General features: G+C 43.0%; 1 protein-coding gene and 1 long non-coding RNA gene across 2 annotated transcripts; one reads left to right on the forward strand and one right to left on the reverse strand.

Annotated features, from left to right (window-relative positions):
• Positions 1-13471: 13471 nt before the first annotated feature.
• TRAF4 (TNF receptor associated factor 4) lies at positions 13472-57028 on the reverse strand. Its single transcript, XM_056559084.1, has 7 exons — positions 56628-57028; positions 24792-24843; positions 22583-22687; positions 20319-20480; positions 18545-18706; positions 15915-16070; positions 13472-15624 (listed from the first exon to the last, which is right to left on the reverse strand). The coding sequence occupies exons 1-7, from the start codon at positions 56768-56770 to the stop codon at positions 14992-14994; spliced, it is 1413 nt and encodes a 470-aa protein (XP_056415059.1). The 5' UTR covers positions 56771-57028; the 3' UTR covers positions 13472-14991.
• LOC130356916 (uncharacterized) lies at positions 28565-37148 on the forward strand. Its single transcript, XR_008889035.1, has 3 exons — positions 28565-28693; positions 32539-32687; positions 36830-37148. It is a non-coding gene; the product is annotated as an uncharacterized LOC130356916 (long non-coding RNA).
• Positions 57029-72089: the final 15061 nt, after the last annotated feature.

Below are 72089 nucleotides of genomic sequence, written 5' to 3' on the forward strand. Positions count from 1 at the left end.
CACCGATATAATCCTTCTAAAAATGTATCCTTTATCCATATAGGAGCCCCACAAAATACATTTTTAAAAGTATAGACAGGTAAAATTACCTTTAGTACCATAATTCTGTCTGCTCTTGAGATTGACAGTCTATCCCAGACTATAGATTTATTTTCCACCAGCAGAGGTGTAGTATTAAATATATGAAAATTGAAAGATTACTTGGGATTTTACTTCCAAGATATCTAAAATGTTCTCCTTCTTTTAATATTCTCAACATGGGAAAATCAAACTTTTCTCTACAGCCCAAGGGAAGTAGAATTGTCTTTGCCGAATCAAAAGCTAATGCTAAAAAGGTACCGTAACACCGGAAACCTCTATGACTCTATTCATTGATTTTCTGGGGTCTTCCAAAAATAATAACATATCGTCTGGGTACAACAACACTTTGGGGGACATTTAACAAAACCAGTATAGAGGAAGAGTGGTAAAGTTGCCCATAGCAACCAATCAGATCGCTTCTTTCATTTTTAAAAAGTCTGTGAAAAATGAAAGATGTGATCTGATTGGTTTCTATGGGCAACAGCACCACTCTTTCTCTAAACAGGTTTTGATAAATTCCCCCCCCCCCCCATGTCCCTGTTCCCTCCAACCCCAAAGCCTTAACAATATAGCCAATGGGTCAGTTGCCAGGGAGAAATTCAGATGATGTTAAACCATTGATTCCTATAGCAGCTCTTGGCTTTGAGTACAATACCTGGATGATTTTTATAAAGTCTTCTCAAAATCTCCCATAAAAAAAAAAACTACTTCACCCTGTCAAATGCCTTAGCAGCATCCAAAGACATGTAGGAGTGGGGGAAGGGGGGCCCCGCTTACCCAAACTGCAAATTACATTATAATCTACAAAGACTCTTTTTTTTTTTTTACACATCCCATCGGGTGTGCACAAACCCCACTAATTGGGGAATATTTTTTTTTTTTGGAATCTAGTGGAAAGAACCCTGGTGAATAACTTTATGTCAGTATTCAATAGGGATATTGGCCTATATACTCCCTCTCCAAGGGGTACTTATCTTGTTTTAAGATGAATATTTTTCTAGCTTGTGTCATGGATTCAGGAAGACTACCTTTCTCTATGGATGACAGTAAGGTCCTACACAACAAGGGGAGTAGCAACTATATTTCCGATAAATCTAAAAGGCCACTGATGGATCCCAATGCTTTCTCCAACTCCTCCTGCAACAGTTTTCGGAGAATCAAGTACAGTGCTATTTAAAAAAGTGAAATTTATAGAAACTCAAAGCTTTCTAAGGGTACGTTCACACGTATGCAGATTTGATGTGCAGGATTTGATGCACAGGATTTTCTGCTGCAGATTTCAATGACTGAGCACAGCTTCTAATCAGCAATTACAAATCCTGCGCATCAAATCTCCGCAGGATCCTGTACATGTGAACGTACCCTAAAAGTATTTCCATCTTCTCAACGGACTGTCTTACTTCTGATGTACAGGGGGTTTTCAAAAACGTTTTGCAGTTGCTGAATACAGGATTACTCCTAAGAATAATAGTTTGGAGTGTTGGGTTTTCTTCTGAAATCTTGCTACAGTTTCTATGTGCACCAGATCCTTGCAAGCTGATTGTCAACCACATTGTTTACTTGTTTATTTATATTTGTTCTCATGTATTTATTATCTGTTCCTGGCTTCATATAAAGTTAATACAAAAATACGAAAAGTACAAAAATAGGTGCACTAGTGTGGTAGATGTAAATAATAACATTGACTAACCCTCAAAACTGATGTAAAATTGAGACATTAGTCATTTTTTATGCTGGGGGATTGCCCTTAGACACTGACCCCAAGTGCAGGATTTGCCTCCCCAGTATAAATGCACATCGACATTTTGGGTTGAGCACATCCTGCCATCTTTGACCAAGTGTTCATATAAAGTTAGTATAATTAAAAACCTGAACATGTGAACACACCCCGAGTTCACATGAGGTGCATGCCCTAATTCCTCCCGATGATGGCGGGGGATCTGCCGAAACATGTAGACTGGGCATGTTTTATGTGTTTCAAAAAAAACTGTGTTGTTTGTGTGCACGTTGAGGACTGCAGCCTCATTTATATCATTACCAATGTGGGGTATTGCATCCAGTAATCATATATATGAAGCCCATAGGGCAGTATTTGTGCGAGGGGCGTAAGTATTTCACACCCCCTGCACCTCTAGGTGGGACTTATAGGGATTAAGTGAGGGGCGTGAGTATATATCTCCCCCTTCTCCATCCAGGTGGGGCGTACGTAACGTTTGCGGGCGCTGTTGGCGGAAGTTCAGCATTAGAATCTCCCACCACTGTCTGGAACCCTGACAGCCGCTTCCCCTCTCTGAGTCATGCTGTTTTTGTAAGCGAAAGTCGGGCGGCGCGGTCTCAGCATATGCTTGGCCGCCCCGTGGTGGTAAGTTCTTGGCTTACCTCTGGTGCCGAGCCACTGCGGGTAGGCTGGTATACAGGACCTATAAGCGTCTCACCCTCAGGTTGGCTAATTTGAGGTGCTAACGCAGGATGTGGGGATACTTCTCCCCACCTGGCTGGCCCATTGTTCCTCATCCTAGAGGCAGTCCCTTCACCCATACTTGCGTTTGGGCCTGCATTAGTGGGTCGGCACTGTGTTCGGCTCCCCTGGCGGATGTATGTATTGCTTTGCTAGAAGTACGTTTGTGCTACCAATTATGTATAGCAGATGTATAGCAGATGTATGCTAAGGGCAGCATGGTGGCTCAGTGGTTAGCACTGCTGCCTTGCAGTGCTGGGGACTTGGGTTCAAATCCCACTAAGGACAACAATAAATAAAGCATTATTATCATAATAATGTCAGCAGAGGGAACTGTGCTCGTGATGTCATCAGAGCCTTCCAAAAAGAAAAGAATTTCCTCTGTAGTATTCAGCAGCTAGAGATGAGCGAATTTACAGTAAATTCAATTAGTCACGAACTTCTCGACTAGGCAGTTGATGACTTATCCTGCATAAATGAGTTAAGCTTTCAGGTGCTCCCATGGGCTGGAAAAGGTGGATACATTCCTAGGAGACTCTTTCCTAGGACTGTATCCACCTTTTCCAGCCCACCGGAGCACCTGAAAGCTGAACTAATTTATGCAGGATAAGTCATCAACTGCCGAGTCGAGAAGTTTGTGACGAATCAAATTTACTGTAAATTCGCTCATCTCTATCAGCAGCTAATAAGTACAGGAAGGATTAAGATTTTTTAATAGAAGTAATTTACAAATATGTTTAACTTTCTGCCACCAGATGATTTAAAAGTACCCCTTTAAGCTTCATATTGTATGTTTCTAGTGTTTAAAAAAATAATGTGCACATGTTCTGTGTTATGAAAAAATAAAAAATAAATAAATAAAAAGAGTTCATACTATGCATATGGTGTCATGCTGTTTATTTGCTGGTAGCAGTTACATTGTCCATACACTCATTGCATTCATGCTGTACATACGCTCATAACTTTATACTGTTTACCTGCTGATAGCATTTATATTGTTTCATATGTTCATCGCATTCATATCATACCTTGTAGTTTTACTGGCAGGTGTTTTTAGCGGTTATGATGTTCACTCACTCGTAGCTGTTACTATACAAAAGCCAGTAGCAGTTATTTTATGTTCACGTGCTTGTAGCATTGCTACTGTTCATACATAGCATTTCACTATACATAGGTAGGTTTATCCTGTTTATACGCCTATAGTATTTATACTGTTCACACTCTCATTGCATTCACACAGTACATACACTCAGTAGTGTTATGCTGTTTATTTATCTGTAGCATTTATGTTGTTCATATGCTCAGTGCATTCATGCTGTACATACGCTCATAGCTTTATACTGTTTATAGTATTATACTGTTCATACGCTCATTGCATTCATGCAGTACATACGCTCATAGTGGTGTGCTGTTTATTTGCTTGTAGTGGTTATATTGTTCATACGCTCAGTGCATTCAGTTCATACACACGCTTGTAGTTTTACTGGCAGATGTTTTAGCAGTTATGAGGTTCACTCGCTCATAACGGTCACTATTCATAAGCCCATAACATGTTCATACATAGCATTTAACTATACATATGTAGGTTTATATGCTTATAGTACTGTTCATTCTCTCATTGCATTCATACAGGAAATACGGCTAAAGTGTTAAGCTGTTTATTTGCCTGTAGCATTTATATTGTCTATTTGCTCATTGCATTCATGCTGTGCATACACTCATAGCTTTATTCTGTTTATACGCTTATAGTATTGATACTGTTCATACGCTCATTGCATTCATGCAGTACTTACGCACATAGTGTGTAGTTTATTTGCTTGTAGGTTTTATTGTACATGCTCATTGCATTCATGCTGTACAGATGCTCATAGATTAATACTGTTTATCTGCTGATAGCATTTATATTATTCATACATTCATATCATACATACGCTTGTATGTAGTTTTTCAATATACATATGTAGGTTCCATACTGTTCACATGTAGTATTCACTGTACATAACTTTTATGCTGTAGCATAACGTGAATTTATAAATTTCTTTACATTATCACGGTAAGTATGCTCCCAGCACTTATGTTATACATGCACTAGTACATAGCATTGTTGATGCATACGGCCATAGTTTGTTGTTCTATGCATTGGTTCATAGTTATCTTGGTGCATACGTGCATAGCCTCCACAGTAGGTTTGTTTATTATGTGCATACGCTCCTAGTGTCGTATGGCCGTTGCATCTCTTGCTGAAAATACATTTATAATACACGATTTCAGCATTCATATTGGGCTTACATTTATAGCAGCTCTACTGAGCACATATTTCTTATGCCTGCCATCTCTGCAGGGGGATACACCACATAGGTTATTGTAATGGACATGTCCTCAGAGCAATAACATCTCGATTAGCAATTTTTGTGTTTACTCTTAGCGGGTTTACTCTATACATACGGTTAGCATGTTTAATGCTGTGCATACGCTTGACTTTATTCTGTGTTTATGGTTAGGGTGTTTTATTCTGTGCTAAGGTGTATACAATTAGCATGTGGTATTAACATGTTTACTCAGTACATACATCTTAGCCTACGGTCAGGGTATTTTATCCTGTGCATACCATTAGCGGGTTTTCGTTAAGTGCATACGGTTAGCGTGTTTTAAATTTTTCTTTTTGCGTTCAGTGAGCACGTTTTTTCTGTGTATATGATTAGCGTGTTTTATTCTGTGTGTACGGTTAACGGGTTTATTCTGTGTATACGGTTAGTGGGTTTATTCTGTGTATTTGGTTAGGGGGTTTTAATCTGCGTATACGCTTAGCAGGTTTTATCATGTTTGTCATGTGTTACGGTTAGTATGTTTAATTCTGTGTATCTTATGGTTTAGCATGTGTATTCTGTGCATGCAGTTAGTATGTTTATTATGTGCATATGGTTAGCTCGATGCTTCTCAAAGACCTGTCATTTATGTTATGTCTACAGGCACGAAGGGTTCACAAAAACCGTTCACGTGTACAGGAACGATGGGTTCACAAAGACCTGTCACGTCTACAGGCACAATGGTTTTACAAAGACGTGTTACGTCTACAGGCACAATGGTTTCACAAAGCCCTGTCACGTCTTCAGGCACGATGGCTTCACAAAGACCTGTCACGTCTACAGGCATGATGGTTTCACAAAGACCTATCACGTCTACAGGCACGATGGTTTCACAAAGACCTGTTCTACCTACAGGCACGATCGTTTCACAAAGACCTGTCACATCTACAGGCATGATGGTTTCACAAAGACTGGTTCACATCTACAGGAATTGTTTCACTAAGACCTGTCACATCTACAGGCATGATGGTTTCACAAAGACCTGTCACGTCTACAGGCATGATGGGTTCACTAACACTTGTCACGTCTACAGGAACTGTCATCTGCAATGGGTCATCACTCCTGAGACTAGTTGGGTCAGAATGTTGGCAGTTTGGGTATGTCTGACTATATAGTCTAATTCTTCAGGTAAGGTGCTTCATGAGCCTTATTTTTGGTCGACAGGTGATATGACCCCACATGGTCTATCATGTAGATAGGTTCTTGCTTGTCATTTCCCTGACAGTTAATTTTTTGCCTCTTAATAGCAGGGAATTGGTGCTTGTTAAACATGCCATAGAGCTATACCTTCAGTGTCCCTTTGAAGTCATGTCACAAGTAAGTATGTTAATAGGTATCGCTCAGTTAGTATACTGAAATAAAAAGCACAAACGGATGCGCTCCGTAGTGTAACACCAAAGGTGAGTTGGTAACGCTAAGTGTGAATTGCGCTTACCACATGAAGTTGTACTCCAACCAAGTACAACAATGGAACAGGGCGTATCATCAAAGGGTCTCTGCACCTTCGTCCCACTGAAATAGAATCACGATAAAAACAAGCAATCTCCAGGTAGCAGAGCGGGATCAATGGAAGCGCTGAGACCAGATAAGAAGTTAAAAGGATTTCACGGTCACCCGCTTCCTCAGATGCCTGAGGTAGCGGGTGACCGTGAAACGCGTTGCATTATGGGAAATAAATCCTTTTAACTTCTTATCTGGTCTCAGCGCTTCCATTGATCCCGCTCTGCTACCTGGAGATTGCTTGTTTTTATCGTGGTTCAGTTAGTATGTCCATCGGGTCCAGTTATCATTGTCAGGTCATTCTTTCACAAACGGACTTACTACCACATCTTCTCAGGAACGGGTACCGCCTCTAGTATTCACTAGTTGGTAGATGCTGCTCTTTCCAGCATGCAAGGTATAGTCTACTTAGGGTATGTAAAGCTTGATGCTGGGTGTATGCTGTGTTATTTTATGAATTGTTATTCATCCTATTTTGGTTGTTTTTTCCCTCTATAGGTGTGCCCTTGTATGCAGTTTAATGCACACCTCTGACCGCTATGCTAAGTTAAGGTTTTCGTACAGGTATGTATGCAACGTTTTCAGTCACTAGTACATGTCTGGAGCCCTGAGCAAAAGTATGAAGCCCATGGGGCTGTATTTGTGCGAGGGGCGTAAGTATTTTACGCCCCCCTGCACCTCTAGGTGGGGCTTATAGGGATTAGGTGAGGGGCGGGAGTATATAACTCCCTCTTCTCCGTCCAGATGTGGCGTACGTGACGTTTGTGGAACCCTCCCAACCCTCCCTTATTTTATTCTTTCATTATAGGGTATGCCCTCTATAGGCATGCCCTCGTATGCAGTTTATGGCACACCTCTGACCGCTATGCTAAGTTAAGGTTTTCGTACAGGTATGTATGCAACGTTTTCAGTCACTAGTACATGTCTTGAGCCCTCAGCACTGAACTGAACTTTGGTCAGTGCAGCAACATTAACTTTTAGACTATGTCAAGTCACTTTTATTTTAGAAAAGTTCTCAATAAAAGTTACATTTAGGGGAGTCCCCTTAAAGAGATTTTTGTGCCCTGGGCTGTGGCCCCGGGTTTCTGTGACCGTCAATATTGGAATCACTGGCTCACCCCTTGGGGTACTTGTGTCAATGTAGCATTTTGGTCAGGATTTTTTCCAAAAAAGGAGTGACCAACACATAGAAAACTTTAATAGAAAGATCTGCACCTTTTCCTAGTTTGGGAAAAAAAAAATACTGACAAAAATACTACATGTGAACCTAGCCTTAGGGTACATTCACACAGGCAGATTTAAATCCACCCGTGTAAACATACCCTTAGTGTGATCTAAATTTGGTTCCTTAAAGGTGTACTCCGCCCCTAGACATCTTATTCCCTATCCAAAGGATAGGGGATAAGATGTCTGATCGCGGGGGTCTCGCTGCTGGGGACCCCCACAATCTCCCTGCTGTACACGGCATTCCTTTAGAGCGTCGGGTGCAGCGCCGGAGGCTACGCCCACCCATTGCAAGTCTATGGGAGGGGATGTGACAGCCATAGACTTTCATTGAGGGGGCATGGCCTGACCGTAACGTCACGAGCCTCCGCCCCGCATCGCCAGTCATCCGGCATGGAGTGAAGTTCGCTCCGTGCACCGCGTGTCTGGGATCGCAGGGGTCCCCAGAAGCAGGACCCCCGCGATCAGACATATCCCCTATCCTTTAGGGGATAAGATGTCTAGGGGCGGAGTACCCCTTTAACCCCTTAAAGACCAAGGACGTATGAGTACGTCCTTGGTCCCGCTCCCGTGATATAACGCAGGGTCCCACGGTGACCCCGCATCATATCACGGCGGTCCCGGCATCATAGTGAAGCCTGGACCCGCCTCTAATAGCCTCAAAGCTGAGCCACGCGGCTAAAAGTGAAAGTAAAAGTGCCCAGCTAGCTCAGGGAGCTGTTCGGGATCACCGCGGTGAAATCGCGGCATCCCGAACAGCTGTACTACAGGAGGAAGGTCTCTTACCTTCCTTCCTGCAGTCCGATCGCCGATTGAATGCTTCAAGCCTGAGATCCAGGCTTGAGCAATCAATTGCCGACAACACTGATCATTGCATCTCTATGGAGATGCATTGAACAGTGTTAAAGATCAGTAAATGCAATGTTATAGCCCCCTATGGGGGCTAGAATATTGCAAAAGAAAAGTGTAAAAAAAATCATTAACCCTTTGAATTATCCCTTCCCCTAATAAAAGTTTGAATCACCCGGCATTTCCAATAATTAAAAAAAAACTGTGTAAATAAAAACAAAAATAAACATATATGGTATCGCCGCGTGTGGAAACGTCCAAATAAAAAAATATACCGCTAATCAATGGCGTACGCGCAAAAAAATTCCAAAGTCCAAAATAGCGTATTTTTGGTCACTTTTTATATCATGAAAAGATGAATAAAAAGCAATCAAAGAGTCAGATCAATACAAAAATGCTACCGACAAAAACTTCAGATCACGGCGCAAAAAATTAACCCTCATAGCGCCCTGAACACGGAAAAATAAAAAGTTATAGGGGGTCAGAATATGACAATTTTAGACGTATAAATTTTCCTGCATGTAGTTATGATTTTTTTCTGAAGTAATACAAAATCAAACCTATACAAGTAGGGTATCATTTTAACCGTATGGACCTAGAGAATAAAGATAAGGTGTCATTTTTACCGAAAAATGTACTACGTAGAAACGGAAGCCCCCAAAAGTTACAAAATGGCTGTATTTTTGCAATTTTGTCGCACAATGCTTTTTTTTCCCCGTTTCGCCGTAGATTTTTGGGTAAAATGACTGATATCATTACAAAGTAGAATGGGTGGCGCAAAAAAATAAGCCATAATACAGATTTTTAGGTGCAAAATTTAAAGAGTTATGATTTTTTAAAGGTAAGGAGGAAAAAACTAAAGAGCAAAAATGGAAAAACGCCCGGTCCTTAAGGGGTTAAGAAATAAAGGGGTCCATGTCTTGCACCTGTATTACAGTCAACGGAAACAGGCTATTTGGTGATTTTGGGGGCTTCCATCTTCTTTTGGGCAAAGGAACTCAGTGGGGGATGCCAAGCCCTAGGACCCTACAGCTAACGAAAGACAGCATAGTAGTCTTCCACAGTTCAGTCAAGGGCATTGGCATCAAAAAGCATACAGCAACAAATGGAAACACTAACCCAATCGGGAAAAAAAACACAAAAATATTTGTTTATTAGGAGTTGGTTTCCACCATTAGGCACATTGTACATAATTGGATTCTATCTCTTACAGCCTTTAATTATCACTGTGTAAATGACTGATCTGAATCATAATCCCCAATAAAGGCCGATATCTCTCTCCCCCCCCCCCCCCCTTCCCACATCCCATAGATAAGACTGGAAAGAACAGACAAAGCATAGCATCATAATGAGTTACTGATGAAAGGTGTTATATTAAAGTGAGCGTCTATATCTAGAAAAGTTGTCATGACAGACGTAATGACTATGTTAGCAGCTTCCAGGGAACAATGAGAATAAAGAACAGTGACACAATGCTGTATTTCTAATGTCTTTTTATGGGGAAGCTACTATATTCATAAGGTTTACGGACCTGTAAGAATAAATATACAGCATATAAGGGTAATGTCTTGTTAGGAGATATGATTATGAGGTTGTAAAATAGTAGAAAAAGTAAAAAGGAAAGTCAAAGACATATTGTAAAGGTTCGGTGGTTTCTATTTTTATTATTATAATATGGTTTCTAATAAGTCATGTGCATTAGGCCTAAGGATATGTTCACATCTATAAAAGTGCACTACTGTATATCCTTTGTATATGTCAAGATACTGGCAAAAAAATATTCTATTGTATTCTGCAGCAGGACCTATGGACTTAATGTAGTCTACTGGGGGCTAGAACCACTAGTACTGCAATGTATAAGGAACATAGGACATCCAGGGATCAGAACCCACCGTTTTGCATTTGGTGTATTGCTGAACACATTTTAGATCACACAAACACTATTCCCTGTTGAAACCCTGTGTATGTGAATTTTTGTTGGTCCTCACTTTATTCTGCGTGATTTCCCCTGAAACATTCAATATAATCCCCTTGTCGAAACAAATAATACCACTATGTTAACTGGGTTTCTATTAGGGCTGCGCGATATATCGCAAAAGCAATCGAATCGCGATTTTTGCTTTTTGCAATATGACGATACGGCCCCCCGGGAAAACATGCGATTACCTGATCGGGCTGGCTCCCGTGGCGGGGGCCGGCCAGAGCAGGTAAAAACTAATTTAAATACTAAAAGTCAGTGTTTCCCAACCAGGGGGCCTCCAGTTGTTGCAAAACTACAAACTCTTAGCATGTCCGGACCGGCAAAGGCTGTCTGGGCATGCTGGGAGTAGTAGCTTCACAACAGCTGGAGGGGGGGAATGTGACAAGGGGAGGAGGAATGTGAAAAGGGGGGGGGGGGGAGGAATGTGACAAGGGGAGGAGAATGTGACAAGGGGAGGAGAATGTGACAAGGGGGAGGAGAATGTGACAGGGGGAGGAGAATGTGACAGGGGGAGGAGAATGTGACAGGGGGGGAGAATGTGACGGGGGGGGGGGGAGAATGTGACGGGGGGGAGAATGTGACGGGGGGGGGAGAATGTGACGGGGGGGGAGAATGTGACGGGGGGGGGGAGAATGTGACAGGGGGGGGGGGGAGAATGTGACAGGGGGGTGGAGGAGAATGTGAAATAGGCGGTGGTCATAAAATGGGTAGGTAGATGTGAAATGGAGGCGATTGGACATGAAATGGGGGGATTTCACCATTTTTCTTATTATATCACATCGCATATTGCAATCGCACCTTTTTCCCATATCGTTCAGCCCTAGTTTCTATAAACGTAAAGATATTGTCTGGGCAAAGCTCGTTTTTTTAAAGTGACCCGGCTAATATACTTACCAATCCTACTCCCCCCTGCTGCCAGTTCCCTTATTGCCCAGTCTTCTGTGCCATCCTCTTTTTTATTAATTCCATGGCACTGACGTTACATGCGAGCAGGAAGTGCCAGCTCAGTGACCGATAAGAATCGACAGCATAGAGAACCAACAGTAAGGAGGAATTTCCTGTCCGCACAGAATGTCAGCGGAATTAGTGAAAAAAAAAAAAAAGGATGGCAATTATGACTGATCAATCAGAAAACCAGCAGCAGGAGGAAGGGGGGTAAGTATACCGCTTTGTTATATTGCCTGTTATATTTGTTATATGGCCACCATGCACATTATATACTCCATTGACTCTCCCAAATATCTACCTGACACAGGAAAATTAACTTCAGCAAGGCTGAATACAATGGCACTAATATAAAATAGAAATTAAATTAATAATAATCTTTAACTCATGAAATCATCACAAAAAGACCAGAATTTTCTTCATGGAGAGGATTTATTATACAAAAGTATAAAGGCAATCAGCTGCCCCTCCCATCCAATACATTAATTCTTCATTCAACAGAGATCGTTTAGACAATAAATAATTAACAACAAAAATAAGAATAATTCAGACACGCTACATGATACGGAAGATGTGAGTATCAGAGCCTTCTCACAGTGTTACAGCATCCACAATGTTTTGAGATAAACAGATTACTATTACTCCAGATATGGCTTCTCCGTCAGCCCTACCATATTTTGACAGCACACAGCAGATCCTAATCATTTTTGGCACTTACATAATAATCAACATGGAATTCATTTCTGGGGAGTAAGAAATTCAACTTTTTGTTCCAGGAATTTTTTATTACCAAAAATTTTCATACTGACCTAGAAAAGAATCTGGGAATGTCTGACCGAAATGCTGGTGTGTGTTATATCTCTTCCAAGTCGGCAGATCACTAAAGGAATCTGTCACACTGAAAATACAGATTAATCTGTAGTCAAGTCGGTGGTCCTTCTGAGTAATAGATGACACTCTATATTCACACTTAGACACAGATATCTGTCAATAACTGAGTAGGACCGCCCACTTGACTACTTTGTCCAAAGTGAGCAGAGATCTCTATCAATAAATGACAAGTTTTCCTGGAACTCTTCCCACAAAACTATATATCAATCTGCTCAGCTCCTCCTGCTCTATATCATGTTGCCTGCAGACTGGACTGTAATTCAATGTGGTGGGTTTCCTTTAAAGGTTGTCCTTAGGATCTTCTGGCTCATTACATATATACATGGTTAAGTGCCCATAACTTAGAAAAATGAGGAAAGGAAACAAACTTGTTATATCTTGCCCTTCGTCATTACAATAACTGAATTAATGTCAATAATATGGAGAATTCCTCTAAGGGGTTCTTGCTATGTATGCACAGTTACAAGCATTGTTCTAGTGGGAGGAACAAACTAGTATTTAGGAAAAAGCAGCCATTCATTGGAAATGTAGTGGAAACTCTGGAGCACCAGAATAATACACAAGAGGCACTGACTTATATACACCGATCATGAATTCAGTCCACTGAACGGCTGCTTTATTTCTTTGCTGAATTTCTCAAAGTATTTAGTCTGTAAAATCTGCTCAATTGTTTCACGCCATCCCTTTAGCCTGAAGACATATAAATGAAGCTTGGTGGGCTTGTAATAACATGTAAGTGTATCCAATGCAATAGAATAAATGTTCGAGATCTATTTATTGGAACAGACCAGTATTTTATGTAATAGTAAAGTCGGGATAATATGTCACATTTTCTGCCACATTCATGAACACCTGGATAACAATATAATCTAGATTTTCAGACTGGATAGAGGGACAAATCCGGCACTGACATCACTAGGTGTCCAATTAACACGGTACTGGAGACAGTCCGAGCCGACCTGTAATAATCTGGTGCGGTGGTGCTCAGCCTTAGATAGCATTGACATTCAACAACAAAGAAGAGATGAGAGACGGCACTCACCATCCAGGGAAATGCTTTATTCACAATGTGTGAGCATAACTGGTACAGGCAGGTCTGGCGGTGCGAGAGCGGGGGCGACTGGTCGCCCCCGCTCTCGCACCGCCAGACCTGCCTGTACCAGTTATGCTCACACATTGTGAATAAAGCATTTCCCTGGATGGTGAGTGCCGTCTCTCATCTCTTCTTTGTTGTTGGATAATCTAGATTTTGTTTCTTGCACCAGTAGCCAAAATGGCAAATACTGAAACACATCTAGATCACAGGCTACAGTCGACAGACACACTGTCCTAGTGAACAGTCTGATGAGGAGTCAAGTAAAAAAAAGCAGCCTTTAGAGTGCAGGTCATGGGTCCACCCTAATGAAACCAGAATCAGAACATTTTTTCAAAAGTAAGATTTAAAAAAAATTCTAATATAAAATCTAGGTCACTACAGGGACGACAGTTACACTTGTGATATTCTATGTACAAGGTAACTTCACTACGGCAGGAGAGGCCTATAACTCAGTGCTGTGCGCGTCTCAGTTAACTCACTGTCGGATTTTATTCACTGAAATGTACAGAGCTGCAGGGATCACATTAGACACGTCACATGAAAAAGAACATTCTCATCATACAATAATCAGTAACAGAATACCCCAGCTAAGAAATCACAAGAATCAATTCCCAACGCTGTCCATTACATGGCATTATCAAACAGTCAATTACAAAACAAGTAAAAAGGTTATAAAATTCGAGTAGAAAATGTTGCTGCGCAGAATACAAATGGACCGAACCTGGCGGCCACACAGGGTGACAAAGGGCCTCAAGACACTCCTCCGTTTGTCATCTGACGTGCATGTTATCGGTGTACTTATTGGCTAATGTCTTTGTTTAATAAACCCTTGGTTGGCAAAGTAGCCACTTAGGCTAAGATTTCCATGTGCTTCCATGCACAAGATGCCAGCACCACAAACACTCCTGAGGTAGACCCATCTCTGTTGTATTGCCTGGGAGGGTACACCTCGTAGTCCTCTCCTCTTGGTTAGACACTTTGGCTTTATGTTAGCACCTGGACTTTAGTTTTGCTCTCCGAATGACAAGCTCTTCGGTGCTGACCTCACAGACACCACTAGAACCTTTTTTCTTTTTGCAGCTCGGACAAAAATTATCAAATTCTCCCCTTTCACTACAATATTCAGCAGTCTATTGCACTGTAAGTTCACACAGAAAACTCCTGTATCGGGAGATGTTATGAAAAATCCTCAATAAAGGCCTCCCATTTGTTGCCATCGAAAGATGCCAGGTGACAAAGTTAGTCTCATTTTTGCAGCAGCTGTTCCACTGTTGCCAAAAGAGAAGAAAAAAGGTGAACTTTTGGTCACGTAGATTTTAGAAATTCATTTTCGTCATCACAAAAAAAAAAAAATTGTGAATGGTTTAGAATACCATCTTCCCATCTCCAAGGCTTCACAGTTGACTTGGTCATTTAAACACAAAATAAAATGTACACTTACTGGAGGACAAAATATCTGCACCTTTTTTGTAACCATCTCCCTTGTTCAAGCTAGGCCATCTTAGGTAGTGATACAACTCAAGAACTGAAACTGGAGAAAACACTACTCATTTTAGTGTGAAAACAAATCTCCTATTATAGATGTCCAAAAGTTTTTAAATTATGCAATTATTTTCTGGGGAATATCCACTGATGCTCTAAGAAATATAGCATTATCACGCACATAGTTGCGTTTTCGTATGTCCTCATGAGAGATAAACTTAGGATATCCAAAGCCAAGAGTGCTTTCATCCAGTGAATTTCGAAAGCCACTTGGTTTCTGGAAGTTTTTCCAGTTTGGGTCAGGGTTAAAGGTCTCTGTAATGTTCTGGGGTTTGGACAAGGAAGGATCACTTTGGTCAAGTAACGAAAACGTGACACGATACGAGAAAGGCCATTCTAGTAGGTTGTCATACTCGCCGGGGAGGACTCTTATATAAACTGAAAGGTAGGTGCCCTCACCGCTGCCATTTCCATTTATGAATGCAGAGACTTGGAGCTTGTAGCCATATCTATGAGTATAAAAGGGTGGGCTAAAGGACTCATAGTTGCCCCGGACCTTGGCTTCCTGCAGTTTGCGGGAATAGTCACTGATCTTCCATATAAGTATCCCTTCACTGCTCACAGACAGCTCCTCCACCTGCTTCCTCAGCTCTAGAATCTCCTGTCTCTGTCGGCCGACCAAAGAGGACATCATACTAAGGTGGGCTCTCATATTTTCTTCTAGATGTCTGCTCATACCAATCTTAGGGCACTAGTAAAAAAAATGGAGGAAATATACATTATTAGCTTCAAAAGTCTACAATGTATTTCTAAAATGTACTTCATTTACACCCATTTCTTCTTAGGATATATTCACATGTGGCAAAAAAAACTACAAAAAAAATACAAAAACAACAACTGCAACTTTCCCATTCATCTGAAAGGGGCTTGCAGAAATCCATGCACATACTGGGTATGGAAACATTGTTGCAAGAGATTTGCTGCATGTGAATATACCCTAATGGGAGCATAGCCAAACCGAGGACTACATTGAACTCTTACCCTGTGTTTGCAGCCGGATTCCTTAAAAGGACAAAGTACTAAAGCAGAACTACAGCTTTCCTTTAAATGTCCACTCAAGTCTTCTCTGGCGATGTTGGCAATGCCACACTGGTTGGGACAAGAGACCGGGTACCGTGGACACTGAAACTGGTGACTCTGCAAAAATGAAAACACAGCAAAATCTGTAAAATACTGTAAAGACTGTGGAGTGTGTAAGTAAAAATTTAGTAGCACTATCCCCAAGGACTAGCAAATTGTATATATATGATATTTTAATGAATGTAACCTTATGATCGCAATGATGGTTACATGCAGTCACTGTCAAATACATTCTTAGAGTAGGGTTACACTGCAGATCTGCTGGTGAGCCGACCCTTAGTGTGCCTCCAGCTGTTCCTCCCTGCTCGCAGTGGCAATCCGCAGCTCCGAGCAGTCACACAGAGGCTTGCGAGTCGCATGTGCTCGGCGACTCGCACAGTGATTGGCTCTGAGTGACTGCTCTTACATTCTTCCTTTTTTTATAATGAAAATGAAATGTATCTGAAAAGAAACTGCTAAACCAGCAATTCATAAATAATTGATGTAGGTAAAAGTAATTATGGGTTCCTATAATAAAATTAGCAATGGGACCCTACTATAGTATGGACCTTCGGCAGCACTTGAGCTCAGAACATAATAGCCTATTATTTGGAGCTCTAATCCAAGCCCATGAACCACATGAACAAAGACAGTATTGGAATAGTTCACCATAATTTCACAGTACAGGCATAATGCACAGACTGATGTCACAACAAATGGTGTAAATGTACATAGTGGGGTGACAATTCAGCAATAATGCAGCACAGGATTAATGTGATGATATCATTGTGTACATTATCCCTATTCTGTGAAGTCACAGGCTAGGCATAATGCACAGTCCATGGATAATATACACAGTGATATCACTGCACAGGAATAATGTTATGAGATTGTAGTGTATATTATCCCTATTCTGTGAAGTCACAGTCCATGGATAATATACACAGTGATGTCACAGCACAGCCAGCACATACAAAGATAGTGCACACAGTGATGCCACTGCACAGTAATAATTTACTTTTTCTAGGTCTCTCACTGTTTTCGTTTTTTCATGCCCTCCATCCACTATCTGCACCTTACATCTGAATGGGGGTGGGCTCCTTTAATTTCTGGCCACCAATGTCCCAATAGAAAGAGGTCCTGATACACACTTTGTATGTACTATGTTCTCTTTAGCCCTGTTGGTAGACCTCTTTGATGCACTACAAACCTGTGTTTCACTTAACTGGAATAGAGAGGTAATTCCCAGTGAGTTTATTGTATCACTATCTATGGATTTATTCTGATTATCCAGGGATTTATTTTGATATTCTGCCACATTGCAGTCGAGAAAGAAGTAGGGCTGGGCGGTATACTGGTTCATACCGAATACCGAAATTTTTGTGCTGCACGATATTAATTTTTCCCATACCGCAATACCGGTTTGGCCCCTCCCCCCTGGGAATGAATGAATTATCAGCCCAGCGCAGCGCTGTCCCCACATTGGGGAACTACCGTAATCATATGTGGCCCACTAGCGCTGTTCTGCTCCCCCCCACCAAATTATGTTACCCGCCAGCGCTGTTCTGCTCCCCCCCCCCCCCAATGATCAGCCCAGCGGGGCACTACTCACATATGTCACCCGCAAGCACTGCCCTCCTCCTCTTTGTTGCGGCCGCCGGCGCTGGAACGCTATACTGTACGCCAGTGGTCTCCAACCTGCGGACCTCCAGACCTGCGGACCTCCGGAGTTTTAGTTTTGCAACAGCTGGAGGTCCGCAGGTTTGAGACCACTGCTATACGCTGTATCCCTATGTCCGGGCTGCAAAAGATAAACAAAATAAACTTTGACTTACCTACGTCGGCCTTACGCTGGGGACGGGAACGTCTGAGAGCCGTCAGCCGAAGTTTATTTTGTTTATCTTTTGCAGCCCGGGTATAGGGATACAGCGTACAGCAGTGGTCTCCAACCTGCGGACCTCCAAATGTTGCAAAACTACAACTCCCAGAATGCTGGGAGTTGTAGTTTTGCAACAGCTGGAGGTCCGCAGGTTGGAGACCACTGGCGTACAGTATAGAGTTACAGCGCCGGTGGCCCCCAACAAAGAGGAGGAGGGCAGTGCTTGTGGATGACATATGTGAGTAGTACCCCGCTGGGCTGATCATTAATTGGGGGGAGCAGAACAGCGCTGGCGGGTAACATGATTTGGGGGGGGGGGGGGGGGAGGGGGAAAAGAAATACTGTTATGTACCGTGGAACCGCCATAAGCTAAAAAATACCGTGATATACATATTTGGTCATACCGCCCAGCCCTAGAAGGAAGTTTTCCCTTGGTATGGGGCAATTGGCATCAGCCTCATAGGGGGTTTTTGCTTTCCTCTGGACCAACACAGTAGGGATATAGGTTGAACTTGATGGACTCCGGTCTTTTTTCAAACTATTAACTATATAATATATTTATCTTTCATTAAAAGGGTAATTTATGCTGGAAATAGCGCTATAACGTCAATGCAGTATTAAGGCAATGACATACATCCTCATTTACATACAAAGCATATGTTCCCATCATTACCTGGATAGTGTCAAACACAAACTCCTTGCTGCAGTACGGACACGGCTGAGTACGCTTGGGGCACTCGGCCAGCGAATGCTGTGACAGTACACGTCTCATCATGCGAGCGCCACACTTGTTCTCACAATACACACTTTCTTGGGGACAGGAGCCCTGGTGATCCTAGTTCGGCAAAAAGAACAGAATGAGTTAATGCAATGAAAAAAGCCTCTGTAGACTGTGATGAAACGAATGAGTAAGATGTAGTCTGCGTGAAAAAGAGGAGAGGCATTTAAATGTTTGACACAGCTAATACATCAAAGATTATTGCTCTAAATTCTAAATGTGTAAGTCATTAGCTGAAAATGTGAACTATAAGACTGGATGCAGAGCTCCGGCAATGTGGCTGGCATGACTAGGAGGATTATTATTTTTATTTTTTTTTAAAGAGGATTTTGAAAATTGCCTTATAAGTAGATTGAGTTAAATAAAATGTAAATGCTGGAATGGTAAAATCGAGATACATGGAAATGAGCAATAAACAGACATTACAAAGTAAAGCGACAATTACACCTAAATCAATAGCAATAATTATACTGTATACATCACTGTGTAAATGCTACAGTAGTATAAACAGGAGATATTTCCACCATCCAATCAAAGAGACAAGGCAGGAGTAACATTGTTTGACCACATACGTCAATATCCACATCACCTGGCTGCTCAGAAGTCTTTTGCCTTCATAATTTGAATAGCTACTTAGCCTGAAAATGACAATATAGAAAAGCAGCCATCTTTTGACTTTATGCTTTAATGATGATCACAGACCTAAAAATTTTTAGCACATTAGGCCAGTTTTGATGGCATCTCCCAATATCAAATCTACTCTGGCCTGCTAAAGGCATTAGATTGTGTGCAGATCCTGCTAATATTGGTTGGATCTGACGCCTGATATTGCAAGACTATAAGAAAAACCCTGTTGCCTGGATACCTTATGTATATGAGGACCTCCACGAACAGCAGATATGGGGGAAAAGGGGATTTAGGAATGTTAGATTACAACATAACCAACCATTGTTCCTCTTGATATATCTCCTAGGACTGTATCTACCTTTTCCAGCCCACCGGAGCACCTGAAAGCTGAACTAATTTATGCAGGATAAGTCATCAACTGCCGAGCCGAGAAGTTCATGATTAATCGAATTTACTGTAAGTTCGCTCATCTCTAATTCTCACCTTCCCACTATAATAAATGTTTTTCTGGTGTAGTCGGAAACCATCGCATTTGTATAGCCAGGTTAACTCTATGAGATGAGGATCTACTTTTGGATTGGAAGAATGGTAAATAACGTTTTAGCACTTTTGTATCCAAGCACACTATTCTGATAGACATGTCAGAGGGTCAACATTCGAGTTGGGACCACCAATTGACCTGCTTGGCCAACTGGTGGTCCTTACTCCCAGATCACCCATGGATGTTGACCTTCTGACATACTGTATCTATTAATAGAAAAATATACTTGGATACAAAAGTGAAGCCCTTGTCTTCATTTTCAAAAGGGAGATGGCTACAAGTAAAATTAAGGGCCGACTTGCATCAGTGACATTTGTAGCTCCTGGATGCCTCCTGATATGACATGTCTGAAAGTATATTAAGGGAATCTAACTGGAAAACCTCAACTATCCAATTTCCACAAAGTAGCCCTTGTGGGCACAGGCAAAGGTCTAGAGTAGATGACTCTGAAAGCACATTGTGGCTACAGAGCTGAACAGATACCATTTACGGGGCTCTCACCTCATAGACCTCTCCTGTGAAGTCATTACCACAGAATTCACAGCGAACCTTGCGTTTTGGGCAGTCATGCTGCATGTGTTCTGGCAAATCTCGGCGTATGAGTTTGGTGCTGCATCGGTTAGGACAGGGGATCACATTGAAGGCACAAACGTTAAGATGAGTCTATGGGATGAAAAAAATTATACATTAAATAACCATACCTGTTATGAGATTTCACATTACCATTGTGATTATGTGGAAAGAAATGAGCCTGAAAAACTAACAAAACAAAATCCTTTCCATGTGCTGAAATAGAGATACTGTAGGAAAGCCTATTTTAAATACAGTGACCCCCCCGACATGCGATTGCCCCGACATATGATCAAATCGACATACGATGGCCTCTCAGAGGCCATCACATGTCGATGTCAGCATCGACATACGATGCTTTTATATGTCGGGGCCATCGCATTAACTGCTATCCGACAGCGCAAAATGCTTAAGCTGCTGTCGGATAGCAGTGTAATGTGCCCCAGCAGGTTCACTTACCTATCCCTGCTGCTCCAGGTCCTCTCCGGGGTCCGGGCCTCGCTTTCCGGCATTGTTATTAAGTAGCTGCGCACTCCATCCCGGCGCAACAACGTAATAATGTCACCAAAAAGCGAGGCCCGGACACCGGTGAAGATGCAGAAGACGCCAGACGACCCAGAAGAAGGCGCCGGAGCAGCGGGACAGCATCGGGAGCCCCTGGGAGACCATCGGGAGCGGTGAAGACGCGGTCCGGAGCGGCGGGGAAAGATGAGTATTTAATGCACTTTTACATTGCACGAATCCCTTAACATACGATGGATTCGACAAACGATGGGTCGTTTGGAACTAATTACCATCGTATGTTGAGGGACCACTGTATGTCTATTTCTACACCAAGAAGTACAATAAAACATCTTGGTGTTGAAAAGTGGTCATCTACAGCGATGGTCTTCCCAAAGAAAATGACCACTATGCTTAAGGTATGGTGGACTGAAAATGCCTCACATGAAATATAATCTGGATAAAAAGGTGTTCTTGTCAAAGAGTTGGTCTTTTGGCGAGGTTTTAATGTTTAGAGAAGGTGCTAATGTTGTTAATTGCCAGTAAAATTAAGAACAGCGAGTTAAACCCTTAGCTGGCAGAGTGTAAAGTCAGAAGTAAATTACTTAATAACACTTCTGCATGTCAGAGCGCTGTAGCCCTGGGTCATAGTCTGATGAACTTATCAGCTCCTTCTTATAATTTTATAATTGCCGAGTAATGTAGACAACTCTGCTCAGAGGTTCTGTCGTGTTACGTTCAGGTAGTAACCGTCTAGGCGGGACTCACTGCCAAGAGCTTTATGACCCAAAAAGTGTTTATCGAAACCGATTACAGTGGTCCCTCAACATATGATGGTAATCAGTTCCAAATGAACCATCGTTTGTTGAGGGATCCGTGGAATGTAAAGTATAGGACAGAGGTCCCCAACCTGCAGACCTCCAGATGTTGCAAAACTACAACTCCCAGCATGCCCGGACAGCCAACGGCTGTCCGGGCATGCTGGGAGTTGTAGTTTTGCAACATCTGGAGATCCGCAGGTTCAAGATCACTGGTATTGGAGGTTATACTCACGTGTCACCACCGCTCCGGACCGTTACCATTGCCCTGGATGTCGCCCTTCATCACTGTCGCCGCGTCCCCGACGCTCCGGGAAGGTCTCTGCTGCCTGGGAACGTCACTCTCCGCCGCCGCCATCACGTCACTATGCACGCCGCTCCTATTGGATGACGGGACGGCGCGCGCGGCGACGTGATGACGACGATGGAGAGCGCCGGCGATGCAGGGGATCCCGAGGAGTACGCTACGGAGCCCCGAGGACAGGTGAGTGATAGTCAGTGGACCACATGGGGCACCGTAAACAGCTATCCGGTGGCAGCTGAAGCAGTCTGCGCTGCCGGATAGCCGTTTATGCGATGGCCCCGACATACAAAAGCATCGTATGTTGATGCTGCCTTCAACATGCGATGGCCTCTGAGAGGCCATCGTATGTTGAAATCATCGTATGTCGGGGCTATCGTAGGTCAGGGGGGGGGGGTCACTGTACTAGAAAACCCAGAAGTAGAATTTTTCAACTTGAGGCTGAATTGATATTCAGAGACCACATTTTTTTTTTATACGAGTATTCAGCAAAAGTAAATACATGCCCAACAAACATTTGAATAAATACATTAATAGTGATGTGACTACGGCCATGTGGTCACCCATAACCTCACCTGGAGTTGTTTTATTTGCCCGCTCCAGCGGCACCCCTCTTCACTGTGTATACACCGAATGGACAGACTGAGGACTTGAGTTTCCAGCTCTCGATCTGGGTAAATCTAGAGATTTAGGAGACCAAAAACAAAAAGGAACTTATAAGACAAAGTGAAGAGAGAGGGGAATTTTAACCAGTGAATGCATTCTATATACACACACAATAGCTGCATTTTCATCAGGGTTGCACCTGCTATACACCAAGTGTGACCATCATGAGTAAAGCCATTGGCAATTGTCCTTGACTATGTGTAATAAAACATATGACAGCTGCCATCTCAGCTGCGCCCAACTCACTCAACAGGGCATTTGTCATGGAATGCCACGGAGAGAAAAGAAAGTTATATTGTGTGAGGACATTCCATCTTCCGTACTGAGCACGTGTGACAGGAAGAGTCTACACGAAGCACGAAAAAAACGGCTAGCTTTGTTTTACGCCTCCTCATGAACAATGCTAAGCTGGACTGACAGAATATATTCAAATCTGCCATTCAGCCTAAAAACTGGTACACAGAAGCATAGGTTCTCCTCTAATGCAGTCACCACAAAGGCCCTTTTCTCCCGTGCATCTCAAAACTGTACTGACGTTGCTTTATCTACAGTCTGTGCTGGTTTGGCTCGGACGCAAGATACAAAAGCGTGGTTTATACTCCTGATGGGGCTGCATTTAAAAAGGCGCCTGGAACAGACAGGCATTGTTGTGGGACGGAGAGTCTCTCGGGCTCAGCATAGTGGTTCTGGAGAAGTTTTCTTTGGCAGAAGCATCATTGGCCGGCACGGGTAGGGGCTATTTTGGTAGACAGATACTTAAGTAGAACAAAATTGACTGCTATTATGCAAAAAGATGTGTAGAACAAAATTTACTGCTATTATGCAAATAGATGTGTGTTCCCCTTCCGAGACAAACTAAATCTTCCAGGGACAGAAAACAACCTCTACTTTCATTGGAGAAGAGTTATTTGTCTTGTAATAATAAGCTCCTTTAGTATTAGCTTTTTTTTTTATAGCAAAAACCACCTTTAAAAGTAGTCACCAGTGAAACGTAAGACTAGGGTGGAGATTTATCAAAACCTGTCCAAAGGAAAAGTTGCCGAGTTGCCCATAGCAACCAATCAGATCGCTTCTTTCTTTTTTCAGAGGCCTTTTTAAAAATGAAAGAAGCGATCTGATTGGTTGCTATGGGCAACTCAGCAGCTTTTCCTCTGGACAAGTTTTCATAAATCTCCCCCTAGGTTAAAGGGGTACTCCCGTTGAAAACTTTTTTTAAACTTTTTTTTAAATCAACTGGTGCCAGAAAGTTAAAACAGATTTGTAAATTCCTTTTATTGAAAAAAAAAAAAAAAATCGTAATCCTTCCAGTACTTTTTAGGGGCTGTATACTACAGAGGAAATTATTTTCTTTTTGGATTTCTCTGATATCATGACCACAGTGCTCTCTGCTGACCTCTGCTGTCCATTTTAGGAACTGTCCAGAGCAGAAGAAAATCCCCATAGCAAACATATGCTGCTTTGGACAGTTCCTAAAATGGACAGCAGAGGTCACTGTGGTCGTGACATCAGAGAAATCCAAAAAGAAAATCATTTCCTCTGTAGTATACAGCCCCTAAATAGTACTGTAAAGATGAAGATTTTTAAATAGAAGTAATTTACAAACCTGCTTAACTTTCTGGCACCAGTTGATTTAAAAAAAAAAAAAAAAAAAAAAAAAAAGCTTTCCACGCGAGTACCCCTTTTAAGCTTTTTATGGAAAAGTGGAGTAATGAGGGTTACTAATAAAACCCAGCTTTCCCAGGACAATAGTTTCCAGATTAAACAATAATATAACCCCCTTTAGTATCGCAGTATGAATAGGTATAGTTGGGGAAACACGGGTGATAAACTTTGTAAGAGCTGAGATGGAGGTCACATTGGATAAGATAGGATGGAACTATTAAATAGCTTTCACTTGAAACACTACACAGAATAACTCAAGGACTTCTATTCAGTGACAAACTAACATTACTTATATCCGTGCATTTGCTGGCTGATAAGATGGCGACCATTATGTTCTGTTTGATTTGCGGTGACATGACCGGCAAGGTTAACTGGAGCGTATCCATTAGGAAGGTAAACAAGTGCACTTCCCTTTACTGGTTCGCAAATTGTCCTTTACATTATAGTCGTCTTTACCTTTGCATAGTCCAGGGGTAGTTGATCTTCTGGACATTTGAAAACACCTTCACTGCAAACAAAAGAGAAAGTAAAAGTTAACAGGGCACATCAGGAGACTACGTCGGCCATATCTACCAGTACGTTATAGATTATATACTGCGGCAAATGATATAAAATAAGTAAGGCCAAAGCGCTAGGCAGGGATATCCATCTAGGTCCCAGTTACTAAACTTGTCGGTCGTGTGTTAAAGGGGTTATCCAGGAATATCAACTGGCTCCAGAAAGTTAAACAGATTTGTAAATTATTTCTATAAAAAAAATCTTAATCGTTTCAGTACTTATGAGCTTCTGAAGTTAAGGTTGTTCTTTTCTGTCTAAGTGCTCTCTGATGACACGTGTCTCGGGAACCACCCGGTTTAGAAGAGGTTTGCTATGGGGATTTGCTTCTAAACTGGGCGGTTCCCGAGACACGTGTCATCCGAGAGCACTTAGACAGAAAAGAACAACTCAACTTCAGAAGCTCATAAGTACTGAAAGGATTAAGATTTTTTAATAGAAGTAATTTACAAATCTGTTTAACTTTCTGGAGCCAGTTGATATATATATATATATATAAAAAAATATAAAGTTTTTTCCTGGATAACCCCTAAGAAAGCTATAGTTACTGTGCATGCATGTAATTGTGCATAAACGTGCACTTTCCTACATGCAAACTTATATTGAGAAGATATCACAAATGCTGAATTATTTGACTTATTACACGTTGCACATTACATGCTGGGAACAGTAAATGACATTTCATTTACCAAAAATAGAGACATCTCTCTCTCGCTTACATAGTGACAACATAGTCCCCAGGGCTGTACACAGACTGCGATCACTCAACATCAGTTCCTGTCCCCAACCGGGCTCACAATGTCATTCTTTCCATCCCATACAGGGACAACATCATATATCTAACTGTACAGAGCAGTGTTTCCCAACCAGGGTGCCTCCAGCTGTTGCAAAACTACAACTCCCAGCATGCCCGGACAGCCAACGGCTGTCCGGGCATGCTGGGAGTTGTAGTTTTGCAACAGCTGGAGGTACCCTGATTGGAAAATACTGGTATGAATAGAAACATATATCAAGTTTCTAAAATAAACTATATTTAAATGCACCAAACCTTCCATATGTTTAGCGCAGCTTAAACAGAATTAGACATATGTTACTGGCCACCACATATGTGGGTCCTGTCCCCCCCCCCCCCCTTCGTGGGCAAATACAAATTGACAGCCACAATCCAGCTTTGAGCTCTTTCCAAAAAAATGCGCAAGACAGGGGAGAACTTATTTATAGGACAGATAATGTTTAGCGGCCAAAAATTCGCTTTGAAATAACCCACAGCCATAATCCTACTTCCTCGCAGCAGAGAGTTTGGTTTTCATCTTTTTTTTTTTATCAAAGAAATGACTGCACGGATCGGGCGTACTGACTATTAATAAGGTCAAATGTGCGCCTAATGTACGGCAGCGACTACATCAGACAGTTGGCCCCTAGGCCATTGCAATGTAATAACAAGTGCATTGGAGGAGACGTTACCCAGAGATAATTATAAGGAACTTATTATTATTGGAAGTTATGTAAAATTAGTAGTGCGTGAAAAGCAATTCGGCATGGCATAACCCCGAACTGGAGTTATGAGGCGCTTCAGAGGCAGTATGGGCTTATGACATCACTATGGGGGAGACTTATCAAAACCTGTGCAGAGGAAAACTTGCCCAGTTGCCCATAGCAACCAATCAGCTCGCTTCTTTCATTTCTAACAAGGCCTCTGCAAAATGAAAGAAGCAATCTGATTGGTTGCTATGGGCAACTGAGCAACTTTTCCTCTCACAGGTTTTGATAAATCTCCCCCTATATGTATTCCACAACAGTGTGTAGGCAGATCAACTCCTGTACTATCCTTACACCAGGGAAACGAACACTAAATGTTGTCTCCCCCCAAATCACCCCTATGGTTTAGGTCAGTGGTCTTCAAACTGTGGCCCTCCAGATGTTGCAAAACTACAATTCCCAGCATGCCCGGACAGCCGTTGGCTGTCCGGGCATGCTGGGAGTTGTAGTTTTGCAACAGCTGGAGGGCCACAGTTTGAAGACTGCTGGTTTAGGTCATAGACAAGTCACATGGGAGTTTTTATGGCAGGAAGCACAACAATTAAATTCATACTGGACCCAAAAGGTTATAAGTAGCCGGAGTTTTCTGTTTCAGTCAAAAAATTTTGAGGGGTTATCCACCATAAATTGATTTTAGTAGGTACCTGGCAGACAGTAATGGACATGCTTAGGAAGGATCTGCGCTTGTCTTGGGGCTAAATGGCTATGTTGTGAGATTACCATAACACTGTGGCTAGCTTTTTGTGAACTGGTATTTCCTGTTTGAGTTTTCTTCTTTTGCCTACAAATCCCATAATTCCATTTTCCTCCCTCCCACACATCAGCCCCCCCCCCCCCACCCATTGAAACATAAATGAGCTGTAGCCATTCAAAAGACCTGTGGTTTTCAATCAGGGTGCCTACAGCTGTTGCATTAGTTGCAGATTGATCCCTCTCCCACCAAATGATCACTCCACCCATTGAAGCAGACAGGCTCCCTGTCATCAGCTGACTAGTGAGTCAGGTCTCGGCCGCATTGCAACCTGGGAAAAATCTGAGACAGCAGTCATTTGGTATGCTTTTAAAAATAAATATTGGGGCGAAAATCACAGAAGAATGGTGAGAAAACCGTCACACACAGGTATAGACACTATATTATGAACTACACTAACTTTAAAGCCCCAGTAGCATAGTCAAATAAAAAAAAAATCCTGGAATACCCCTTTAAGAATCCCACTAAAAGAGTTATATTTGGGTTTGCTGAATAATACTCCATATGGCTGCCAGTAATACCAGGGTTTGTCGCCCAGTTTACTAAATGCCAATTTTTCAATATTAGAAATACATCGCTGGCAACTATTTTCATGTATTTCCTTGCAGCAGTGTTCCGGACCTACATATACGTTGGATTTGAAGGCAGCCAACATAAAGTACTCTAAGTCTGGGGCAGTCTATAACTATTTTTTGCATGTCCTTTTAGTTGCCCCAGTGCCCCAATAATAATCATAGTTACTTATGACACTTGATCCCCAACCCTGTTTTTTTTTACTTTTTTCTTTACATACTGTTTCTTGCTGTTCTTCTGCTACCCTGCAGTGTATTAGGGGCGGTTCATCACATTTTCAGTTATACATTGGGATACCATAAAAAAGTAAATTCAATGTATACAGCAGAGTGTATCGGGAACCGCCCAGTTTAGAAGCAAATCCCCATCGCAAACCTCTTCTAAACTAGGCGGTTCCCGAGACACGTGTCACCAGAGAGCACTTAAACAGAAAAGAACAACCTTAACTTCAGAAGCTCATAAGTACTGAAAGGATTAAGATTTTTTAATAGAAGTAATTTACAAATCTGTTCAACTTTCTGGAGCCAGTTGAGATATATATATATCATTTTTCCTGGAATACCCCTTTAACATCTACTTGACCATCCTCAATTAGTGGTCTAGCATTAGATGGTGATCTACTTTTTGGCCACCACTTCCCAGTCTACCAACTGGATTGAATGGTTGGGTCAGCAACATATATATAACACAGGAGTAAGAACTCACATCTGCAGCACTCGTCTTTGATCCAAACTTTATTGACAGCTACGACAGACAACAGCCTGTTGTCTGTCGTAGCTGTCAATAAAGTTTGGATCAAAGACGAGTGCCGCGGACGTGAGTTCTTACTCCTGTGTTAATTACCTCTGCTGCTGCTGGTCCGCTCTTGGCACCGTCTGGATCCTGGACGGCGATCCTCCGTGTACCTGCCAAACCCCACTGAAGATGGCATAGAAGCAAGGTAGTGCCAGTGTAATTCTTCTCTTTGGATTTATATTTATTATATATATATATATATATATATATATATATATATATATATATATATATATATATCTCAAGATAATATCGTCTGAATACAAGCTCTGGTCAGTCATTTCCATCAAAGGAACTTGAATTTTAATGATTTCCGGCAAGAAATAGGTGTTTGCCATAATAAAAAGGTACAGGACCGGCAACATATCAGAACAGTATCTCACCATTTGGACACACTTGCAGCAGTTTAAGCCGTACAAGCGCTGGACTTTCTTACAAGCGCCGGATGACTCAATATGATCCCAATTACAGAGCACATCTGGGCTACGTTGCAGATGCTGCTATGATCTATGTTGCCAGCTGGCAGCCATAGACCTTAGTCCTGAACTCTCTCCCCTTTCTTGTAACTTCCTCCCTTCATAGGCAAATACTGTCCACACTGCACCACTGTGCTTGTTTGCTTTACACAATGGGCTACGTGTACATAGCTTCTCCTCCCGGCTGCATCATGCGATTCACAAGCCCCAAGTGGATACCACTCCATTGTAAAAACAGGGTGTTGTAAATAGCTCTCTTATTATTTGTACTCTCCTTAGCCTTTGCTAATGAAAGCGGTATGTTTTCTATAGTGCTTTGGTTTTTTACAATTACAGTATGTGACAACTTTGCACTGCACATGTGTTTGCACTATTCCTGTGAAAAGGGTCTTCTACAAAAACTCTTTATGTTCTAATGTAATACCCCATTACAGAGATATCACAATGTACCAACGAAAAGTTTAATACAGCGGTCCCTCAAGTTACAATATTAATTGGTTCCAGGACGACCATTGTATGTTGAAACCATTGTATGTTGAGACCAGAACTCTATGGAAACCTGGTAATTGGTTCTCAAGTCACCAAAATGTCATCCAAAAATAGGAAAAAGTGAGAATTAAAGAAAAATAAGTAGATAACTAATATAGATAAAGCAATTCCTTACATATAAAAGTAAGAAAGATCTGCTGGGAGCTGTAATCACTGTCTAGGTCAGTGTTTCCCTAGCAGGGAGCCTCCAGCTGTTGCAAAACTACAACTCCCAGCATGCCCGGACAGCCAAAGGCTGTCCGGGCATGCTGGGAGTTGTAGTTTTGCAACAGCTGGGGGCACCCTGCTTGGGAAACACTGGTCTATGTAGAAGACAGGAGCTGGTCTATGTAGAGGACAGGAGTAGAGGACAGGAGCTTCTTCAGGGTCCTGTACATGCTGGAAGTTGTAGTTTTGCAACAGCTTTGGGCCTGCTTGGGAAACACTGGTCTATGTAGAGGACAGGCGCTTCTTCGGGGTCCTGTACAGTACACACAATGTCCTAAAAAAGTAACATGGAGCCGCCCTCACCTGGTGTCCAAAGGAGAAGCTAACCCTAGTACAGGTTAAGTGTACAGAACATGTAATACCTCCCTATACTATAGGGGGTGTTACCAGACATCAGTCAGTGCATACGCTTCAGTAATACAGGGGTTTTACCAGTGAAATGTCCATTCTGATTGGTCAGTTCTTCCGGCCATTGATAAGTTTCGCAGATCTGGACTGTCTGTACATTGTATGTTGAGTCTGGTTTCAAGTTACAATGGTCCAGAAAAGACCATTGTATGTTGAAACTATTGTATGTTGAGGCCATTGTAAGTTGAGGGATCACTGTACATCATGCAACAAAACTAAAAACCTGAATACGAAAATGTGCAATGTGTCTTGGCACCTAATACATTAATGTACGGCAGGAGGTCTGCCGCAATGTCTCTCCCCTGCTGCCTATAATACCCCACAAAGCTAATATTTAACCTGATCCCTTGCAGAGAAAATAAACAATTGCACAAAGTTACCATCATGTGAATGGCCAACTACAAGGACGCTCGGGTTACTGTAACTTTAAAGCAAACACTTGCATTCTTTTTTCCTCTTGAACTGGAACAGAGTTCAGTCCTCAGAGAGAATTTTTCTACCCACCTCAGAGATCAGAAGCCGAGACCAGAAAACCACAGCGATGACAACACCGGGACCTGAAATACCGGCCATAAAAAGGAGCAGCGGTCGGCACAGTGTAACAGCCAGAATGCGCAGCATTAATATACTAAGCACACCTTCACATCTACTGTCAGGGGAATAGGGCCCTTCCTGAGCATGTCACTTTCTAGATATGACACACTGCAGCTAACTAAGCACACCCAGTACAAAGGGCAGATGAGGTAGATTACACCAGTCAGTCATTTGGAAAAGACTTGCTACATAATATGCAAAACCTAATTTTCGATTAAGTCAGCTTCATTGACTAGTTAAAGGGATTATCAAGAAAACATTTTTTATATATATATATATATATATATATATATATATATATATATATATATATCTCAACTGGCTCCAGAAAGTTAAACAGATTTGTAAATTACTTTGTTTTTTTGTAAAAAAAAAAATCTTCATCCTTTCAGTACTTATGAGCTTCTGAAGTCGAGTTGTTCTTTTCTGTCTAAGTGCTCTCTGATGACACGTGTCTCGGGAACCGCCCAGTTTAGAAGTGAATCCCCAAAGCAAACCTCTGCTAAACTGGGCAGTTCCCGAGACAAGCAGAGATGTCAGCAGAGAACACTGTTGCCAGACAGAAAATAACAACTCAACTTCAGCAGCTGATAATTATAGAAAGGATTAAGATTTTTTAATAGAAGTAATTTACAAATTTGTTTAAATTTCTGGAGCCAGTTGATTATATTCATATATATATATATATATATATATATATATATATATATATATATATATATAAATTCCTGGAATACCCCTTTAATGAGACCCTTAATTTACTCCTTTTTTATTTAGCAATGTTTTGTAATCTGGCAAAAAAAAAATGCAGCAGTACTGGCTTTTATCAGGTGAAATGTTTATTATTATCATCATCAGGTGAAATGTGTATTATTCTAGTTTTCTAGGAGTCAGGGCTTCGGGGAAAGGTGTCATGATTCTTCCTCACCTCCACTGAACAGCATTAAAAGGGAAAGGAAAATATGTGGCTCAGTAAGAGATGGGTCAGTGATATTTAGGCTAGGTTAAGACTACGGAATCTCCGGGCAGAAAATTTCCGCCCGGAGATTCCGAGTCCGGCCAGCACCGACTGAATCAGTCGGTGCTAGGACTGTACGGACACTTCAGTCTCCAATAGTTTGCAATGTGTTCCGCGAGTATTTCCGCCTGAAGAAAGAGCAGCGCCATTCTTCAGGCGGAAATTTCCAAGCGGATTTTTCCGTTCACAAATTCCGAAGAGTGAATTTATGAACGGAAACCCATTCACTACACTATACATTTTAGTAAGCAGAATTTCTGCCTGCAATTTCAAAGAGGAATTGCAGGCGGAAATTCCGTAGTCTGAACCTAGCCTAAAGGGAAAGGAAAATATATGGCTCAGTAAGAGATGGGTCAGTGATATTAACTCTTTAATAAACCATAGAATATAATGTCACAAAATATTATGGAATGTTTTATTGGAAGTCTAAATGGTCAATGAGAGATCTAGGAACTATACAATAGTATAGAGGCATAAAAGAGACATAAATGGTGTGTAATTGATACATAGTAGGAAATTGCATTTCTCCATTCATTTATATCGGGTGACCTATTCAGCAACATCTTACCAAGATCATCACATCGGATCCTGTCTCTGTTGTTGCTCATAAACAAAGCTCAGTATGTTATTGGAATGTGGAAAAATGACACACTATTTTGGCGCTTACTGGGTCAGGAGATGGAGTAAATGATGGCAGATGACTCCAGATTTAGGGTGAACAGCATTCTTTTATTGCAGTTTAAAAGGGTTGACAACGCGTTTCGAGGGGGTCTGCACCCCTCTTCCTCAGGTCAGGACGCCGGGTACAGACAGACATGGGCTGCTGCTGCTTCTTCTTCTGCCTTAAGGCTGACTACAGTGTTGTGCCTGGAGCACAACACACCCAGGTGAGCAGTTATATATTACACACCTATATACACTGCCGCCACGAGGTAAAAGCACAGGGTGCGCCGGTGCACGTCCCAATTTTTTCTCCATACATAATTGGAATGTGGAAGGAGCAGAAAGAACCCGAAAGAAAAGCAAGCAAACACAGAGAGATCATACAAACTCTGTGCAGATGTTGCCATAGTTAAATTTGAACCCAAGACCCCAGCACCCCAAGGCAACAATGTCAACCACTGAGCCACCATGCTGCACCTAGATAGGGTACTATAAAAATTGATGATATCTTGCTCTTTATAGATGGCAGAACAGTTGACCCGTAAGCCCCATAACTGTGAGCGTTAGGAGACTGTGAGATGAAAACAGCAGATGTAACATACTCTTCTGAGTCCTACAATACACACATCCTCATCGGCTGTGCCAGGCAGCTGCTTGTCTCCACTCCCAAAAATGCTGTGGGAATTCTTCTTTGGAATCTTACACTTTCGCTGAGAAGGGCCAAATCTTTTTCCTGCCAATCACCTGCTGTGTGACACTGGGGGCTCACCAGTGCAACCATGACATAAGGGAATACTTAGGCACCTGTCCTATAAAGCGCTGAAAATACAATTCAAGGACATGGAATAAAAGTACCGTATATACTCCGAGTTTTTCAGCATGATTTTTCGTGCTGAAAACGCCCCCCTCGGCTTATACTCGAGTGAACTCTCCGTCTGTCAATCCCTTCTCTGTGGTCTTCAACCTGCGGACCTCCAGATGTTGCAAAACTACAACTCCCAACTCCAGTTGTTAGTTTTCTACTCACCTCCCCTCGGTGGGAAGGAAGGGTGAGCTGGTCCGGGCCATCTATGCTGCAGGGACCGTCCAGTAGGGACGTCTGTGCGCCACAGACGTACCTGCGCATGAATGTCCCTGTGCGTCATCGTTAAAGGAAACGTCACTAGTCCGGGGTCGGCCCAGAGCGGGGGGGGGGGGTCTGGATGATGACGAAGGCCGCAGTGGTCTTCAACCTGCGGACCTCCAGATGTTTCAAAACTACAACTCCCAGCATGCCCGGACAGCCGATGGCTGTCCGGGCATGCTGGGAGTTGTAGTTTTGCAACATCTGGAGGTCCGCAGGTTGAAGACCATTGAAAGGGATTGACAGGCAGTGATGATGAAGGGGGGGGGGGGGGGGGGGGGGATTATGACATGGGAGCATGATGTATTTCCCACCCTAGGCTTATAGTCGATTCAATAACTTTTCCTGGGTTTTTGGGGTGAAATTAGGGGCATACGGTAAGCTGTATGCACTGCTAAATATATGTATACCGTATGCAACGTTAGAACCAAAAAGGAGCTACATGCATGGGCCAACATATATGAAGACAAGATACTCCAGCACAGTATTCGGGCACAACCTTTGTTAATATGGGCGCATTCTTCAGCCTTTGTTCTTCAACACCCCTCCCTTTTTAATACAAGCATCTCCCATCCTGAACCGTTTTGCTAAGGGCGAGACAATAAACAGACGATGTAATTGTCGGTTATCTCTCGGTTACTCCTATAAGTGAATAACATTCGTGCACATATGTCTGCAGAGTCTTGGGGAGGATAATAGTAATAAGTTCAGATTAATTCCCCTAGGCAAGTCAAATGCTAACAATATTGTGAAGCCAACAAAGTCCTGAACACCTTCCAGGATGTGTCAGAGAACAAGTAGATGACACCCAGGGGTCAAGTCCTGTGAAAAAAAGTAGGGGAACTCTTCCACTAAAGGGCTAGTCCTGCAGAACTCCTGCTAATGGGAACGGTGTTCTTGCTGTAAAAAAAAAAAAAAAGTGCAGGAACTCAGTTCCCATGTGTTCCTGCAGGACTTGAGCCCTGATGACACCCCCTCCCCTCCCCCCCCCCCCTTCTGCATAGCTAACCACCTCACTGCCAGGGAGATCTAACTATACTCTACTACTTATATGGAAGGGGCTATGTACAAGCTTTCTGGTATACCTTCTGGAGGTTACATACATGACTAGGTTGTTGGAATTCTTTAAAATAAATTAATTCCCACGATTGTATATAAAATAGATGTTGGTTCTTCACCTCTTCCATGCATTGTCCTAATAGAAAGATGTCTGGAAAGTCAAGGGTTTACCAATGTTTTAAAGTCTAAGTTCACACTGCCATTGTGCTCCGACCCGTTCTGGGTCTGTTCGCTTTTGTTTGTTTTTTTGAGCCGGACAGACCCAGAACGGGTCAAAGCACAACTTACAATGCTGGGTCCCGACAGATTTTATTGACTTTATTGGGTCCTTTGGGGATCCGGGATTTTACAGGAGTTGAGCAGAGAGAAGAATGTAGGACATGCATTATTTTTTCTCATCTCAACTCACGTCCTTCTGATGGACTGACTGATAGCACTCACTTTACCGGAGCGCAACGGCAGCGTGAACAAGCCCTAAGGCAAATCCACAACAAAATATACTTGTGTTAGGGCTCGTTCACACTGCTGGTATGCTAAGGGGAGCTCAGTCGGTCAATCCGTCAGAAGGATAGGAGTTGAGAAAAAAAAAAAAGATAGTGGATGTCCTATTTTTTTTAATCTTCACTCAACTCCTGTAAAATACCAGACACTTGGCGGACCTATTTTAAAGGAGTATTTGTAAATTACTTCTATTAAAAAATCTTAATCCTTCCAGTACTTATTAGCTGCTGAATACTACAGAGGAAATTATTTTCTTTTTGGAACACAGTGCTCTCTGCTGACATCATGACCACAGTGCTCTCTGCTGACATCTCTGTCCAATTTAAGAACTGTCCAGAGTAGGAGAAAATCCCCCATAGCAAACATATGCTGCTCTGGACAGTTCCTAAAATGGACAGAGATGTCAGCAGAGAGCACTGTGGTCATGATGTCAGCAGAGAGCTCTGCTACCATTTCCTCTGTAGTATACAGACCCTAAAAAGTACTGGAAAGATGAAGATTTTTTAATGGAAGTAATTTACAAATCTGTTTAACTTTCTGGCACCAATTGATTTAAAAAAAAAAAAAAAAGTTTTTCACGGGAGTACCCCTTTAAGTCACTGGGATCCGTTGGTGTCCGTTGTGCACCGACTCGTTCAGGGTCCATTTGCAAAAAAAAAAAGCCAACCGGACCCTCAACAGGTCATAGCACAATGGCCAAATGAAGCCTTAGCCTTACATGCAGAGTTAAAGGGGTACTCCACCCCTATACATCTTATCCCCTATCCAAAGGATAGGGGATAAGATGTCAGATCGCCGGGGTCCCGCTGCTGGGGACCCCGGGGATCGCTGCTGCGGCACCCCGCTATCATTACTGCTCAGAGCGAGATCGCTCTGCACGTAATGACGGGCAATACAGGGGAGCATCATTACGTCACAGCTCCACCCCTCGTGATGTCACGGCCCACCCCGTCAATACAAGTCTATGGGCCCCTCCCATAGACTTGCATTAAGGGGACGGGCCGTGATGTCATGAGGGGCGGAGCCATGTATTACCCGGCCCCTGTATTACCCGTCATTACGCACAGAGCGAACTCGCTCTGTGCAGTAATGATGGCGGGGTGCCGCACCAGCGATCCCCGGGGTCCCCAGCAGCAGGACCGCGGTGATCTAACATCTTATCCCCTATTCTTTGGATAGGGGATAAGATGCCAGGGGCGGAGTACCCCTTTAAGCCTTTAAGCCTTGTTCTGCATCTAGTAAAAAAAATCTACAGCGCTTCAGCAATAAGGGTGGAGACCCACTTTCCCATTTTAATTTTGGGTACATGAAATGTCAGTATGTATGACGCTTAGGAGGCCTAGCCTTATGTCTAGCCCAGTGTTTCCCAGCCAGGGTGACCCCAGCTGTTGCAAAACTACAACTCCCAGCATGCCCGGACAGCGTTTGGCTGTCCGGGCATGTTGGGGGTTGTAGTTTTACAACAGCTGAAGACACCCTGGTAGGGAAACATACACATTAAAGGGACCTATCCGATTAAAAGTAACAGAGCCTTTGATGTTTTGTAGGGGGGCAGATAACAGTATACATTAATATAAAATATTTGGCAAGTTCTATATTAGTCTACATGTGTATATATTTGTTCATATATACAGATTGTTTTAATGCAAAATCTATCATTTCTTTTGTTTCTCCCACAAAAAGTGTGCACTTTGGACCAATGACCTAGTGCGAGCTACCTCAGCCCCGCACAGCAGCCAGATAATGGTGTCACGGGCACAGCCCCAGCCAGAAACAGCCGTAGCAACACGGAGCGCCAATTACGTGTGTCAGAGGCAGAGACTATCCAGAGAGCGGAGACAGAGGATCCATTTAATGAGTCCAGAAATAATAGTGACCTTTTCAACCCAAAGTCGTCCAAAAGATTACCTCATCCCGTAATGTACTGGCAAAACACACTACAATAAAGGAGTATGTTTAATGTACACAGCTGGTTCGGGAATAACTTTTGTATTATGGGAGCGACATGGCGGAGGATCAGTGCTATGTTAATAAAAAAATAATAATAATAAAATGTATAGGATCAAATATTTCCCCCGAGATGCAAAAACGAATCATCGGGCCGAGGCCTTCCCTCACCTGTCAGTATGACGAAAACAAGAGTTTTCCATTCAATTACATTAAAGAGGACCTATGGTCATTTCTAAAATCTGTATGTAGTGGTATGTATAGATTCCTTAGAGGGGCTGATCACATACACTTTTATGGATTGTCGATACGCCCAGGCCCGTTGCTACAGGACAGGCAAACCAAGCAATTGCTTGGGGCCCCGAGCTGGCTGGGGGGCCCCGAGCAGAGCCGGTGCTTGCCCGTCCTGTAGCGACGGGGCAATTCCCCCCATCACTATTAAGGACATCCCTGTGTCCCGAAAGATATTTTGTTGGGACACAGGGATGCCCCCGTTAACTTTAAAAACGCAGGGGCCGTGCGTGCGCCCATAGCAACGGAGGTGCAGAAAACCGCAGCATCGAGGAGGAGGAGGAAGATGTGTGATGGCCAGCATGGTAAGTGACCAGCGGGAGATCTTCTTCGGTGCTCAGACCACCGCTTCTCCGCTCCCGGGAACTAATGCTATGGCCGTACCAGAGGAGCGGTGGTCGGAGCACTGAAGTGGGCAGAACACAGGCATACAGCCTCCAGCCATACACTGTATATGGCTGGAGGCTGTATGTCTGTGGGGAACACTGCCTGCCTAATGTGGGGGAACACTGCTGCACCTAATGTGGGGAGAACTCTGCTGCACCTAATGTGGGGAGAACTCTGCTGCACCTAATGTGGGGAGAACTCTGCTGCACCTAATGTCGGGGGAACTCTGCTGCACCTAATGTGGGGGGGGGGGGGGACACTGCCAGCCTAATGTGGGGAGAACTCTGCTGCACCTAATGTCGGGGGAACTCTGCTGCACCTAATGTGGGGGCCTCATATCGACGTTCGCTCACGTCGCACTCCCAGAATTCAAGGGCTGGCGTTACTACGTCCTGATGCCGGCCCTAGAGCCTGACGTGCGTGAACATCATGGGGGGGGGGGGGGGGGCTCCATGTCCATTTTGCTTGGAGCCCCCAAATTTCTTCAAACTGCCCTGGATACGCCCTGCCATTCTGGGGTCTTTTATTTCGATCTGACAGGCTGCTGAATCAGTCAGATGGGCATGCATAATTATGATGCGCTGGAGGTGTGGGTGGGTTTATCGGGCCGGAGGGGCCAGAATAATTTACTTCCCTACAGTACGCACTCCCCTCACTTCCTTCTGGCATACTCAGTCTCACAAGATCTTGAAGCGAGGGGAACGCATACTGTAGGGTAGTAAATTATTCACGCCCCTGGCCCCGATAAACCCACCCCTACCTCTAGCGCAGCATAATTAGGCACGCCCACCTGACGGATTCAGGAATCTGTCAGATGGGAATAAAACACCATCCATAAAAGACCGCGCCCCCCTCCCTATGAAATCTATACATATTTGTATATGGCGGTTTTAGACAACAGGTCCTCCTTAAGCAGACCTGTTGAATGGGATGAGGAACAAAAAAAAATAAAAAATTTTTTACTAGGAAGAGTAAAAACTATTAATTACTTTTCACTTTTCAATAACTGGAGCTTTCTTTACATTCTTGTAAGCTCTGATGCAGTCACATGTATGTATTTGATTGTTATTTATAGCCCTTTTAAGCAGACATATCACCTTATAATAGACTCCTATTGTTCTATTCTTGAAATGGCCTCAAGCTGTTCCATTTTTTTTTAGTGCAAGAGCTGCCCGGCCGACATATTTCCGAATCATTAGGCTGCGGTGTTATGTAAGCGGGTGATGTTTACCACCTTAATTAGAAGGGTGGAAACATTAAACTTAGACCTATTCTGCAAGTCTAATTAATTAAAATGTCAATGTTGCATCACTGTAAGTAGATAGTGTATATATATATATATATATTATATATATACACACACACACTATGTGTGTGTGTACAAGTTGCCTGGCTCCAGTGGAACTTCATCATGTAGCGTTCTATATATCAACCTCACCCTGTTTAGGATCTATATACACTATAGAGAGGAGATAAATCTGTGTAAACAGTCATTACATTATTGTGCAATTAAAGGGGTATACCAAGAAAAAAACTTTAATTTTTTATTTTTTTTTACATCAACTGGCTCCAGAAAGTTAAAACAGATTTGTAAATTACTATTAAAAAATCTTAATCCTTTCAATAATTATCAGCTGCTGAAGTTGAGTTGTTGTTTTCTGTCTGGCAACAGTGCTCTCTGCTGACATCTCTGCTTGTCTCTGGAACTGCACAGAGTAGAAGAGGTTTGCTATGGGGATTTGCTTCTAAACTGGGCGGTTCCTGAGACACATGTCATCAGAGAGCACTTAGACAGAAAAGAACAACTCAACTTCAGCAGCTCATAAGTACTGAAAGGATTAAGATTTTTTAATAGAAGTAATTTACAAATCTGTTTAACTTTCCGAAGCCAGTTGATATATAAAAAAAAGTTTTTTCCCTGAATAACCCCTTTATAATAATTTCCCCCTTAGACTACCGCTGTATAATAAAACTGCGTGACAGAAGAAGAAACTATAGCACTTCTAGCAGAGGCCAGGGCAACTGCAACCAACATACTCCTGTAACTACACCACTGCATATATCTCCACACGTATTGACAGCTAGATTTTAGGCCTAGTCACCTGTGACCCCTAGGCTCTTGGGGAAAATCCTTGTGTCCTGTCCTGTTTGGAATATTCCTATAAGGTTTAGGTGACACAAAAAGCCAATGCGCATGAATGGGAAGATATTTCATGTGAGGTAATGTAGTTTTGCTTATGGTGAGCTTACATATGTTGGCTGTGCATTAATAACCCCCGGAAATTCATATAAAACCTGCAGAACTAAAAAGGTAAACACCTATATCCAAACTGAATGTAAAAGTATTTTCAGGAAACCCTGACATGGTGAGGTATGAGGCACAGCCTCTTGTCTCCGTGAAGCACTATCCGTAATGGCTGCTTTTCATTTGAAGGGACTATTATTAAATACATACATCGCCGCTGGATGGTTTGAATAGGACACAAACCCGCAGTTTTCTATAGGAACACTGTAATTACAAAGCCCTTGTTAAACATAAATCTCTTTAAATGGAGAGTGCCACATGCTCAGTATGGAGGAGAAAAGTACAGTAGTTATTATAAGGAATAGCCCAATTTGTCATTATAACCAAAACTACAAATTCTCCTCGCGGACCAAGGAGAAATGCCGTTACGCATTTGGATTTAGAGTGAAGGCAGAAAGGAAAAAAGAGGGGCGCTCCGTGTGATGGTAGTAGAAGGACGAGATGGACCCAACCCACCACCTCGTTTTGGGTGTTGCCGTGGTCCGCTGGGGTGTTCCAGCAAAGCAAGCAAGACCCTGTGAGAGGTATTGGGCGAGTGTGCGGCTCACTTTCCCCTTTCCGTATCTCCAAGGGTACGGAAATGTGGATGCAAAATGGGCAGAAAAAAAGGAGGGAATTGGGTGAAGCGTTTCTGCTAGTAAAGGACGAGACTCAACAGCCACAGTTGCACAAGACAAGAATTTATTGGAATAGAAAATGTTTGGACAACGTGTTTCGGCGCCAACATGATCCTTCCTCGGGTCCACAAAGATCACTAAAACAATGATCACTAAAAGATCACCAAATAAATACCATATTTATACCTATATTTGTCATTGTTTTAGTGATCTTTGTGGACCTGAGGAAGGTGCATGTTGGCGCCGAAACGCGGTGTCCAAACATTTTCTATTCCAATAAATTCTTGTCCTGTGCAAGTGTGGCTGTTGAGTTCCGTCATTTGGATTTAGCATCCAGTTGTTAGATATCTTTTTCAAGAATTTTAAAATGGACTTGCTGGAACCTGTGGTGCCCTCTTCGTCTCTTCATTACCCTGGTCTTGCACAGGTCACAGAATATACTAACCTGCACAGAGCAGGGTCCGCGACTACATTTCAATCCTCACCCCCCATACAAGATAAGCAGTATAATTTTCCACGCTCCCTTTGGTGAAAGTGCTGTATTGTTTTGTGGCAGATAAAAAGCGTCCACATTTCCTTCCTTTTCACCTCCGTATTTCCAGCAGACAGTGATTTCCCATGGTCAGGGTTATTTAGGGGCACCAGAACAATAAGGAGACTCTGTTCTCTTACAGCGGAGGAGAAGGCGAGTCTGCCAGTACCTGCCAACATCCGACAGCTCCTATCTTGAAGATTTGGCCAGGATTTTCGCGGTCACAGACAACAGCCATAGTTTGCTTTGAAAATGGAGTTAAACTGCATGAGGATAAAAAAAAAAGCGTTTTATCCAGAAGTCAGAATACTATTGTTCACAGACGATATCTTGACTGGGCTAGCGAATGGAGCCATTAAACCAAGCTGATAAGACGCAAATTGTATTTGAAAGAAGTCATGAAAGGAAGGAGGGGCAGGGGGTTCATAGAAAAGACTGGTGCAGCGCCGGCCGGATTCATCCCGACTGGCATTTTGGAGTTAGACTGCTAAAATGTGTTTGTCTCAGGGGAAGTCAGAAATTAAACCGGCTATAGAGAGAACGTAGATAGTTTTGATGAAAACCAACTGTACATATTAGAAACATCCAGATGTCTTCATTTAGTATGCACACTCAGCTCAGTGAAGTGTGCAACCGAACCCAAAAATACTTTTCTGTTCAGTTTTTCTGGGACTAGGTGTAGGGTAGTGGTCTCTAAACTACAATTCCCAGCATGCCCGGACATCCGTTGGCTGTCCGGGCATGTTGGGAGTTGTAGTTTTGCAAGTTTGAATACCACTTGGGAAGGGGGTATGCATTCAAATCACACGTGTGACCAGTGCTGTGAGTCGGACGAAATTTTGGGTACCTGGAGTCGGAGTCGGCAAACAATGCACCGACTCAGACTCCTACTAAATTTAGATTGGAATTTAAAAAAAAAAGCAAGTTTAAATGTCCCAATTCACAAAAAGTTATAATTAATGACTTCTCTACTGTATAATTAATGACTTCTCTACTGTATTTACTGTAAGAATAAAGACCAATGCATGCAGTGCCTCACGTAACCGCAAAACGAACAAGTTAAGTGACCGTGAAGAAGCATGCTTTTCATGTGCTTCACTATATGGCGCGCAACGCACAATTAGGAGCGGCAATACTTATACTTTCCATAGTGTTGTGTTCTGCTGTTACAGGGAACCCATGGATAACCTAGCCTCTCACTGATAAGGGATTAAGTAAATATGTTTTTTGCAGGACTAGAGACACTTGTATAAGTGAAGGGAACGGAGGGTCAATAGTTCAAGACTGAAGCTGTAAACCATTGGAAAAAACTGCTGTCATTCAGCTAAGGCTATAAAAACTTGTAAACTCAGATTGTTAGCTTAAACTTTAAAACACGACTATGGGATTCTACTAGGGAAAACATGTTTTATAATAAATGCCCCTTCCTGGATCCTCCCACTGCCCTATATTCAGCAGCAGATCAACACACAAAAAGGAGAAGGCAGCAGCATCTTCTCTCTGCTAGAAGAGCTTAGAACATTTGTCTACCGACTCCACAGCCCTGCACGTGACCGTCACCTAATTTCCCCATGGATGCTCACCTGCAGGTGACTTGGAGCCCCACTTTACATGGTAACACGTAGATCAGGCCACCGAAAATATGTATACAAAATCCATTTTCTCTTCATGGTCAATGATATCCATGAAGTTATTAATGCAATGATCATTACTGTTTGTATAAGAAGTACCTAGCTTCTGGTTATTCCTTATAATAACCATCTGCGGAATAAAGGATTTCCCAGCGTTCCCATAAAGCGACCAGGACCACATTTCTATGGAGCACAACAATCGCTTTGTTATTGCAGATGCACTGGATGATGGAACCAATGTTTGTCATGGCTCTAGTGCAAACACAGAGCATCATTTGTTAGGGGAGTAAATGTATCCCAATGGACTGAACCAGCATTGTAGACTGGTGGCAAAAGGAAAGCAAGTCTGACTCCCTTTATCCTCCATTGAGGTCCACTTTGGGCATGCTGAAATATTTGCATCATGCTACATTGTCTATATATGATTTAAAGGGGTACTCCAGTGAAAAAACAAATTTGTTAAAATCAACTGGTGCCAGTAAGTTAAACAGATTTGTAACTTACTTCTATTTAAAAATCTTAATCCTTCCAGTACTTAGCTGCTGTATGCTTCACAGGAAGTTCTTTTCTTTTTGAATTTATTTTCTGTCTGACCACAGTCCTCTCTGCTGACACCTCTGTCCATGTCAGGAACTGTCCAGAGAGGAGAGGTTTGTTATAGGGATTTGCTTGTACTCTGGACAGTGCCTGACATGGACAGAGGTGTCAGCAGAGAGCACTGTGGTCAGACTGAAAAGAATTCCTTCTTATGGAACATACAACAGCTCATAAGTATTGGAAGGATTAAGATTTTTAAATAGTAGTAATTTACAAATCTCTTTAACTTTCTGGCACCAGTTGATTTAACAAAAAAAACTGTTTTCCACCCGAGTACCCCTTTAAATAAAGTAGCTCCAATGATGCTTTTATTAAGTAAGTGGAGAGAGGTTTCATGATGAAGGCCACGGCTCCTTAGTGGATACTTAGCTTCAGAAGGACCCGGCTCATGGCACTGATCGACCAGACAGATAAGTGGACTTGAAAGAGGATTTATTGACCAAAATGCAACGCGTTTCACTGCGCATGCGTAGCTTCTTCAGGCATAAATCCTCTTTCAAGTCCACTTACCTGTCTGGTCGATCAACGCCGTGAGGCGGTTCCTTCTGAAGCCAAGTATCCATTGCCGTATATGTTCCGGAGGGCATCAGACGACCTATTCTATATACCTACTCCATTGTTGTGTATGTGATTACACAACCGCCCAGGGTGAGCAGTTCATTTATAATTTAATCTCGCTTTCTGGGTCCAAAACAATATTATTCTATGGAGCGCTTACTTCCTTGTCTCTAAGGCTCCTTAGTGATAGTACACTTCACATTTACAGTAGATTGCAGTGAAAAATAGCATGCTATTTATTTGGGGCAGGGGGTATGGGTGAAACTGCAATAAGTAGCTGGTGCTTTATGCAGTTTTATCCACGCTCTATATCAAAGTCACAAAACATTTGTCACTGACCTACTGTGATTAAATGGTAAAATAGTCACAATGTGTTATACAACCATAAAGCCGTACCCTAAATTTACATGTAATCCTAATTACACGTACCTATGACATGTCAGGGGATTGGTTTGCCTGGCTTTTTCTTGATGAAAAAAAAAAAATAATAATAATAATAAAAAGAAAAAAAAGAAATCAGGAGCAAGAAGTGATGCTTGTAAGGAAACAAATGGTGTGTAACAGCCATTAGTGCGAGTTTCAATGATACCGGGCCTTTGACCTCTGCCCAGACACAAAAGGAGGCGACATATTGCAGGAGCACAGACCTTCGAGATCTTTCAGTGAAATTACCATGATACTGAGGATCACTTTACACACGGCCGGCATCATTCCCTGATGTTTTCAGTCTGGAGAGGATGACCTTGAGCGACATTTCCTACTTAAATTAAACAGGAGACTATGGTAACAGCAAAATAGCAAATTATTATTTTTATGGAGCGCACTCAGTTACAGGGCGCTGAACATATAAGGGGTTAAATTACCATATACTACACACACACGGTTGACCATGCATATTAATATATGTAAAAAATAAAAAAAATTAAAAAATGATATATATATATATATATATATATATATATATATATATATATATATATATATATATACACATATATTAGACAGCAACATTAATGCAAATTTAAGAAAAATTAAATATGCGTTTAAAAAAATAGATAATAAATAAAAATATCCTTTGTTTGAGCACAGGCTTTCTGAACAAAGCCTAGGTCTGCTTCCTCACACCTACTCCTAGCAGACAGATGTCGGCACAGCTACACCATCTGTTGCTAGGCAGAACGCGCTCATGGCGAGGAACTGCAACCTATGCAAAATTGACTATCAAGGAGGCAGCTATTAGCATACCTTGGGAGCGCGTGTTCCTACAATTAACCTGGGCCCATTGTTTTTCATTACAAGCCGGTGTCAAGCGAAGAGTAAGATTTAGAATAACCGCAAATTTTTGCGCAAAAATATAAAAAAATTAAATAAAATATGTATATATATATATTTTTTTTTTTTATTATTATTATTTTATTTTTTTAATATTTTTTTTTTATTTTTTTGTGACGGACATTTGCATTTTATAATATATTATTATAAGCCTTTTAGAATAACATTTTTAATTATCTATTGTTTCAAGGTAATATCCGGCTGGGACATTACGCTATAAATACTGGGTCAGGTCCGAGCCGCACAAATGGCCTGTGTGAACTCAGTCAGACGTGCCTCCTATAGTAACAGATCGACAGTATGTGGTGGGAATAAAGCAATCCTATGCATTGCCCAATAAAATAAATTTTAGGTTATTTCCTTATGTTCTAAATTGGGTTTCTAAAGCCTAATGCACACGGTATGGGTCACAGCGCCTCAGTGTTGCACGGCACCACGCTCCGTCGACAGCTGTACCATTGCTTGTATAGCCGGGGTTCTACAGCGACATACTGAAACCTATTATAGCAGGGGCACATTTTATGTTTGGAACTTATGTAAGATCACCATTAGCATAAGTCTACAGGGGTGTGTGACATTTCTTAATCACAATTCTTGCTAAATCATAAATTCTCTCCGTCTACTTCCGTCAATCACTGCTTGCAAGTTTGCATTGCAAAACATTGCCTTAGGGAGAATAGACCTATAGATACGTCATATGATGCTACAATTATTTTCCATCAGGTTTACAGAGATTGCAGCAATGTGGAGGGACAATAAAGTCATACGCCTCTATGGCAGTCCTACTATGTAAAAGAGTTGTCTCAAAATGTGGCCCTCCAGATGTTGCAAAACTTCAACTCCCAGCATGCCCAGACAGCCGTTGGCCGTCTGGGCATGCTGGGAGTTGAAGTTTTGCAATATCTGGAGTGCCACATTTTGAGACCACTGATCTAAAATATATACTTTGCAGTTAGCAATACATTGCATTCTTTTCCACCCCTAGTAATTCACTGTATAAGGTATCCACGTCTGACCCCCCCCCCCATTACCCACTTTTACCATATTTTCTCAGTAGCCAAGAACAAGATCATCTGAGAGCAAACATACACTCAGACAGGAGTCCCTGCCATGCCCCTGCTTACGGCATCACTGGATGTCTTCACAAAGACACATATATACTCCCTAGTTTACAATAAACAAAAGAAAAATCGTCAACGCTGCGGAGTAAATAATTAAAAAAATGAGACGGTGGTGAAAAAGATAAGATGTCTGCTAAGGTTACGGTGAGATGGGAATAAAGGAACCACAAAGTCCTCTGTACAAAGAGGGTATAGAATTGGCTTTTTTTTGAGCAGCGAGAACATGAAGTCGCCCAGGTAGAGAGTCATAAGCATAACGTGTATCCATGTGCATCAATGTCAGGTTCCTCGGAGATACTAGGGCAGGCACGAGCAGGTCTCTTCTGGGCTTCTCGTGCATTTATTCAACACTTGAGGCTTCCACAAGACAGGGCCTGCTCCCCACGCTTGGTGCACACAGCCAAGAGAATAGAGGAGGAGGGTCTGAGCAATGTGCCGTGTGGGATTAATATAAATCAGGGCTAGGCGGTTCTCCCCACGGGCCATGGTGTCATTTTCAGAAGCTGTGTTGTGAAGACGACGTGGCTGGTTAGCGTTACATGGCGTTCCTCGCACCCCGACCTTTCTCTAGATCTATCTCTGACGTGAGCCTACAGGGTGGTTATACCAGGTAATTCCTTCACGGAATAAATAAATGTTGCCCTGGTGAAAAATAGGGACCAAAATAGATTCCGACTTTACCTCTCTGGATGGAAAATTCATCAGCAAAATGAATGGAATATGTGTTCACAACAAAAGAGACCTGGTAGAGCTGTAGGTAAAAAAAATAAAAAAAATAACATAAAAACGGTATCGGGTCCAAGGGAATAAAAATATATGCCATTATACAGTACTAATATTTTGACCTAAATTTAAAGTTGGGAGAGAACCAAGGGCTGTAAGGATTGTCACCCAGCATTCCTGGATCCCTGAACAGACAATTCGTTATCAATGTGTCACAGTATATGTAGACGTATCTTTTTACGGACGCTTGAATTGTCTCTACACAAGTATTAAGAGATAGTAACGTGTTCGTGCTGAACCAGCAGAATACAATACTCCCACCCTGATGCACAACGTCAGACAACTGTGCGGAAATGCATTAATCAGCCTGACAAGTGTGTATAAAGGGCCTATGGGGTGAGCTGGGGGTATTAGTGCACACGTGCACAGGCAGAAATATGAGTAGCAGCTGCTAAATAAGCTGCCGCCCTCCTCCCCCTGTATATACCCAACTCCTCCCCACGTCACTCACAGCGCAGCAGCCATTGTGTGTCAGCCAAGTGGCACTTAATGAAGTCAGGGATTGAGAGGGGATGTTCATCAGGCCCTAGACAAAAGGTGGGAGAGGGAGTGAATAAATGGTTCTGCAGCTCTTATCCTTAGCCCTCTGCTTATCCAATCCGGAGAACACATCTTCATTATTAAGCCTTGTTTAAACGGCAAAATAGCTCAAGAGCCCGTACACCAACTCCTCAGATGTAATGTATGGCCAAGGATGATAATAGGAGGATTAGAAGCCCCAAACAGGCTAAATCTTCCTAGAAATACATTATAAATAATCGTCATTGTCTTCCGTATTGTGTTTATGACAGTATATGGCTGAATGAAAACTTCCCATGCAATGATTTCACGTCTTGTGCTGATATATATATATATATACACATACACACACACACACTCATTCAAAATAAAATTGTGAAGTTTATTACAAATATGCTTCTTATAAGAATATCAAATTTTAAGTTTAATGACAGTGCTCATTTAAAGTCAACTCGATGCCATGGATCAAGCTTTAGTATTTTACAGGCCCAAGGCATTGTATATGGAGTCTGTATATCTGTGTTAGGGTATGTTCACACTGAGGAATTGGAGAGGAATTTCCACGAGTAATTCTGCTCGCTTTTTCCTCTCCAAATCATTCAGAAGTGAAAACCCCCATAGAGTTGTACAGAATTTCTGCCCCTCAGTTCACACGGAGAAATTTCCTCAAGCAGAATTCTGACGAGGAAGTCTGTTCCGCTTGAAGAAAGAACATGTTCTTTCAGGCGGAATCAGCGTCGTTCTCCCATAGAGATCAATGTTATTTTTTTTTTTTTTTCAGTCAGAAGCTTTTCTACGCGGAATTTCCACATGAAAAAAAAAAGAGGAGTATTTATGAATAAAAAAAAATACATATATTACGCCCATACTCCACCCACTTTTTATTCACCAGCCATTTTGAGATTCTCATTTCTGATTCTGTGACTGTATCCAGAGTCTGTATAATCTCTCTCTGAGAAAAATGCAAAATTTTCACCAAAAATGAGAGGAAACGCCCCTGAAAATCAGTCTGCGGAAATGGCCGCTGGAACTCCTCCCACTCTTGATACTCCTCCTCTTCTCCTCCTCCGCATGAAACCTGCAAATTCCATGCGATTTCCGCGCGAAATCACTGCTAATTCTGAGCGAGAAAAAAAAAAAACGGTATTTTGGGGTGGAAATCTTCAGCGTGATTTCTGCCCCATTTCCTCAGTGTGAACATACCCTTAGGAGCTGCACAGTCTGTGTGCTGCTGTTCAGGCCCTCTCTGGAGCTTGTTCTTCATGGGTCCTTAAAGGAGTTATCCATGAATAGAAAAACAGAACTTAATTTCTTTCAAAAACAGCTACACGTCTGTCCCCAGGTTGGGTGCGATGTTACAATTTGGCTCCATTCATTTTAAAGAGGTACTCCGGCCCGAATTCATTTTATTCCCTATCCAAAGGATAGGAGATAAAATGTCTGATCACAGGGGGTCCCACCGCTGGTGACCCCCGTAATCTGTCATTTACCACCCAGCGCGCTGGAGGCTCTGAGTGTGCAGCGCGATGACCACGGGCCGGAGTATCCTGATGTCACGACTTCGCCCCCGTGTGCCATCATGCCCCCTCTCATAGACTTGCATTGAGTGGCAGGGTGTGACGTCACACGGGGGCAGATTCGTGACATCATGATACTCCGGTCCCGTGGTCGTCACGCTGCACACTCAGAGCCTCCAGCGCTGCAGAGACCTCGCAAAAATGGGTGCTGAATGACAGATTGCAGGGTTCCCCAGCGGTGGGACCCCTGTGATCAGACATCTTATCCCCTATCCTTTGGATAGGGGATTAGATGTATTAGCGCCGGAGTACCCCTTTAAAAGGTAGTAAGTGGTTATTTGTTAATGCAGATTATAAAAATTGTCTTATATTATTTACCCATTGACGGGAAGAACCTGGAAGCTAAAATAAATAGATGAAGGCCATTAGGTTTAACAAGCCATCAATAAATACATTTACCATCATAGACTAAAAGAAAATAAAAACTGCTTTCAAGCTGAGTTATCAGTGTAGATTAGCATTAAGAAAGCTTCTGGCATGTGCATCTAACATATCCTTATGGCCTCAATACACAATGTCTTATTTGTATGGAGGCCTCCTGACTCTCCCCTGACAGATGATGTTGGGGAAGAGAAGTATCAAGCAGGTTGGATTTCAACTGCCCGATCCTTTTGTTATCTGTAAGATACGTTGTCTCCAGAGTTGTATAACAGTGCCCCCCTCTACCCATTCTGAACACTTGAAGGGCCATCTGTATGGGGTAAAGGGACAGCTGTTGACTGAATGAACATACCCCCAACAGTTATTGAAGGTGTATGGACACCATTAGGCTCCATTTACCCAACAGATGCCTAAGAAGTGTTCCATCATCCTGTTAGGGTGGTATACTTTTTCATCTGCTGGAGGCATTCATTAAAAAGCACACAGCATGAGCCTATACGTGGAATCCATTGAAGACATCCATTAGGACATCTGCAAACGCAAAGGGAATGTACCTTGCAATGGCCACTTCCAGGGTTATCCTAAGGGTCTAGTCACACAGCAGAATTTTTGCATACAGAATTCCGCCACAAATGAAAGCCCAAAAGACTTCTATGGGATTCCGTACTCCCATTCACACTTCTGAATTTCCGCTTGCGGAATTCCGCTAGCGGAATTCCGCAAGCAGAAATTCAGAAGTGTGAATGGGAGTGCGGAATCCCATAGAAGTCAATTGGGCTTTCATTTGAGGTGGAATTCCACATGCGGAAATTCTGCTGTGTAACTAGACCCTAAAGCTCCACCATAGCTATCTGAGAATGGAGTCATTCCAATATCAAAACTTTTAAAGGAGGTGAAACATGTAAAGTTGAGGCTGGAGACCATTCTAAGAAGAGAGCAGGACGCTCGTGGGTGAACTAGCTGGTAACGTGCAAATATTTGCCCAGGTTGAACTGTTTCACATAACTTAAACAGAACAGGGAGTAATAAGAACGCTCTACATGTACAGTAAGGGACACTTGAAAGTACAACCTGACCTTTGATGAATTTGCACAAAAATATTATGGAATACCTCAAATAACAATTCTCTACTAGGACGATATTATAGGGATGGCTCCCATAAGAGTATATTTACATCGAGACACTACAAGGAGCAATTTGTAATTGTTATTTATGCACCAAAGGGTTAATCTACATATACTCATATGAGGAGGAGGTGGACGGCAAACAGGCCACTAAATAGTTATCATTTCTGCCCTCCGCTATATTAATAATCCCATGCAGAGTGAAGAATGTGAGGCATCTCTGAAAGGACCAACGCTTAGGTTTTTTGATGGGGAATCTCATATTATTAATGGTCTGTGTGTCCCTTTCTATCTCAGTATCCCACAACAATGTCCATAGTATTTACACATTCAGGAAAATAGCTCTGACCACTCTTGGTTACTAGCGGCTACCAAGTGGTTGTTAGGCAAAAAAACTTCCAATGGACACAATGGCTCATAAAGGTTCTAGTATTGGAGCCGAAACATTGCCTGAATGAATAGAGAATCAGCATCCTTAGATGAACCTTATCTATACATAGAATTTTTAAGGGGATGTTTTAAAGGAGAACTCCGGAATAGGAAAATTATCGTACATACTGCCGGCAGCAAAAAAAATAAACAGGTACATACCTTCCTTCGCTCCTCCGGTGCCTCTGGTAACCGGCTCTGGTCTCCGCCACGATCCTCTTCCTGATTGCCGGTGGTCAGTGAGTGATACTGCGCTCACCCAATCACTGGCTGCAGCGAAGTCCCGACTCGGCTGGCGATAGGCTGAGCGGCAGTGTGATGTTTACGGCCCCGGCAGCAGGTGCCGATGTAATGAAGAATTTTGGGTCTTGAAGCGTTCTCACACTGCCGCTCAGCCTATCGCCGGCCGAGTCGGGACTTCGCTGCAGCCAGTGATTGGGTGAGCACAGTATCACTCACTGACCACCGGCAACCAGGAAGAGGATCGCGGCGGAGGCCAGAGCCGGTTACCGGAGGCCCCGGGGGAGCGAAGGAAGGTATGTACCTGTTAATTTTTTTTTTTTACTGCTGGCAGTATGGACGATAATTTTCCTATTCCTGAGTTCTCCTTTAATCTGAGGCTTGCACACTGGATGTGCCTATAGTGCGGTAAAGGCAATGGCATCGGTGTTGAAAATGTTCATCAGCTAAAGAAGGGGGTCATACCGGATGGTCAGACAGACCCCACACCCAAATGATTTGGTGTACAGTACTATATTATTCATCTGAATGGGGCTTGTAGAAATGCTTTTTCCACTGAAACAGTCTGATTCAGATAGATGGAACCGTGTGTGTTGAAGCTACCTACCCTCAGTGAATCAGGTTTTGTTGTGTGTATATATATATATACACACACACATACGATTATTTATACAGTGGCACTACATATAGGTACACAGCATACTTTAGGCCTACCTCGGGTGCAGCTATGCATTATGGCACATAACTTTTAGTGAACACTTGCAAGAATCAGAACAGTCTACAAGCTACAAATCCCAACTACATGACATCAGTTCCATGAGACTAGAAAGTACTGAAATTCACTAAGTTTAGTAAATAAACAGCAGGTTTTCCCCAGTTCCTGCTCTAGACACCACATGCTTCGTGCCTGATCACAATTATTGTTATTTTATATGAAGATGCAATTTTCTTTTTTTTTTTTCTTTCAGGACATCAAAAGGAAACTAAACAGAATGGACGTCAAACTTTCTAATGTCATTAGAAGGTTTCTGAAAACGCTCATTTCCTCATTTTAAAGGATTACACACAGATAAACTACTTCTCAGAGTCTTTAAGGAGTTGACATCAGTAGCCGAGTTAAAGCATGAAAGTGCGATCCTCCTCCCTGACAGTATTAAACATGAGGCGTATACCTGGGGGGCATATTGGGTGGATCCCGGCGAGGCATTACCAAAGAAGATTGTAGCGTTACTCATAACATGACTGGAACTTTACTAGATCAATACTGGAGAAGGTTCCACATCCATCACGATATACTTCCACACCTTGTAGATACAACCACTAATGAATGGCTACATACAGCAGGTGGACATCCCCACAGACTGACCATATATACACATCCTAGTACTAATTTACAGACCAGCAGGTGACTTAATGCTAATGTCTTCTTGTATGCAATACATGTTCCTTTCAGAGCTACATAATCTTTTCTTTTCTTGATCAGCCAGTGCTGGTCCAAATACACATTATATAACTCTATGTGGGAATCTAGGTCAGGTAGAAAGGTTATGATAAAGGAATGAAAAAACTGTAGCATAAACATAAATTTGGAATATACTGTTCCAGCTGCTGGAAGCTAAATATATTCCATGATAGGGATGCCGTTAAAAGGGGTATCCCACTTTTGAAGAGTAGCTCCCACCATCTTTTTTTTTTTCCTGTCCCTACTTATTGGTTCTCTCTTCCTAACACCCTCCCTGCCTTTAAAAAAAATGTTCCTACCTTCTAAATTGAATTTTTTATGGCCATAACACTGCTCACTCTGCCTGAGCAGGAAGCAGAGTTCCCCAGAAGGCGCAACGTCACTGAAGCCTGCTGGGCGCCAGCTTCTGCCCTTACCTAGTCTATGAAACGCTCCCGTCGAGAAATGAGTGGCCAATCGCACGGCAGGCTGCTCCAGGGTCTCCTCCTCCCTGTTTCTCACTGCATGTGCTATCCAGGGAGGAGGAGTATAGGAGCTTTACCGGACCTGCCATGCTAAATTCTCTGCCAAGACCCTGGACCTCAGATAAGACCTCAGGTCAGACTTACCCCAAAATGACATGTACAGTCCTGGAGCATCAGCGCAGCACTGATATTCTGTGCGTGCACTGCCTCCAGACTGTACATGCCGGGGGCGGGGACCGGCAGCGCACGAGGCCAGTGAGCCAATGCGCGCAGCCCCGGCGTTCACATCGCTTGCTCACGCCTGTCTGATTGACAGGCAGGGAGCGAGCGCAGGCAGGGAGCGAGTGCAGGCTGGCTGAATTCGGACCAATTGCCCAGCCTGGATGGGTCCGAATTAAGCAGTGACGTCACAGCAAGCTGCAGCCGGACACTAGGAGGGAGACCCCTAGTGGCTGGATTTAAAATGGAAAAAACTATATTTTGAACGCACAAAAAAAATAATAATAATAAAAATAATTGATGTATATTAGAGATATGTTGTAGTACATAAAAAAAGTTCATGACTGTGCCCATTTAACTTCTAGGGTTATATTACCGAAATGGCTTGCAGATGACTTAGAACGTGTTTGCACTGGTTGCTGTAAAGATTAAATATCTGGATAGATATCAATTAAGTATATTCCTATTGAAGCCTATAAACATCCAATGCTTAGTGAAAAAAACTATTAGTCCTCAATATCAGCATTAGGGGATACAGTCTTTATTAAAAAGTGATCCACTTACAATCTTATAACAGACTTTTTGTAAAGATTTGACCATTTTAAGTGACATTTGGAGTTTACGGAAGTGGACTAAGCTGCAGTCAACTCAGAGGCAGGAATTTATATCCCTAATGCCAGACTATGGCTGGGTTCACACATTGTAAAATCAAGAGGAAAAATGGCTGTAAAAAATAGGTATAAAAATATTGCTGCATTTTTTTAAATCTAATAATGTGCTACCCAAAAGTCTATGGAAATGTGTCCGTCAGAGCACACATTTATTGTATTTAAAAAAAAAAATTTTATTTTAAACACTGGTCTACTCCAAAAATTAAAAAAAATGGCAATTATAAAAAAAATAAATGATTATTCATAATAATAATAAATAATATTATTATTATACAATGTGTGAACCAAGCCATAGGCAGAAGCTTATCGGGCGTAGGTGCCCCAAGTAGATCAGGAGTTGCGCATCTCTTAATACAGTTGGCATAAATTTTGCCTTCTGTGTGCCATGAACCGATATCTACGCCAGCTCATCCTTAATTTCGGCTAGAATTTCAGTCAGTTTCTGGTTTAAAGTACAGTAAATCCCGTCAAACCCCTCTCAAAATAGAGAAAAGGTGCACATTTTTGCATGCCACAAAAACTGGTGCCACCATAAGTTCTCCCATTGCGTTCCTTTGGATAGCAGCTGGTTAAAAAATTAATACGTTTAAAAAACAAAAATCATAAAATCTAGATACAAAAAGTCTGTGTGATCAGAGCCTTAATCCAGCAAAAGCCAATGACAAGCATGGTTCACCCAATATAGACTGATGACTACTTTGTGCCCACCTTGGTCTCCCAGCATGCCATGCTTGCCCACATTGTTGAACCTCACTCCAAATGACTTACAATCAAAGGCGATTACCTAAAAGTGAATAGAAGGAACCCCAATGGGTTCAAGGCAAGCAAGCGTGTTGGTGCATTGGTAGTGTGTGTCGGGGAGGGGGGTAGCTTTGGCACCACAGATGAGGGATTTTGGCAGTTTTACAAGCAGCAGAAGAGCTGAGGACACTGTAAATCTTCCTGACTGTAAGAGGCTGCAGGGATCTGAACAAAGGATTAAGGTGAAGGGCACAAGAACCCCTTGTTCTGTCCATTATTCGCCTATTCCCACCACATTGATGGGCATTTCCCCCTCGGCCTGACATCACAACATATTCACTTTCCAGCCTTGTGTTTGTTGACAACCAGTAACAACGCAACACAATGAGCCTCCTGCTGCTCCATTCACTTCTTTGCATTGACATTCATGCAACCTACCTCCAACTACAACCAGTACGACAGCTTTGGCTCCCCAGGGCTGGGATGGGTTGAACTGGAAGATTTTCCATACAGTCCGGCAGGTGGAAATCTACCCATTAGCCAAGAAGATTACGGAGCGCCATCCAGAGGGTCGTGTTAAGTCTACGGTAATAAAGTCACTAAAGTTTTCTCGGCCTGTCGTCTTAAAGGCGACTATCGGATATAGCAGAGAAATGCACTAGGTAAGCGGTCTCCAAACTATGTGCCTCCAGCTATTGCAAAACTACAACTCCCAGCATGCCCTGATAGGCAAGGACTGAGTGGTGTCCAAACTGCGGACCTCCAGCTGTTGCAAAACTACAACTCCTAGCATGCTCTGTTAGGCAAGGACTGAGTGGTATCCAAACTGTGGACCTCCAGCTATTGCAAAACTACAACTCCCAGCATGCCCAGACAGGCAAGGACTGAGTGGTCTGCAAACTGTGGCCCTCAAGCTGTTGCAAAACTACAACTCCCAACAAGCCCGAGCAGCCAACATCTGAGTATTCTTCAAACTTAAAGACTCCAGCTGTTGCAGAACTACAACACCCAGAATGCCCAGACAGCCAACGGCTAATGGGTCTCCAAACTGAAGACCTCTAGCTGTTGCAAAACTACAACTCCCAGAATGCCCAGACAGCCAACGGCTAATGGGTCTCCAAATTGAAGACCTCCAGCTGTTGCAAAACTACAACTCCCAGCATGCCCGGACAGCCGTTGGCTGTCCGGGCATGCTGGGAGTTGTAGTTTTGCAAAAGCTGGAGGTCAACAGTTTGGAGACCACTACACTGCATTTGTGAATAACCCCCAATGTGTTTTTTTTTTTTTTTTTAAACAATAACAATCAATATTTTGGTCCAAAACACTTTAAAATTTCCAAAAATTGGATACAATTAACATGGTGAGGGTTATTGTTGTACCGGCTGGATACTAAGTTGCATGCCCAAGAAAATACCAGGATCACTATGGCAAGGGACAGCTTGTTAGACCGGGTCAGGGATGGCTATGATCAGGGGGCATCATATGGGCAGACTGGCATAGCAGCAATGAAAGGGTTATAAAGAGTTGTCCCCAGCCCCTCCCCCCTTGCTCACCTGAGGAACTCTTGCAGGCAGGTGTCACAGAAGCGATGCCCACAGGTGGACACTTGCACGGGCTCCCTCATTGCCTTGCTACATAGTGGGCACTGAAACTTGCGCCTGAGCTTCTCCAGGAACTTGTAATCATAGCCTGGCATCTTGGGAGAAGAAGGAGCCAGCAGCAGAGCGATCACAGGAGAGGGGGAGGCGGGCACGTCCAAGGTCGCCTGTGTCACTCGCCGGCTGCCCCAGAACTAGGGGCATCAAGAAAGTAAATGCCCCCTCCAAGAGCAGGGTATCCGGATGACAGCAGCAGGGCAGGGGGCAGGATCCGTGTGTTCTCCCCCAGACACGGCTCTCCTTCCAGCTGTCTCTCCCAGATCTGTCTGCTCCAGCTCAGCTGCTCAAGGTACATCCAGCCCTGCCCCTCCTCCGCACGGCTACAGGGAGGAGACTGGACGGGCATACCAGCCGCTCCCACCAGGTGGCGCTGCAGAGCAGAGTCTAGAGCGACAACTGCTGCATTATATATCTGATATAGCATTACTGTGTTTCCCATTCCAGCTGTGCAAAACTACAAGTCCCAGCATGCCCAGACAGCCTATAGTGATGATAAGTTGCATAGACCAGGGTTTCCCAACCAGTGCACCTCCAGCTGTTGCTAAACTACAAGTCCCAGCATGCTCAGACAGCCTATACTGTAGTGATGATAAGTTGCATAGACCAGGGTTTCCTAACCAGTGCACCTCCAGCTGTTGCAAAACTACAACTCCTAGCATGCCCAGACAGCCTATAGTGATGATAAGTTGCATAGACCAGGGTTTCCCAACCAGTGCACCTCCAGCTGTTCCTAAACTACAAGTCCCAGCATGCCCAGACAGCCTATAGTGATGATAAGTTGCATAGACCAGGGTTTCCCAACCAGTGCACCTCCAGCTGTTGCTAAACTACAAGTCCCAGCATGCCCAGACAGCCTATAGTGATGATAAGTTGTATAGACCAGTGTTTCCAACCAGTGCACCACCCAGTGTTGCAAACTTCAACTCTCAACATGCCCAGATAGACTATAGTGATGATAAGCTGCATAGACCAGGATTTCCTAACCATTGCACCTCCAGCTGTTGCAAAACTACAACTCCCAGCATGCCCAGACAGCCTATAGTGATGATAAGCTGCAAAGACTGGTGTTTTCCACCCAGTGCACCTCCGACTGTTGCAAAACTGCAAGTCCCAGCAGGCTCAGACAGCCTATAGCTGGGGTCTCAAATCCAAATTATCTGGGGGCCACTGGAGGTAGCGGCTGGGTGAGGCTGGGCCGCATGCGCCGCTCACATTTAATGCCCCTATCATATGCCCCTCACATATAATGCCCCCATCATACGCCCCTCACATATAATGCCCCCATCATGTGCCCCTCACATATAATGCCCGCATCATGTGCCCCTCACATATAATGCCCCATCATGCACCCCTCACATATAATGCCCCATCATGTACCCCTCATCATCCACCAGCAACACCCCCCTCCCTCATTCTCCCTACCCCCTTGTGGTAATAGCATGAGCTGACAGATGATGGGGGTGCTACTGCTGGGGGGGGGGGGGGGGTAACCATTAGGTAGGCAACAGTTTCCCCACATTAGGAAGGTAGCAGCTTCCCCACATTAGGTAGCACAGTTTGCCCATGTAAGTAGCAGTTTAGTGATGGGGCAAGACTGGTTGCGCAGTCATATGTGCACAGGGTCCCATGTAGCAATGTTTGCCGAAGTGTGTGAAGTCTTCCGGCATTTAGCCCTGCTTGCCCGAAACAGGGCTAAATGCCTGAAGAAATCCCCTGCCCGGCGCCCGGAACTGCATGTCGGGCGATACAAATTCCAGATCCCTGTTGCGGGCCACAAAATTTTGTTCTGTGGGCTGCAAATGGCCCGCGGGCCAGGAGTTTGAGACCCCTGGCCTATAGTGATGATAAGCTGCATAGACCAGTGTTTCCCAACCAGTGCACCTTCATCTGTTGCAAAACTACAATTCCCAGCAGACTTAAACAGCCTATAGCAATGATAAGCTGCATAGACCAGTGTTTCAGTCTTCCGCTGTCCAGACATGCTGAGAGTGGTAGTTTTGCAACAGCTGAAGGCACACTTTGTGGGAAACACTGATCTATAGTGTTCAAATCTACAATGATAATAATAATAATAAGAATTCTTTATTTGTATAGTACACACAGACTCCGTAGCGCTGTACACTGTTCACTCAAATTGTCTCCAATGACATAATTTATTTCTATTTTTTTTAACCACATGTATTTACATACATTTGTTGGCTATACTTAACCAAATTGTTTATATTTATATTTAAGGTTAATCCAGAAATCTTTCTGTTTCCATTCCAGCATCTAGGCTAAGGCTATGTTCATATCAGCGTTAGGCTAGGGTCACATTGCTGTCATGCCCCGTGCCGTTCTGGGTGAGTTTCTCTCTTTTATTGAGACCCCAATGGATCCCATTCACTTGAACGGAATCTGTCGAGGATCCGGTAGTTTACCAGAGTGTTGCAGGGGAAAAATAGAGCATGCGCTAAGTCTCCCGTTACTATCTTCCGTCACTATAGACCATAGACTATAATGAGATTATCTAACGGCCGTATAGGATTTTGTAACTGCCGTTTTACAGCTGATTTTCAGACGGAACTTCGCACGGATATTTAAAGGGGTACTCCGGCGCTAAGACATCTTATCCCCTATCCAAAGGATAGGAGATAAGATGCCTGATCGCAGGGGTCCCGCCGCTGGGGACCCCCACGATCTTGCACGCAGCACTCCGTTATAATCAGTCCCCAGAGCACGTTCCCTCCAGGTCTAATTACTGGCGATCATGGGGGCCGGAGCATTGTGACGTCATGCCCCAGGCCCCATTGTGACGTCACGCTCCACCCCCTCAATGCAAGCCTATGGGAGGGGGCATGACAGCGGCGGGACCCCCGCGATTAGGATAGGGGATAAGATGTCTTAGCGCCGGAGTACCCCTTTAAAACAGCATGATTTTGTAGTGTGAAACAAGCCTATATCAAAAACTAATGGATCTTTAACACAAGGATCTATAAGGATAACTACCAACTAGGCAAGACAAGGTGAATCCGGCACTGCAAATCACAATAGATCCCGTCCTGGATTAGCCAGTCCAGCAAACAAAACCAGTGGGGCTGATCTGAGGGTGCACTCCAAGCCAAGCAAAGGATAGCAAACAGTTCAAAGAATACAGCGGATGCACTCACCCAGGGAAGCCCGAGGAAGTGCACTTAGGGTGCAGGAAACAGTCTGTCGCTGCGAGGCTGCTCCTCTGCGTCTACCCGCTACACCGTTTTATGGATCACTGAATAAAGATTTCATCTGGCAACAATTCCTGGGTGAGTGCATCCGCTTTATTCTTTGAACTGATCTATAAGGATAAGTTTATACATGGCAGATTTGCAACAGAAATTTCAGTCAGTGAAAAATCCATATCCTACGTGAGAACCAGGTTGTTTTTGCAGAATGTGTATATATTTCCGCAAACAAGACAAGCTTCTGGCTCCCCTTCTCAAGATCATGGGGGTCACAGCAGTCAGGCTCCTTGCAATCTGACATTTATCTCCTATCCTGTTGGTAGGGGACAAGTCTTTTAAAGGAAAAATGTGGTGCAAAACTTTTAAGCTTCCCTGTGCCCAGGCTGCAAAAACAAAAAAAAACTTTAGCTCACCTTCCCACGTTCCCCCCCGTTCTGTCCTGTTCCTCCGGTGCTGCTCAGCTCCCTGCTTCTTATCCTCGGTATGTTACACTGCGGTCAATGTATCATCGGCCAAGGCGGGACATCGCTGCGGCCGGCTATACGCTGACAACAGTGTGACGTTCCGAGCCCAAGAAGCAGGGTCGGAGGAACGGGATGCCAATACCGGCGCAATGGGAGAACGTAGGAAGGTGAGCTGTTAGTTTTTTTAGTTTTTGCAGCCCAGGCACAGGGAAACTTTAAAGTTTTCCACCGCATTTCTCCTTTAACTTGGAATACCCCCTTGGAATACCACTGTACAAAACATAATGGCCCACATTTATTGAAGGGGTACTCTGGTGTAAAACCATTTTTTTCAAATCAACTCGTGCCAGAAAGATAAACAGATTTGTAAATTACTTATCAGCTGCTGTTTGCTCTCTGCTGACACCTCTGTCCATGTCAGGAACTGTCCAGAGCAGGAACAATTCCCCATAGCAAACCTATCCTGTTCTCGAGATGGCACCTATCATCCTTAAGCAGCAGGAGTGAGGTGACACTGGTGTCACCTCACAATCGTCCTGATTCGTCGGCCGGTAATGGCCGACAAATCAGGACTCTGCTGTGGCGGTGTCCCTAACGGCACCCGCTCCGCCCCTGTTACGGAGGGCGAGAGTGGGTGCCGGGAGTATGTACCTGAGACTGAGGCCCCCGATACTCGGCATCGGCTGTGGGATCAGGGCCCCAGGAGCAGAGTCGGCGACAGCAGACGGATCATCAGAGGGCAGCAGCAGGAGGTAAGGCTTAGCAACAACTCCCAGCATGCACACAAGGGCATTCTGGGACTTGTTGTTATGCAACAGCAGAAGCCACAACTACAACTCCCTGCATGCCCTTTGGTAGTTTGTGCATGCTGAAGGTTGTAGTTATTCAACAGCTGGAGGAACATTTTTGTTAAGTAACAAACTCCCAGTGTTTTGCAACCAGAGTGCCTCCTGTTGTTGCATAACTTCAACCCCCAGCATGCACGGGCAACCAAAGGTTTTAGTAGTGTGCCTCAGCTGTTGCATAACTACAAGTCCCAGCATGCCCTTTGGCTGTCCAACAGGTGAGGACTTCCAAGGGGCGGTGAGGGATATCAGCGCTGACCAGGAATGGACACGTCCGGTGAGTAAAAGATTTTTTATTTAAATGCAACGCGTTTCACCGTACTAAGACGGCTTCATCAGGCATGCCTGATGAAGCCATCTTAGTACAGTGAAACGCGTTGCATTTAAATAAAAAAATTTTTACTCACCGGACGTGTCCATTCCTGGTCAGCGCCGATATCCCTCACCGCCCCTTGGAAGTCCTCACCTGCTGAATATTGCCTAGGTTGGGGAGGCTGCAGACCAGACTTGTTCTCTCATTCATGCAGACCATTGTTGTGTGTGAGTTCACACAACCGCCTCCGGTAAGGTTTTTTTTTTACTATTACTAACTGGACCCTGGAGTGGCGGTTTTACGCTATGGAGCACTCTTCCTTCTTGTTTTGGCTGTCCGGGCATGCTGAGAGTTGTAGCTTTTTGCAACAGCTGAAGGCACACTGGTTGCAAAACACTGAGTTTGTTATCTAAATCAGTGTTTCGCAACCAGTGTCCCTCCAGCTGTTGCAAACTACAACTTCCAGGATGCACTGATAGACCGTATATGCTGGGAGTTGTAGTTTTGCAACAGCTGGAGGCACACTGGTTGCGAAACAGAGAGTTAAGTAACAAACTCTCAGTGTTTTGCAAACAGCGTGCCTCCAGCTGTTGCATAACTACAACCCCCAGCATTCATGACAGCCAAGGGGCATGCTGGGAGTTGTAGTTTTGCAACAGCTGGAGGTTTGCCCCCCATGTGAATGTACAGGGTGCAGTTACACGGGCGGGGGTTTACAGGAAATTTCTTGCTACAAGTTTGAGATGCAGCAAACTTTCCGCTGCAGCTCAAACTCCCAGCGGGAAACTCGCTGTGAACCCCCACCCATGTGAATGTACGCTAAAAACACTACACTACAATACACTACACAAAATAAAAAGTAAAACACTACATATACATCCCCCTACACAGTTATGCATCCCCCCCCCCCCCCTCCCCTCCAATAAAAAGGAAAAACTTCTGGTACAGCACAGTTTCCTAAACGGAGCCTCCAGCTGTTGCAAAACAACAGCTCCCTGTGTTGCTGGACAGCCATTGACTGTCCGGGCATGCTGGGAGTTTTGCAACAGCTGGAGGTGCCCTGTTTGGGAAACGCTGCTGTAGGGTAATTTTGGTATCGGAGGCAAGTGCAATTCTTGCATCCGGGTCCGTCCCTATGCAAATCCCTAATTTAGGCCTTAAATGCGCATGGCACTCTGTCAATTCGGAGCCCTGTCGTATTTCAAGGCAACAAATGAGTGCCACATATGGTGTATTTCCATACTCGGGAGAAATTGGCAAACAAATATTTAGGGGCTTTTTCTCCTTTTACCCCTTATGAAAAGGTAAAGTTGGGGTCTACACTTGCATGTTATTGTAAAAAAAAAATTTTTTTTACACTAACATGCTGGTGTTGCCCCATACTTTTCATTTTCACAAGAGGTAAAAGGAAAAAAAGACACCCAAAATTTGTAATGCAATTTCTCCTGAGTACGGAAATACCCCATATGTGGGAGCAAAATGCTCCGCGGGCGCACAACAAGGCACACTGAGTCAGAGCACACTATGTACATTTGAGGTCTAAATTGGTGATTTGCACCGGGGTGGCTGATTTTACATGTGACCCCATTTTGGAAACTACACCCCTCACGGAACGTAACAAGGGGTATAGTGAGCCTTAACACCCCACAGGTGTTTGACGATTTTCGTTATAGTTGGATGGGAAATTTTTCATTTTCACAAGGGAAAATAGGAAAAAAGCCCCCCAAAATGTGTAACCCTATTTCTTCTGAGTAAGAACATACCCCATATGTGGATGTAAAGTGCTCTGTGGGTGCACTACAATGCTCAGAAGAAAAGGAGCGCCATTGGCATTTTAGAGAGAAAATTTGTCCGGAATTGAAGGCCACGTGTGTTTACAAAGCCCCCATAGTGCCAGAACAATGGACTCCCCCCCGACTTCGATTCCAAACAAATTCTCTCTCTGAAAGCTTAATGGCGCCCCTTCTCTTCTGAGCATTGTAGTGCATCCGCAGAGTACTTTACATCCACATATGAGGTATTTCCATACTCCGAAGAAATGGGGTTACACATTTTGGGGGGCATGTTCTCCTATTATCCCTTGTAAAAATGTAAAAAAAAGTCTTCATTTACACATCTGACTTTAACAAAAAGTCGTCAAACACCTGTGGGGTGTTAAGGCTCACTGCACCCCTTATTATGTTCCTTGAGGGGTGTAGTTTTGAAAATATTAGGCCATGTGTTTATTTATTTTTTTGCTGTACTGGCACCATAGGGGCTTCCTAAATGCAACATGCCCCCCAAAAACCATTTCAGCAAAATTCGCTCTCCAAAATCCCCTTGTTGCTCCTTCCCTTAAGAGCCCCCTAGTGCACCCACAGAGCATTTGACATACACATATGAGGTATTTCCTTACTCGAGAGAAATTGGGTTACAAATTTTTTTTTTGGGGGGGCGGGAATTTCTTTCCTTTTAACCCTTGTAAAAATTTAAAAAATGGCTCTACAAGAACATGCAAGTCTAAAAAATGAAGATTTTAAATTTTCTCCTTCACTTTGCTGCTATTCCTGTGAAACACCTAAAGGGTTAAGAAACGTTCTGAATGTCATTTTGAATGCTTTGAGGGATGCAGTTTCAATAATGGGGTCATTTATGGGGTATTACTCACAAAAAAGCCCCTCAAATCCACTTCAAACTTAACTGGTCCCTGAAAAATTCAGATTTTGAAAATTGCTGCTATACTTTGAAGCCCTCTAATGTCTTCCAAAAGTAAAAACATGTCAACTTTATGATGCCAACATAAAGTAGACATATTGTAAATGTGAATTAATATATCATTTATTTGGAATGTCCATTTTCCTTACAAGCAGAAAGTTTCACATTTAGAAAAATGCTAAATTTTCATGAAATTTGGGGATTTTTCACCAAGAAAGGATACAAGTAACAACGAAAATTTACCAGTATGTGAAAGTTGAATATGTCACGAAAAAACAATCTCGGAACCAGAATAAAAGGTAAAAGCATCTCAGAGTTATTAATGCATAAAGTGAGAGTGGTCAGAATGGCAAAAAAGGAGTCCTTAAGGTGAAAATGGGCTGAGTCCATTTTTCCTGTCACCTGTCACGAAATAAATTGTTCTAAACTACCTCAGTCTATGTTCCCTAACTACTCCTTACACCCCTCCCACCCTTAAAAAAACTCAGAGCTTTAAAAAGCTGTGTATCTTACCTTTATTCTTGCTCACATAGTGCAATCTCCCAGCAGGAGAAAGTGGGCATTTCCCAGCAGGCATGACATCACTGAAGCCTGCTGGGGGACCACTTCCACCCTCACATGGTTGCAGTGCTGTGATGAAGTCTGTGTTGCTATCAGTGAGGCTCTCCTGCAGCTTTCAGTCTGTGCAGCTTTCTGTCAGAATCTGTGGAGCTTTCACTTTCTGTGCAGCTGTCAATCAAGCTCCGTGCAGAGAAACACTTCATGAGTTTGGACTCCTGCCAGGAGGAGACCAAACTCAATGTATTAATTGTGGCAGGGAACAGAACAGAGCCACCTAGTGGCCATTTTTTCTATTACAGTTTAAACATATTTATGTTGATAATTTTAAAAGCAAGTGAATGGGAAAGTGTCTGCTAATTACACAAGGAACACTATATTAAACGTTTTATTTGGTGACAGGTACTCTTTAAATAGAAAATAATCCCGCACCCCAATATAAATTCAAAATACCCCCCTTTCCCTAATAATAAAACAAAACCAAACACATCTTATATAAAGTTGTATTCAAACTATTTTGATCACATCCCATCCCCAAAAATATTGAATAAAAAGTGATCAAAAAGTCAATACTAGACAGAAAAGAGAGAAAGAGAAAACAGAGAAGAGAATAGTCTAACTAGCATAGAGTACTCCACTGTGATACATTTGGCAGTCTCATCTAGTTGTGTTGCAGTATCAACACTAGGATAGTAGTAGCACTATGTCAGGGAAAGAATTAGAAACATTAAGGCCATGTTCACATGGCGGAATCTTCATGCGGAATACCGTGGAAGAATTCTGAAATTTACTGCCCATAGACTTTAATGAGATTCCCCAGCCCCATTCACACAGTGGAAATTCCGTAGTGGCAATTCTGTTGCAGAACTTCTACATTCCGCTAAATTTTAAGACCAGCCTTTAATTTTGCAGAATTCCGGCGGAATCCTATTGAAGTCAATGGGGCAATGAATTTCAGTGGAATTCTTTGTTTTGAGAACACAGAATTCTGCTGAAATTCCTCCGGAATTCCGGCAGAACTTCACAATTCCATTCAGTAAGTTTTGCTGAACGGAATTTGTGCGCAATTGCCAATTTTTCACCATATGAACATAAAGCTGGGTTCAGATGGCTGAAAATGTGCAAAAACATGGTGCAGGCATTCTGCACATTTGAATGAGGCAGCAGGCGGTAGGACCACTCGGAAATGCGTTGTCTCATAGACGGCAATGCATTTCTGAGCGGAAACCGCAGAATGATTAAAAATCTATTCTTTCTGCGGACACCAGAATCAGGATTTCCGCGACGGAAATTGAGCACAGTGCATCAGAATCCCCTTGAAATAAATGGGACCCTGCTGCAGCAGAATGTCTATGCAGAATGTTCCTGGGGAATTCCACACGGACATTCTGCCTTGTGAATAGACCCTAAGGCTGAAAACGTGTACAGGTCTCGATGCCTGTTAGATATTGCATTGTATACAATTTAGGTAAATCCTTATTTGTGCAAGGATTCAGCGGGTTTACACTACCCTTGGCACTTTGAAGAGTAGGCAGGACTTTGTGTAAAAGTTGGCGGGGGCTCAGTTCACAATAGCATCTGGCATTAAAGGGGTACTCTGGCCCTGAGACATCTTATCCCCTACGATAAGGGGTCGCCACCCGGCTGTTTGTGAGCTGGCACCGCAGTGTGCAGCTCAAACAGGTGGGTGGCGAATACAAGATTGCGGGGGTCCCCAGTGGTGGGACCCCCACGATGAGACATCTTATCCCCTATCCTTTGGATAGGGGATAAGATGTCTCAGGGCTGGAGTACCCCTTTAACTATTGCGGAAATCTACGATAGCTCCAAGCAAGCATAGATGTCTACATCCAGCACATGGGCAGATATATCAAGGGGCATGCACCTATGAAGGAATCTGCCAAATCCAATGGTAGGGGTGTTTTACAGAAGACCGACATGTGAAAGGCTGCTTATTATAGTAAATCTTCCCCCCATGAGTTTTATAATTTAGCAGTGCAAGTATCTATCCCGTCCTAAGGGCATATTCACTGAGGCAGATTTGATGCAGAAATGTCTGTGACTAACAATCAGTTCCATACATCTGAATGGGGTTTGGTAAGAACACGGATTTCTGAAAACCCCATTTAGATAAGTGGTATAAATTTTCTGCATCAAATGTGTAAAGTTTGAATGTACCCTTAGGCAGTGTTCACACAGCGTATTTTTAAGGCTCAAAGCCATTCTTGTATTTACAAGCAAAACAAGCCTAACATTTTCAAACTTTTTATTGGTTTTGGAAGTATTTTTATGCATGTTTTTGTTGTACAGCACATTTTTGGTATTTTTTTAAAGATTTACTGTCATTCTCTGCACACTTTATGCAAATCAGGTCTGGCATTTTTCAAGTATCTTTATGTATTTACACACAAGAAAATTGTCAAAACCACATGAGTAGAATCCATAGAAACCTCCATATTATGTCCAAAATAAGCATTTGTCACTTTTATTTTACAGACTTAATAATTACAGCCATAAAAGACGCACCTCAAAAAACTAGGAATCTGTTGGGGACAAAAACTGGAGCGATTTTCCCACAGCAACCAATCACAGCTCAGCTTTCACTTTACCAGAGCTTGTTAAGAACTGAAAGCTGAGCTGTGAATGGCTGTTATGGGAAAATCACTTCAGTTTTTGTCTCCAACAGATTCATAAATCTATTTGTGCATAGTCTAATAGTTTGCTACAGTGAATATAGTTTACATAAAGGAAAGCTTTATCAGCACCTGTGTAGAGGAAGAGTGGTGCAGTTGCCCATAGCAACCAATCAGATGGCTTCTTTCATTTTTCTGAGGCCTTTTTAAAAATAAAAGAAGAAAGCTGATTAGTTGCCACGGGCAACTGCACCACTCTTCCTCTACACCAGTTTTGATAAATCTCCCCCAAAATGTATTAAAGGGGTTGTCCGGCGAAAATGTTTATTTTTTTTTTATTTTTTTTTTAAAATAAAACACATGATCAAGCTGCCAAAAAAATCTATATATTCCTCCCTTTGGCCCCATGTAGCCTCTGGCATCGCTGCTCCCGGTCTCTTCTGCGTTCTACTCCATGGTGTTGGGGCCCTGGATGTCAGAGTGGCACTCACTGAAAGCGTGGCACCGCATGCGGCCAGTGATTGTCTGAGCAGTTGCTGGCTGGAGCAGAGTTCACCTTAGTCATTGACCGAATGAGCGACACTGACGTATTGGACCACAGCAAGTAGTATGCGGAGGAGACTAGGTGCAGTGGTACTTTGATAGGGACTATCACAGAATAGAAATACTATCAGTTCCAGAATTTTTCAAGTGTACCTGTCATTTCAGGTGACTTTTTAGGATAAGCTGCCCTTTGTGTTTACATGAGGAGAATCACTATTTCCAGGCATTACATAATTTGTATATGGTATTTTTTCTAGAAGACATTGAAGTGATTAACTATAGGGCCTAGAACTGCAGGGATTAATTGGGAATAGCAGATTAGGTCATGTGTGAACTACATGAAAGAGGGTTGTAAAGCTATGTTCTTGTCTGCATCTATTCAGTTCCTCTATTGCAAGCGACATTGTATTTGACGTAAAAATATGCATTCAACATCATTTTTCTCGGCAAAATGACTGACACCTTTGCGGTATTTCCCCAAGCTGCATGGGACATTAATGGGGTCCCTATTGTGATGAATTACGTGTTGTTTTGTAGTTTTCATTATCAATAGAAACTATGATCTATATGTGAACAGCATTTTAAAAAAAACTGGTCCACATTCGCATTGCTTCACAATGGCTCAGCTTGTTGTCAACAAGCTATGGTGAAGACTATATTTCAGGCTGTGATATAGGTTAGAATGCTGGAAATATTCCCCATGATGACATCGCACAGTTCCCCCATATGGACATGATGACATCACACAGTTCCTCTATATGGATATGATGACATTACACAGTTCCTCCATACGGACATGATGATATCACACAGTTCCTCCATACGGACATGATGACATCACACAGTTCCTCCATACGGACATGATGACATCACACAGTTCCTCCATATGGACATGATGACATCACACAGTTCCTCTATATGGATATGATGACATTACACAGTTCCTCCATACGGACATGATGATATCACACAGTTCCTCCATACGGACATGATGACATCACACAGTTCCTCCATACGGACATGATGACATCACACAGTTCCTCCATATGGACATGATGACATCACACAGTTCCTCCATACGGACATGATGACATCACACAGTTCCTCCATACGGACATGATGACATCACACAGTTCCTCCATACGGACATGATGACATCACACAGTTCCTCCATACGGACATGATGACATCACACAGTTCCTCCATACGGACATGATGACATCGCACAGTTCCCCCATATGGACATGATGACATCACACAGTTCCTCTATATGGATATGATGACATTACACAGTTCCTCCATACGGACATGATGATATCACACAGTTCCTCCATACGGACATGATGACATCACACAGTTCCTCCATACGGACATGATGACATCACACAGTTCCTCCATATGGACATGATGACATCACACAGTTCCTCCATACGGACATGATGACATCACACAGTTCCTCCATACGGACATGATGACATCACACAGTTCCTCCATATGGACATGATGACATCACACAGTTCCTCCATACGGACATGATGACATCACACAGTTCCTCCATACGGACATGATGACATCACACAGTTCCTCCATACGGACATGATGACATCACACAGTTCCTCCATACGGACATGATGACATCACACAGTTCCTCCATACGGACATGATGACATCGCACAGTTCCCCCATATGGACATGATGACATCACACAGTTCCTCTATATGGATATGATGACATTACACAGTTCCTCCATACGGACATGATGATATCACACAGTTCCTCCATACGGACATGATGACATCACACAGTTCCTCCATACGGACATGATGACATCACACAGTTCCTCCATACGGACATGATGACATCACACAGTTCCTCCATACGGACATGATGACATCACACAGTTCCTCCATACGGACATGATGACATCACACAGTTCCTCCATATGGACATGATGACATCACACAGTTCCTCCATACGGACATGATGACATCACACAGTTCCTCCATACGGACATGATGACATCACACAGTTCCTCCATACGGACATGATGACATCACACAGTTCCTCCATACGGACATGATGACATCACACAGTTCCTCCATACGGACATGATGACATCGCACAGTTCCCCCATATGGACATGATGACATCACACAGTTCCTCTATATGGATATGATGACATTACACAGTTCCTCCATACGGACATGATGATATCACACAGTTCCTCCATACGGACATGATGACATCACACAGTTCCTCCATACGGACATGATGACATCACACAGTTCCTCCATATGGACATGATGACATCACACAGTTCCTCCATACGGACATGATGACATCACACAGTTCCTCCATACGGACATGATGACATCACACAGTTCCTCCATACGGACATGATGACATCACACAGTTCCTCAATATGGACATGATGACATCACACAGTTCCTCCATATGGACATGATGACATCACACAGTTCCTCCATACGGACATGATGACATCACACAGTTCCTCCATACGGACATGATGACATCACACAGTTCCTCCATACGGACATGATGACATCACACAGTTCCTCCATACGGACATGATGACATCACACAGTTCCTCCATACGGACATGATGACATCACACAGTTCCTCCATACGGACATGATGACATCACACAGTTCCTCCATACGGACATGATGACATCGCACAGTTCCTCAATATGGACATGATGACATCACACAGTTCCTCCATATGGACATGATGACATCACACAGTTCCTCCATACGGACATGATGACATCACACAGTTCCTCCATACGGACATGATGACATCACACAGTTGCTCCATACGGACATGATGACATCACACAGTTCCTCCATACGGACATGATGACATCACACAGTTGCTGCAGATTTGCCAGCTGCGCATCCATGATGCAAATCTACTGTTCCACCACATCCCAGCGGTGATCTATTGGATGAGATCTGGTAACTGTGGAGACCATTGGAGTCCAGTGACCTCATTGTCATGTATGTGATTATGTGATGTGACATGGTGCATTATCCTGCTGGAAGTAGCCATTAGAAGATGGGACCACTGTGGTCATAAAGGGATGGACATGGTCAGCAACAATACTCAGGTAGGCTGTCGCATTTAAACAATATTCAATTCATACTAAGGGGCCCAAAATGTACCAAGACAATGTCCCCCCCCCCACCACCAGCACCACCACCATTACACTACCATCACCAGCCTGAATTGTTGGTATAAGACAAGATGGATCCATGCTTTTATGTTGTTTATACCAAATTTTGACCTTGCCATCTAAATGTCACAGGTAGAATCGAGACTCATCAGATCAGGCAACATTCTTTCAGTCTTTTTACCTTCTCCAATTGTGGTGAGTCTGTACAAACTGTATCCTCAGGTTCCTGTTTTACCCTGACAGGAGTGGCATTTGGTGTGGTCCTCTGCTGCTTCGGGGTTTAAAGGGGTTATCCAGGAATAAAAAAACAGATAATTTCTTCCAAAGACCTCTCCCTGTCTGTCTCCAAGTTGGGTGTGGTTCTGCAGCTCAGTTCCATTGAAGTAAATGGAGCCAAGTTGTAATACCACACCCAAAGTGGAGACAGACAGGGAGCAGTAGGTCTGTTTTTCAATTCCTGGATAACCCCTTTAAAGGGGTACTCTGGTGGAAAACTTTTTTTTTCTTTTAATCAACTGGTGCCAGGCAAACAGATTTGTAAATTACTTCTATTAAAAAAATCTTAATCCTTCCAGTACTTATTAGCTGCTGAATACTACGGAGAAAATTATTTTCTTTTTTGGAACACAGAGCTCTCTGCTGACACCTCTGTCCACTATAAGAACTGTCCAGAGTAGGAGAAAATCCCAGTAGCAAACAAATGCTGCTCTGGACAGTTCCTAAAATGGACAGAGATGTCAGTAGAGAGCACTGTGGCCATGATGTCAGCAGAGAGCACTGTATTCCAACAAGAAAAGAATTTCCTCTGTAGTATTCAGCAGCTAATAAGTACTGGAAGGATTAACATTTTTTTAATAGAAGTAATTTACAAATCTGTTTAACCTTCTGGCACCAGTTGATTTAAAAAGAAA

This window comes from Hyla sarda, chromosome 2, assembly GCF_029499605.1.
Source record: "Hyla sarda isolate aHylSar1 chromosome 2, aHylSar1.hap1, whole genome shotgun sequence".
Lineage (NCBI taxonomy): Eukaryota > Metazoa > Chordata > Amphibia > Anura > Hylidae > Hyla > Hyla sarda.

Coding starts and splice junctions, on each gene's coding strand:
- TRAF4 (XM_056559084.1), bottom strand. CDS start 56,770: ATGCCAGGCTATGATTACAAGTTCCTGGAGAAGCTCAGGCGCAAGTTT. Junction 20,481..22,582: donor GGCAAATAAAACAACTCCAG/GTGAGGTTATGG, acceptor TTCATCCCATAG/ACTCATCTTAACGTTTGTGC. Junction 16,071..18,544: donor TTGTGTTTGACACTATCCAG/GTAATGATGGGA, acceptor TCATTTTTGCAG/AGTCACCAGTTTCAGTGTCC.